Below are 51,412 nucleotides of genomic sequence, written 5' to 3' on the forward strand. Positions count from 1 at the left end.
TGGAAGTCCTTGCCAGAGCAATCAGGCAAGAGAAAGAAATAAAAGGCATCCAAATTGGGAATGAAGTTAAATTATCACTCTTTGCAGATGACATGATGCTATATATAGAAAACCCTAAAGACTCCACCAAAAAGCTATTAGAAACAATCAACAAATACAGTAAAGTTGCTGGCTACAAAATCAACGTACAAAAGTCCATTGCATTCCTATATACTAACAATGAAATCTCAGAAAAAGAAATACAAAAAACAATTCCTTTTGCAATTGCAGCAAAAAGAATAAAATACCTAGGAATAAACTTAACCAAGGATGTGAAGGACCTATATGCTGAAAACTATAAGACATTTTTGAAAGAAATTGAAGAAGACACAAAAAAATGGAAAGACATTCCGTGCTCATGGATTGGAAGAATCAACATAGTTAAAATGGCCATATTACCCAAAGCAATATACAGATTTAATGCAATCCCCATCAAAATCCCAATGGCATTTTTTAAAGAAATAGAACAAAAAATGTTCAGATTTGTTTGGAATCATAAAAGACCCCGAATAGCCAAAGCAATCTTAAGAAAAAAGAACGATACTGGAGGTCTCACACTCCCTGACTTTAGCTTGTACTACAGGGCTACAATAATCAAAACATCATGGTATTGGCAGAAAAACAGACACATAGACCAATGGAATAGAATTGAGAACCCAGAAATAAAACCACATAAATATGGACAGATAATTTTTGACAAAGAAGCAAAAAACATACAATGGAGGAAAGACAGCCTCTTCAATAAATGGTGCTGGGAGAATTGGATAGCCACGTGCAAAAGAATGAAACTGGACTGCTATCTGTCACCATGTACCAAAGTTAATTCAAAATGGATTAAAGACTTAAGCATAAGACCTGACACAATAAACTGCATAGAAGAAAACATAGGTACTAAACTTATGAACCTTGGGTTCAAAGAGCATTTTATGAATTTGACTCCAAATGCAAGGGAAGTAAAAGCTAAAATAAACGAATGGGACTATATGAAACTTAGAAGCTTCTGCACAGCAAAAGAAACCATCGACATAATAAAGAGGCAACCAACTGAATGGGCAAGATTTTTGTAAACAGTGCCTCCGATAAGGGGCTAATATCCAAAATATACAAGGAACTCATGAAACTCAACAACAAAAAAATAAACAACCGAATTGAAAAATGGGCAGAGGACTTGAAGAGACATTTCTCCAAAGAGGATATACAAATGGCAAATAGACATAGGAAAAAATGCTCAACATCACTAATCATCAGAGAAATGCAAATAAAAACCACAATGAGATATCACCTCACCCCAGTCAGAATGGCTATCATCAACAAGAAAACTAGTAACAAGTGTTGGAGAGGCTGTGGAGAAAAAGGAACCCTCATATACTGTTGGTGGGAATGCAGACTGGTGCAGCCGTTATGGAAGGCAGTGTGGAGGTTCCTCAAAAAATTACGAATAGAATTACCATATGACCCAGCAATCCCTTTCCTGGATATCTACCAAAAAAATCTGAAAACATTTATCCATAAAGACACGTGTGCTCCAATGTTCATTGCAGCTTTGTTTATGGTGGCCAAGACATGGAAACAACCAAAATGTCCTTTGATAGATGAATGGATAAAGAAGTTGTGGTATATATACACAATGGAATACTATTCGGCAGTAAGAAAAGATGATATAGGAACATTTGTGACAACATGGATGGATCTTGACAGTATGATGCTAAAAGAAATGTTAGACAGAAAATGCAGAGAACCATATGATTTCACTGATATGTGGTATATAAACCAAAAACAGCAAAAGAACAAGACAAATAAATGAGAAACAAAAACTCATAGACACAGACAATAGTTTAGTGGTTACCAGAGGGTAAGGGGGTTGGGGGGTGGGAGATGAGGGTAAGGGGGATCAAATATATGGTGATGGAAGGAGAACTGAGTCTGGGTGGTGAACACACAATGGGATTTATAGAGTATGTAATACAGAATTATACACCTGAAATCTATGTAATTTCACTAACAATTGTCACCCCAATAAATTTTAAAAAAAAAGAAAAGAAGAAAAAATTAATTATAGGAGTAAACATTTATTTAGAGTAATGAATTACAGCAAAATATAAATTTTTGAAAATCTGGCAAATACTATAAACATCATAATATCTAGAAGAGTAACATAGATTTGTATGAATTCATAGCGTAAAGCAACTCTCAAGTTGTTCACCCTTAACTTTTTTTGGCTACTTACTCTTTGTCTCTCCAAATGACAATTATTTTAAAATATTACTTTATATAAAGAGAACAGAACGATAATTCAGCCTTTCCTCTGGCATGGATTGATAAACATCTTTTTTATTTTGATAGATTAGAATGTTTCTTTCATTGCACATCTTATTGTTGGTAAAATCGTATCATTTTTTATGTCAAATTTGGGAACATCTGTGCTAAATTTCTTATATGTGTTGTAGGATTTCAAGACATTGTTCAGTAATTAATCTTTAATGTTCTTTGAATTGATGGCACTCATTAACCAGATTGTCATAGGTCCCCTTTTTAGTGTACTAATATGAGTTTTATGCTGTTTCCATCAATGTCAATGTTTTATGTCAAATCAAAAAATGTACTATTTTCCCAATATGTTCATGATTTTCTTCTCTTTGTTAATTGGATTGTCAAACAATCCAAGTGCCTGTTTATCATATTTAAAATTTGTGTGTTCCTTTTATTGAATTACCTTTTTTTGTATAATCTGATTTTTTTTGTTAAAATTTGCTTCTCAGTTTCAAAATAATTTCTACTGATTTCATTGTTCATTTTTATCACTTTTGTTTCAGAAATCCATTACTTTTAAAAATAAAGATTATAATTGACATATAACATTATATTAGTTTCAGGTGTACAGCATAAGGATTTGATATTTGTATATATTGCAAAATGATCACCACAATAAGTTTAGTTAACATCCATCACCACACATCGTTACAACTTTTTTTCTTGTGGTGAGAACTTTTAAAATATACTCTCTTTAGTCACTTTCAAATATACAATACAGAATTTTAAATTATAGTCACCATGCTGTACATTACATCCCCATGACTTATAAATGGAAGTTTGTACTTTTTGACCACCTTCATAGACTTTGCCTCTTCCGCCCCAACCTGTAATAACAAGTTTGTTCTCTGTATCTGAGTTCATTTTGTTTGTTTGTTTTTTAGATTCCACAATGAGTCAGATCATATAGTATTTATCTTTTTCTGTCTGACTTATTTTACTTAGCATAATGCCCTCAAGTTCCATCCATGACAAGGTTTCCTTTTTTATAGCTGAATAATATTCCATTGTATGTATACCACAGTTTATCCATTCATCCATGGATGAACACATAGGTTGTTTCCATGTCTTGTCTATTGCAAATAATGCTGCAATGAACATGGGAGTGCAGGTATCTTTTTGAAATCGTGTTTTCATTTTCTTTGGATAAACAACCAGAAATGGAATTGGTAGATCATAAGGTAGTTTTATTTTCAATTTTTTTGAGGAACCTCCATACTTTTTCCATAGTGGCTATACCAATTTACATTCCCAGCAACACTGCATAAGGGTTCCCTTTCATATCCTCAACAATAATACTTGTTATCTCATGTCTTTTTGACAATAGCCATTCTAACTAGTGTGAGGTGGTTTTGATTTGCATTTCCCTGATGATTAGTGATGTTGAGCACCTTTTACTGTACCTTTTGGCCATTTGAATATCTTCTTTGGAAAAAATATCTATTCAGTTCCTCTGCCCATTTTTAATTGGATTATTATTTTGCTATTGAGTTGTCTGAGTTTTTTATGCATTTTAGATATTAACCCCTTATCAGATATATGATTTGCAAATATTTTCTCCCATTCTGTAAGTTGCTTTTTCACTTTGGTGATCATTTCCTTGCTATGCAGACTAAACCCATTAATTTTTAAGTAATTTTTCTGTTCTTTAGTACATACATTTAAAGTCGACAAAAGAAAATATATTCTTGATATATGTCCAAATCTGTTAAATCTCACTTGTATTATTTAAATCTTCAAGGAGAATTTCCAAAATGCAGTTTAAAATGGCATATTGAAGTTGTATTAACTTTTTGAATAAATTTTTTCCACTTTGTGTTTCTTTTTCAAACCTTTGAAAAGACATTACAGATCCTTAAACTATCACTGTTACCTAGCAAGGTGCAGTAGCCAGAATAAGGTACCTCCCATCCTCCAAATATTCACCTCTTAATTCCCAGAACTTGTGAATATTTACCATATATGACAAAAGGGACTTTGCAGATATGATGAAATTAAGGACCCTGAGATGGGGAGATTATCTTGAATTATCCAGGTGGGCCCAATGTAATCATATGAGAACATTTCCCAGTAGAGGGAGATTTTACGACTGCAGAGTGCTCAGACAGATGCAATGTTACTGGCTTTAAAGATGGAGGAAGGGGGACCATGAGTCAAGGAATATGGACAGCCTTTAGAAAGTGTGAAAAAGATTGACCCTAGAGTCTCTGGAAGGAATGTAACCCTGCTGACACCTCAATGTTACCCCAGTGAGACCTGTGTCAAACTCCAGAACTGTAAGATAATATTTTTGTGTTTTAAGTTACTAAATTTGTGGTGATTTGTTGCAGCACCAGAAAACTAATACATAAGGCTTGAATAGTTTTTAAATGGAAAGACTCTCATTATACATAGAAAAATTCATGTATGTGTGCTGAAAATATTCTACCTTTGAGAGGAATGCAAAACGAAAATGTATGCCTGTTGGAAAAAAGAACTGGTCAACAAGTTTGGGTCCTCTGGAAGCAGCTTTTTCTCTGATGAGATGTATAATGTGTTTATAATTATTTATGCAGCATTACTTGTTCTCTTCCTGACCAGAGAGAACTTCAGTTTTGACCAGGCATTGATTAGAACAGAATTCCCACTTACAATTTAACACAATGGAGGGTTAGAATTTTTTCACAGATTGGCTCCTGGCTTTATTTCAAAGCTCGTTTTACCGATGTAGGGAGCGGGCTGTGAGCTGACAAGGGCCTTGCAGCCTGCAAGGTCATTCCCATGGGAAGCCTTGCCTCAACATCTTCCCAGAAAGTACAAGATAACACTAATGCAGCCACAGACATACAAACTCGCCAATACATAAAACAAAATGTTCTAATAATATCTGCTTGTTCTGATAATACTTGTTTGTATAGACAATTATTCTAAGATTATATATAAACTGTGTGTGAAATAAAGACTGTGCCACTGTTCCTCCATCTGTGGACGGTGGACCTCCCGATCCCAGCTTTCCTGTCACCGCGTCTTTTCTCAATCTCCTCGCCCTTCCCCCTCAGGTTGAGCCCTCCTGGCCGCATGGGCCGTGGCAACCTCCACTTTGCAAATACTTTTGGTATCGGGCACCATAGCACATGTTCACAGGGAGAATATGGCCAGCACTTTCCTGTCCTGATATCAGGTGAAGTACATAGTGAATCGGTGGAAGGAGTGTTCCAGGCAGTCATTCATACACCGGGACAGCAGGCAGTAAGTTAACTATATGTGTTAAGTGATGGAGAACACAGACATGTTTCACTAAACCCAAAATAAATGTATCCCCCTGTCGACTGGACAAAATAATTCTCCAGGTAGTTCACCAAAAGAAGACTTATTCAGGAAAAGAACAAGAAACAAACAAAACCACCACAGCAGTGTGAGGACGCACACCTGCAGCCTGCACACCTCTGGCTGGCCACCCACTGCAAAAAGAGCCCTCTTCCCAAGATGGCCCCCTATACAAATAAATCCCTCCCCTGGAAGTTAGAACCTAAAGTTTTAACAGGAAGTCAGTACTAGAGAGTAACAGGGAACCCAGCTCCGCCATAAACCTAAATCTGTGGTTAGTCATCCTAAGATGCCAGTTGACTTTTATCACCCCCAACCTACTTTTGCAAATTTAAAAAAATATATGGCCAAGTAGACACTTTGCTAAGAGCCCTGATGTTAGCTTCCCAAAGGGTTCATGCAAATGAGATGCCTGAAGTTCAAGCATTGATAGCTTTGAGGTAAATTCAAACAAAACCCTAGTAGGTGATTTCCTTACACTGCACTCTGTCATCCCTTCATTCTTGCCTCAACTTTACACCTTCCTTCAAAGAGGCAGCTTGGGTTCAGAAAAGAACACCAGCTTTTGAGTTTGGACAACTGTCTCTCTTGACCTCAGTTTCCTCTTTGGTGTTGATGTAGGTGATGTTGGATCTGCTAGCAGTTTCTACGTGTGGGCCAGGATTGTGTCTCGTGAAGCTGAAGAATGGAAACACGGACCAGGGAGAGGCAAAAAGTTTTAAAAAGAAGATAGTTTATTAGAGGCAGGAGAAGAGGTTGCAGCTCCCGAGCAGGAGGGGGTCCTGAATGGGGGTTGCCCGTGACTGAGGCAAAAGCTCTTACTTTTATACCTTCCCTTGTTTGCTTGGGGAAGGGGAGCTGTTTGAAGAGGGGAACTGGCGCCTTCTAATGAAATTTGTCTACCAGGTTTGTTCTGCTTGCCCATCCTAAAGGAATCAGCAAAGTAACCCACTCTTATCTATCAGATCTGCTCCATTTGTCAGGCCAAAAGGAATTTTATGATTCACCTCAAGGCCTTGTTACATTATGTCCTGGAGTAAAGGAGTGATTTCAAAATCTGAAGTTTTAGGATATGGCTGTCTTTTGTTTATTCCACCAGGGACCCCGCTATCTACCTAGCAATTATACTAACTAATCTGTCTCAATCCCCATCTAAAGACGAAATCCTAACTGCTGTTAGGGGATAGGGGCGATGACTGCTCTGGCTACTTCAGGCTGAGGAGGGGCGTAGAGAGAGACCAGCAACTAGGGCTTGTCCAGAGGTCTATCTAAGGGTCCCTGGTAGATGAGCATATCCAGATGAGGGTTTTGTTGCTTTGGAGGCCGTCATAGCCAGCTAGCGAGTGGTCCACAAGCAGAGATACACCATAGGCAAGCAGCAAGAGACAATTCCTATAATAATGAATAACAGAAATATGAGAAAGTCTTCTTTAAGTCCTGTTAAGCTAGGAAGCCAGGAAGTAAGGAAGGATAAATCTAAGCCAAAGAATCCTGTCTGTTGTTTAATATTGGAAATTATGTTATGAATTTGCTGTACCTTATTGATGTAGGTTATGTTGGATCTGCCAGCAGTTTCTGAGTGTGGGCCGGGACCGTGTCTCATGAAGCCAAAGAATGGAAACACGGACCAGGGAGAGGCAAAAAGTTTTAAAAAGAAGATAGTTTATTAGAGGCAGGAGAAGAGGTTGCAGCTCCCGAGCAGGAGGGGGTCCTGAATGGGGGTTGCCCGTGACTGAGGCAAAAGCTCTTACTTTTATACCTTCCCTTGTTTGCTTGGGGAAGGGGAGCTGTTTGAAGAGGGGAACTGGCGCCTTCTAATGAAATTTGTCTACCAGGTTTGTTCTGCTTGCCCATCCTAAAGGAATCAGCAAAGTAACCCACTCTTATCTATCAGATCTGCTCCATTTGTCAGGCCAAAAGGAATTTTATGATTCACCTCAAGGCCTTGTTACATTATGTCCTGGAGTAAAGGAGTGATTTCAAAACCTGAAGTTTTAGGATATGGCTGTCTTTTGTTTATTCCACCAGGGACCCCGCTATCTACCTAGCAATTATACTAACTAATCTGTCTCAATCCCCATCTAAAGACGAAATCCTAACTGCTGTTAGGGGATAGGGGCGATGACTGCTCTGGCTACTTCAGGCTGAGGAGGGGCGTAGAGAGAGACCAGCAACTAGGGCTTGTCCAGAGGTCTATCTAAGGGTCCCTGGTAGATGAGCATATCCAGATGAGGGTTTTGTTGCTTTGGAGGCCGTCATAGCCAGCTAGCGAGTGGTCCACAAGCAGAGATACACCATAGGCAAGCAGCAAGAGACAATTCCTATAATAATGAATAACAGAAATATGAGAAAGTCTTCTTTAAGTCCTGTTAAGCTAGGAAGCCAGGAAGTAAGGAAGGATAAATCTAAGCCAAAGAATCCTGTCTGTTGTTTAATATTGGAAATTATGTTATGAATTTGCTGTACCTTATTGATGTAGGTTATGTTGGATCTGCCAGCAGTTTCTGAGTGTGGGCCGGGACCGTGTCTCATGAAGCCAAAGAATGGAAACACGGACCAGGGAGAGGCAAAAAGTTTTAAAAAGAGGATAGTTTGTTAGAGTCAGGAGAAGGGGTTGCAGCTCCCGAGCCGGAGGGGGTCCCAAATGGGGGTAACCCATGACTGAGACAAAAGCTCTTACTTTTATACCTTCCCTTGCCTGCTTGGGGAAGGGGAGCTGTTTGAAGAAGGGAACTTGTTTGAAGCAGGGAACCGGCATCTTCTAATGAAATTCATCTACCAGGTTTGTTCTGCTTGTCCATCCTAAAGGAATCAGCAAAGTAACCCACTCTTATCTATCAGATCTGCTCCATTTGTCAGGCCAAAATGAATTTTATGATTCATCTCAAGGCCTTGTTACATTATGTCCTGGAGTAAAGGAGTGATTTCAAAACCTGAAGTTTTAGGATATAGCTGTCTTTGTTTATTCCACCAGGGACCTTCCTGTCTACCTAGGAACATGCTAACTCTTGCATCATTATCTTCTATTAAATGAGAATTATCAAATTGAAAAATTTTATCAGATTTAAAATTTTCACATCCTTGATTGTGTTTGAGCAGAAGGTAGTCTATGGCAGATTGATTTTCAAGAACTGCTTCTCTGACTTGTCCTAATTCTTGGCCCATGGTGTGTATAGCCTGTGAAGTGGCATTCAGGGCCTTTGCCATTGAACAAGCAATGTGACTAATCTCTACATTTAAGGCTATGGTGTTGGAGCAGCTACCCTGCGAGCACAGCCGTTAGAGGCTTACCCATCCCCCTCCCTCTTCCAACATCTTATCGGAGCAGTTTTCCTGCGAGCACAGCCGTTAGAGGCTTTCCTGTCAGAGCAGTTTTCAAGTGATCACAGCTGTTAGGGACGGACCTCCCTTTCACCCCGGCCAGCTTTAACCAATCCCTTAGGGCCGCAATAGCAATGGCGCAAATTCTCCCAAACCCGGAAGCCTAACCCTATAAAACAAAGCGCCCGACCCCAGTAAGTGTTCAGTCTTTTTGGGAACGATCCCGCTGAGCCTGCCGGTGAAATAAAGCTGTGTTCTCCCTGATCTCTACGTGCCGCTTGGGTTTCTCGGTCTCTGCCGTTTTTCGGCAACATTTGGTTCCCTGACCCGGAAACCCAACTGCGCTGGCCCCTTGCGCCACCAGTGTGGGGCAAGAGGTGGGCTGTGGAGCAACAGGGAACCGGAGAAGGGTGTAGGCGTGCCCCACCGATTTTGGCAGACCCTGAACCGGGCCTTCCCTGGGTGGCCGCAGCCCGCGTTTCCCCAGCTGGACCCACGAAGAGAGAGATCGGGGATAACGAGCCGGATCCTCCCATTGGACCAGGTAAGCCCCTGGGCATTATCCGAGTCAGTCCTGTCCCACGTGACAGAAGGGGAGCCTGATCACCTCCCGGTAGGTTCTTATAACCTACCCAGGCAGGGACACCCTTGGGAGGGTGTCTATCCGGTGTGATTGTGTGAATGCCTGATTGTGTGCCTGTTTGTTTGGTTCCACCGCTTTTAGCTACGGAACCTGAGTGGGCTGCACCCTGATTCTTGCGTAGCATCATACGGCATAACGGTCATCCACTTCATGCAGTGGTCTGGTCCGGGGCTTATACGGATAGACCTTAGTCAAGACACTTCTAAGTTCCCGCAAAGGACGTGAGCAGGACAGCACCTGAGTGAGTCCCCCTCCCCCCCTTCTGCGACATGGTACACTATGGGAGGGAAGCAAAGTAAGCCTACCATCCTAGACTGCATGTTAAAGAATTTTGAGAAGGGTTATGGTGGAGATTATGGAGTCTGCATGACCCCAGGAAAGTTAAGAACCCTCTGTGAATTGGAATGGCCCACTTTTAATGTAGGCTGGCCATCAGAGGGAACCCTAGACCTGGCCATCGTCCAACGCATTTATATTGTGGTGACCGGCAATCCTGGTGACCTGGATCAGTTTCCATACATTGACTCCTGGTTGGAAATTGCCAGGACCCTACCACCTTGGGTACGGTTCTGCTCTAGTAAAAAGGGACAGTGCAGGATTCTCGTAACCCAGACTCTGAAAGGAACTCCCAACACCCCTCTGACAAAGACTATACACCAAGGGGACCATGAGGAGGAACTGCAAATCCTGCTACCACCATACGTCCCACCAGTCCCGCAAACCACTCCGGAGGCAATTCCAGACACCCCGCCGCCCTTCGTTTCCCCGCCAGCTGCTCAACTCGAGGGTCGGCCTGCAGAGCCCACACCCCCACCAGCCGCTCAACCCAAGGGTCGGCCTGCAAAGCCCACACCCCAAGATCTCACCCGCCACCTTCGGCCGCGAAATGTCCCAGCCCTCTAGATGCCTCTCTGGGAAACCCGAGGGCCCGATCTTATCGGCCCAGATGGGACTCCCCTTCCTGGCCGACCTATAATCTACTACCAGCCCTTTACCACCACTGACCTCCTGAACTGGAAACATCACACCCCAGCCTACTCAGAAAAGCCCAAGCTATGATTGACCTCATGGAATCCATCTTCCAAACACACTGACCTACCTTGGAAGACTGTCAACAACTCCTTCCCACCCTCTTTAACACTGAAGAGAGGCGGAGAATCCTACAAGAAGCTCGAAAGTGGCTGGAAGAGATGGCTCCAGGAGGCATCATGGACACGAGATGGGCTAACGAGGCTGCTCCTGACAACCGGCCTGACTGGGACTTCAACACGGAAGAAGGTAGAGGTGCTATCAGGAGGTATCAAGAGGCCATTCTGCGGGGCCTCCGACAAGGGGCCAAGAAGCCGACTAATATGTCAAAGACAGCTGACGTAACTCAAGACAGTGAAGAAACGCCCGGAGACTTCTACGAAAGACTATGTGAAGCCTTCCGCATATACACCCCGTTTGACCCAGAGGCGCCAGAAAATCAGCGAATGGTAAATGCGGCTTTTGTTGCACAGTCAGCCCCCAACATCCGCCGAAAGCCCCAATAACTCGAAGGCTTCGCTGGGATGAACATCACCCAGCTGCTAGAGGTGGCTAACAAAGTGTTCCACAACCGCGACAACGTAGCCAAGCGAGACGCTGATAAGAGGATGAGGCAGAAAGTAACCCTATTGGCGGTGGCACTCCAACAAAACACCAACCAAAGAAGGACTGTGGGGCAGACGAGAAATCCAACGCAGCCTCGCGGGACGCTCAAAAAGGATCAATGTGCCTATTGCAAGGAGGTGGGGCACTGGAAAAATGAATGCCCCAATCGGCAACAGCCTCAACCCAGAAGCCATCCGCGGCCTACACCTTCTGGTAAGAAGGAACCTGAGTTCAGCAGCCTGGCCGGCATAGACTCTGATTGATGGGGACCGGGCTCTCTACTGCTAGGCCCCCACGAGCTCATGGTTGATTTAGACACAGGGGCCAAAAGATTACCTTTATGGTAGACACAGGAGCAGAATACCCAGTGGTTACTTCCCCAGTGGCTCCCCTTACTAATCGGACTGTAACCATCATGGGGGCCACCGGAGACCAGGCAGTAAGTCAGCCGTTCTGCTGGTCTCGAACCTGCAAATAGGAGGCCACGTCATCTCCCATGAGTTCTTATATGTACCTGAGTGCCCGATCCCACTGCTTGGGAGAGACCTACTCACTAAGTTAGGGGCACGGATTTCCTTCGAGCAATCTGGCCAAACAACCAAGAACTTGAGCCCCGCCGAGCCGCAGCTCATCCTGTCCCTCAACATGCCTAGGGACGAAGAATGGAGACTATTTGAATCAGAGGCCGCCAAAACAAATCCTGAGTACTACCGAACTAAGGTACCAGGGGTATGGGCAGAAAACAATCCTCCCGGACTTGCCAGCAAACGGGCCCCTGTCATAAATGAACTAAAGGCTGGAGCCCAGCCGCAACAGCTTCGACAATACCCGATTTCCAGGGAAGCTCAAATAGGCATTCAGACACATCTTGAATGGCTGAAAGATGCTGGCATCCTCGTTGAGTGTCAGTCCCCCTGGAACACACCGCTACTCCCCGTCAAAAAGCCAAATGGTGAATATCGCCCAGTTCAGGACCTCCGTGCAGTGAATCAAGTAACTCAGTCTCTGCATCCAGTAGTTCCCAATTCCTACACCCTTCTCAGCCAGGTTCTACCGGAGGCCGCCTGGTTCACGTGCCTGGATCTTAGGGACGCCTTCTTCTGAATTCAACTAGACCCGATAAGCCAACCCATCTTTGCCTTTGAGTGGACTGACCCTAAGTCAGGGCATCAAATGCAGCTCACCTGGACAAGGCTTCCACAAGGGTTTAAGAACTCCCCCACGCTATTCAGTGAGGACCTGGCTTCGGACTTTGCGAGTTTCCCACGAGAACAAGTCAACTGCACTCTCTTACAATATGTAGATGATCTCCTCATCGCCTGCCCAACAAGAAAGTCCTGCCACCAAGCCACAATTGCCCTCTTACAACATCTGGCCACCAAAGGGTACCAGGTGTCCTGGAAAAAGGCTCAGCTCTGCAGACAGGAAGTCAAATATTTGGGCTTCATAATCACCCAAGGAAAACGGGCCCTCAGCGCAGAACGAAAAGCGGTTATTACCAACCTCCCATGGCCCACCACTAGGCGAGCCCTATGTGAATTTTTTTGGGCAGCTGGATTCTGTCAGATCTGGATTCCCGGGTTCTCGGCCATAGCCCAACCACTTTATGAGTCACTCTCAGGACAGGACAAACAACCCCTAAAATGGGGAGAGACAGAGGAAAAGGCCTTCACAGAACTCAGAGACTTACTTGGGAGAGCCCCAGCTTTGGGTCTACCCGACACGGAAAAACCTTTCTGCCTATTTGTCCATGAAAAAGACAAAACTGCATTGGGACTCCTAACCCACACAGTTGGACCCTGGATAAGACCTATTGCTTGCCTGTCCAAAAGACTGGACCCGGTCGCTTCCGGGTGGCCCCCATGCCTGAGGGCCTTAGCCGCTATAGTACTCCTCATCCAGGAAGCTGACAAGCTCACCCTCGGACAACAACTCACAGTCAAGTTTCCCCATTCTGTAATTATGCTCATGAACTGTCAGGGTCCATGATGGCTCTCCAATGCCAGGCTCACCCAATACCAGGGGCTCCTTCTGGAAAATCCTCGCATAAGTCTCCAGACTGTTCAAGCCTTAAACCCGGCAACCTTCCTCCCCACAGCCGAAGGCGAGCCTGAACACGACTGCCTAGAAGTCATTATGAGGTCCATGCCACACAGCCGGACCTACAAGACTCCCCTGTGCAGGACGCAGAGGTTACACTCTATACTGACAGCAGCAATTTCCTACAGGGTGGACTACGTAGAGCTGGCTACGCTGTAACTACAGCTTCGGAGGTTCTGGAGGCAAAGGCACTTCCAGCTGGGTGGTCAGCACAACGAGCCGAACTCTGGGCTCTCATATGGGCACTACAGCTCTCAAAAGACAAAAGGGCTAACAATTACATAGACTCCAGGTATGCTTTTGCCACCGTGCACATACATGGGGCCATCTACAAAAAACGTGGCCTCCTCACGTCTGAAGGGAGAACCATGAAAAATAAAAGCAAAATCCTACAGCTACTGAAAGCTGTTTGGGCACCCCAGCGCCTAGCTATCATCCACTGTCGAGGACACCAGAAAGGGAACGATGAGCCGGCTGCTGGCAATCGCCTCGCTGATCATGCCGCGAAGGCAGCCGCCCAGGACACAGACGCAGCCATCATTGCTTCCACCACACCAGCCTCGCCAAGCCCTACCTACACCACAGCAGAAGACAGCTGGGCACAAAATGAGGGTGACACCCGGCATCCTCAAGGTTGGTGGATACTGCGTGATGGTCGCTTATTCATATCAGCCACCCTCGCTCCCCTCATCATTTTGGAACACCACTCTACTTCCCACTTAGGGAAGACTGGACTTGAAAGGCTGCTAGCCAAAAACTTCTATATAGCCAGGCTCACAGCCCTATGCCGTTCTATCACAGAGCACTGTGCTACCTGTGCCAGACACAATCCCAAGACCGGACCGACCCCACCACCTGGGGTCCAATGAACAGGATCTGCCCCTTTTGAGGATCTTGAGGTAGACTTCACAGAAATGACCCCTCACTGAGGGACAAAATACCTTCTTGTCCTCGTCTGTACCTTCTCGGGCTGCGTAGAAGCCTTTCCCACCCGAACTGAAAAAGCCAGAGAAGTCACCAAAGTTCTCCTCCGCGAAATCATCCCTCGGTATGGGCTTCCCCTCACCATTCATAGTGACAACGGACCAGCCTTTGTCTCAGACGTGCTACAGACTCTGGCCTCGGCCCTCAATGTCTCCTGAAGGCTTCACACGGCCTACTGGCCTCAGAGTTCAGGGAAAGTAGAGCATATAAACCGTACCCTCAAAGAAACATTGTCTAAGCTATGCCAAGACACCTCCCTGGGATGGATGGATCTACTCCCCTTAGCCGTCCCCCACTCCCAGTGTACTCCTAGAAAGGATGGCTTCTCCCCATTTGAAATTCTCTGTGGCCGGCCTCCCCCGTTACTATCATCCATCCCAGGCAGTCTCAAAGTAGTAGGTGACTCTCACCTCCAAGGTCAGCTTATTGCCCTAGGGAAGATCCTTATGGGCCTACACTCACATCTGCTAGAAAGAACTCCTATCTCATTAGGGACCCCCGTCCATCTCCACCTTCCAGGTAACAAGGTCTGAGTCAAAGATTGGAAACGCGAGCCCCTCTGCCCAACATGGACGGGCCCACACACAGTAATCCTTGCCACCCCCACTGCCCTTAAGGTCTCCGGAATCACACCGTGGATCCACCACTCCCGCGTCAAGCGAGCAGAACTAGACCGGCCTGCCTGGACTTCCCATCCAGTGCCCGGCGCGCCACTGAAGACCACGCTTAAAAAATCTATCTGAATGCCAGTTCTCGTCTGCTCCTCCCTAAGCATCACCGCCCTCTGTCTACTGAGTCTGTTAGCCTCCTTTCTTCCTCTCCTTTCTCCTTTCTTCCTTGTCTCTGCGGCCCCGTCTGATTGGACCCCAGCCCAAAGAAGCCTCCTCCTGTTTGGGTTTCTACTATGGATGTTTCCCCTATTCGCACTCACCTGCCTACGGCCCTCTGCTTCTTAGGCCAATTCTACCCTTCCCTGAGCGCCCCGGACCAGCGGACAGGTACCTGTGTCGGGCCCCCTTTCCACCTGACTTTAAGATCCTCCTTTTTCTCCTATGATGTCATACCCCCAGATTGTTACCTTGGCGTCACGCCTACCCTCTGCATGAAGGACGATGTCTTACTGGACTGCCATCCCTACACAGCCCTCCTCGAACCTATGCAGGTTTTATGGTCGAAAGTCCCTCTGCTGGGACGTCGCTGACGGCGACCTGGACTCCCCTGTCTGCACACAAATAGGCATTAGGGGACCTGTCATAATTCCCTAGACCCAAAAACTGGGTGCACCCCCTGTGACCCCCATTCCCCGGGTTATCTACTGGGGCCTTAACCTCACCTCTTTATGCCGGCCACCACTCCTAAACTCCCCAGACTTCACTCAACAGCTCCTCAATACATCTTACCAGTTTTGGTTCAACTCCACTCCGCTCCCCACCGGTTCCCCCTGTTGGATTTGTCTGCCCCTTATCCATTCAGCTTTCTTCGGAATACCCATTCCACCCAACTGGCCCCTCCGCAACTCCACCAACACTTCCGCCTCAATAGTCACCGAACCCATTGGCAATCCCGTCCCACTGGCTCCGGCCATAAACCTCACCTGTTACCTACCCCGTGGCCTCACCCAGGCTCCTGACCCCCGCTGCTGGAGTTTTTCTGCACCTTTACCCTTCTGCACTCCTCCCGGCATATTTCTCTTCTGTGACAGAGGCTACCCATACAGGCGTCGGGACACACATCATAATGGAAGTGGCTGCATCCTCACTTTCATTTCTCCTTCTGCCACCATTTTTACTGACGCTGAATTCCAGTCACAGGTCTCCCCTTCCCTTCACACCCGTCGGGAGGCTTTCATCCCTTTCCTCATAGGTACTGGCATCTTTACAGGGGTCACTGCTGGCACCTTCGGCCTAGGGACTTCCATCAACTTTTACTACAAACTTTCTCAGGAAATCAATGATGACATGGAGCGGGTCACATCACTCCAGACCCAACTCTCCAGCCTGGCAGTGGTTGCCCTCCAAAACTGGCGAGCTCTAGACCTGCTCACGGCCGAGAAAGGTGGGGCCTCTCTCTTCCTCCAAGAAGAATGTTGCTACTACATAAACCAGTCTGGAATCGTCGCCACCAAGGTTTGTGAGCTCCGGGATCACATCTAGGGCCGCTGTGAGGAGCTTGCCTCCTGGGGTTCAGCTCTCAGTCCTGGACTTCCTGGCTCCTCCCTTTGGTGGGCCCCTTACTCTCCATTCTTCTCCTTGCTGCCATCGGCCCGTGCATCTTCAATGCCCTTGTCCGCTTCATCGAAAATACCGTCTCCCGTCAGACCACTGCCTGCATCCTTGCCCTACGGGGCTATCGCCCCCTCGATTTAAATGATGATCTTCAGGGTTCCCCTTCCAATCATCAACAGGGGGGACATGTTGGATCAGCTTCCCTGCGAGCACAGCCATTAGAGGCTTTCCCGCCCCCCTCCCTCCACCGATATCTTACTGGAGCAGTTTTCCTGTGAGCACAGCCGTTAGAGGCTTTCCTGTCAGAGCAGTTTTCGAGCGATCACAGCTGTTAGGGACGGACCTCCCTGGCACCCTGGCCAGCTTTAACTAATCCCTTAGTGCCGCAATAGCAATGGCGCAAATTCTCCCAAACCCGGAAGCCTAACCCTGTAAAACAAAGTGCCTGACCCCAGTAAGTGCTCAGTCTTCTTGGGAATGATCCTGCTGAGCCCATCGGTGAAATAAAGCTGTGTTCTCCCTGATCTCTATGTGCCGCTTGAGTTTCTGGGTCTCCGCTGTTTTTCCGCAACAATGGTAATAGCAGGTACTGCAAAGAAAGATAAAGAAATATATTCAGCTGGACTAAATAAATGTAAAACTTGATAAAACATTATGTAGTAATTGTTAAGTGTGTCTTAGATGTCAGAAAATTTCAAAAGACTGATTAAAATATAGCATGCAAAAGTAACACAAAATATTCCTAGGCTCCGCCCTGTCCAAGGCAAGTAATGACACGGAGAAGGGACTGAATCTAGGAAAATACACGTAACAGATGCAGCAAAAAAGAGAATGAATGCAGCAGTGAGGAGAATAAAGCCCCTAATATGGTCTTTCTAAAACTAGACCCTGCCATCTGAGTACCTATCTGTACGGTGTAGAAGTTTTAGGTCCTCTAGTGGTTGACTGGAGTACGTAGGACCTTTGTCTTTTTCTTCTGTTTCTGTGGGTGCACTCGTACAGGGCTTGACTCGAGAGTGGTGAATCCAGGAGTCAAATTCTGGGACTTTTACTGCTGTGGAACTAGAAAGAATCAGGTGTAGGTCCTTTCCACACTGGATCTAGTATTGGAGTTAGAGAAGGAAGAGATTTGATAAGAACTTCATCTCCTGGGTTAAATAAGGGTTTTTGATCCCCTTGAGGTTGAGCTTCTGATAATTGTTGGATGGCTTGTTGGAACTGTGCTAAAGAAGTTATCTGTTGGGTTAGTTCTATAGTCTCATGATCAGCTAGGAGGTCATTGGTTAAGAAAGGCCTATCATACAACATTTCAAAAGGCTTAGGCCACACTTAGTTGGGGTATTTAGAATACGGAGGAGAGCTATGGGGAGTAAAGCTGTCCAATTTTGACTAGTTTCTTGTGATAATTTTCTAAGATGTCTTCTGATAATGTCATTGGTCTTTTCTACCTTGCCTGAGGATTGTGGCCTCTGAGCATAATGGAGGTGATAGTCTATTCCCAGGGCTTTGGATATACCCTTGGTGACTGAAGATTTGAAAGAAGGCCCATTGTCGCTTTGAAGAGACTTGGGGAGGCCAAATCTAGGTATAATTTCCATAATTAGCACCTTAACTACTTCTATTGCCTTTTCTGTTTTATAAGGAAAGGCTGCAACCCAGTAGGTGAAGGTGTCCACCCACACTAGGAGATACTTGTATCCTTTGGCTTTGGGCATATGGGTGAAGTCTAATTGCCAATCCTCTCCTTGGCATTTGCCTTGTCTTTGTTCCCCTATGAGTGTCTGAGGATGTGTTAGGGGGTCATTCTTAAGGCAGACTTCACAAGATGTGAGAATATCTTGTGTAGTCCTATGAAGGCCTTTTCCTGTGAATAATTTTTGAGCAATTTGTAAAGTTTTGTCCCTTCCTAAGTGGAAGGTTTGCTGAAGAGTTTTCAGAACTTTCCATTGGTTGGCACCTGGGAGGTGTAAATGACTATCCTCCCCTTGTAACCAACCCATGGATTGGGCAGTGTAGCCCCTTGTCTTAACCTATTCTTGTTCTTTTTGAGTATATTGGGACTTAATGTGGATTATGGACCCATCCCAAATTAGAGGAGTTACTGTAGGGTTGAGAGTTAGTTTGGCAGCATTTTTAGCTGTTTGGTGTGCTAATCTGTTGCCCTTAGAAATTTCATCACTTCCCTTTTGGTGTCCCTTGCAGTGTATAACTGCTATTTCTTTAGGAGAAAGTACTGTCTGTAGTAGTCTGTTGATCTCCTGGTGATATTTGATAGGAGACTCGTTGGCAGTTAGGAAGCTTCTTTCTTTCCAAATGCTTCCATGGGCACGTAATACCAAAAAGGCATATTTTGAATCAGTATATATATTGGCTCTTTTAACTTTGTTTAGCTCTAATACTCGAGTAAGAGCTATTAGCTCAGCCAGCTGTGTACTGGTTCTAGAAGGAAGGCCTGCATGTTCTAAGATATTATGTAAAGTAACAACAGCATATCCAGCCTTTCGTGTGCCATTTTATACAAAAGAGCTCCATCAGTAAAAAGTGTCCAATCTGGGTTGTCTAGGGGTGTGTCTTGTAAGTCTGGTCTAGCAGCATAGGTTTGTAGTAAAACTTGCTGGCAGTTATATATCAGCTCCTCTCCCACCTCAGGGAGGAATGTGGCTGGATTGAGAGAAGAGCAAGTCTGTATCTGAGTTACAGAACCTTCTAGTAAAAGAGCTTGATACCGTAAGAGGCAGCTATCTGTAAGCCAGTGACTACTGTCAGTATTTAAAAGTCCTTGAATGTGATGGGGGACAAGGACAGTTAGGTTTTGTCCCATCGTGAGCTTGGTGGCTTCAGGAACCAGAAGGGCATCTGCAGCTATTGCCCAGAGACAAGCTGGCCAGCCGCACGCTACGAGGTCCAGTTTTTTACTTAAATAGCCTACTGGTTGCTGTGAGGGTCCTCTGGGTTGCATTAGGACTCTTAAAGCCATTCCCTTTCTTTTTGTTATATATAAATGAAAGGATTTTCCTGTAGGAAGGCTTAAGGCTGGGGCACTTAACAGTGCATGTTTTAAAAGGCTAAAAGCTTGTTCAGCCTCTGAATTCCAAAGTAGTAGATGAGTATTTGCAGTTTGAGTATCTTTAATTACTTGATAACGGGGGGCGGGCCATTTCTTTGTATCCTGGGATCCATAGACACAGTAGCCGGTAATGCCCAGGAAGCTCCTTAATTGCTTTAAGGTCTTAGGTAGAGGATAAGTGGAGATGGGATGAATTCTGTCCTCCCCTAGGGCCCTAGTTCCTTCAGAGATAATTAGCCCAAGGTATTTGACAGAAGTCTGACACATCTGGGCCTTGGCCTTGGAAACCTTGTAACCCTAAGAGGCTAGAAAATTTAAAAAGGCAGTAGTGCCTTGGCTGATGAGCTCTTCAGATGGAACACACAATGAAAGGTCACCAACATATTGTAAAAGAGTACAGCTGTTATAGGCAAAATCTGCTAAGTCCTTAGAGAGGGCCTGTCCAAAGAGGTGTGGACTATCTCTAAACCCCTGAGGGAGGACGGTCCAGGTGATCTGTGAAATCTGGCTTTCAGGGTCCTCAAAGGCAAAGAGATATTGTGAGTCAGGGTGCACAGGTATACAGAAAAAGGTGTCTTTTAAATCTAATACCGTGGACCATCTGGCACTTTCAGGTATTTGGGCTAGGAGAGTGTAAGGATTTGGAACTATGGAGTCTGTAGGAATGACTGCCTTGTTGATGGCCCGGAGGTTTTGAACTAATCTCCATTCTCTATTTGGTTTGGGAACCCCTAAGATGGGGGTGTTGCAAAGGCTGTTGAATTCTCTAAGGAGTCCTTGTCGTTTGAGACTGTTAATGATAGGGATTAGTCCTTTCCATGCCTTGGGTTTCAGAGGGGATTTTTTCCGGCATGGAAATAAGGTGGAGCCTTAAGATGGATGTGGACTGGAGTGGCCGTTAAGGCACGACCAATTGTCCCTTGTGATGCCCAAACATCAGAGTTGATGTTGGTTTCTACTACTGGGAGGAAGCTAGAAATACTTCCAGGGGCCAGGAGAACAATAGTTCCCATTGCTGTCCTAATGTCTCTTCCTAATAGAGGAGTAGGGCTTTCTGGCATGATTAAGAATGAGTGGGAGTACATTAGGTCATCCCATATGCAGCCTAAGGGCTGGGAAACATATTTAGTAATTGGCTTGCCCCTGACTCCGCGGATGGTAGCATATCGATTGGAGAGGGTCCCTGGATTGGAGAGGAAGACAGAGAATGTGGCTCCTGTATCTAGAAGGAAATCAGTAGGCTTTCCTTCTACTTCTAGGATTATCCAGGGCTCAGGGGTCCCAATGGTTACATGGGACAAGGGAATCACTTGTAGAAGTGCCGGACCCCATCAGTCCGGAGTGGGAGTCTGACTGAATGAGACTGGCCTCGGGGGTGGAGGCCTCTGTGGACAGTCTGACTACCAGTGATCCCCTTCACAGATGGGACAGGGCCATGGAGATCTCCGAGTCAGCCCTGGTTGCCGTGAGCATTCCTTTCGCCAGTGACTGGACTGTCCACATTGGTGGCAATCGGACCTTCCCTTTCCCCAGGTTCGCTGTAAGGCAGCTACTAGTATTTCTGTGTTTTTTCTTATTTTCCTCTCCTTGTCCTGGGCTTCCTCTTGGTCCCGATTGTAAAAGACGGTATTGGCCACTTTGAATAGTTGGTCCAAGGTGCCTTCAGGACCAATAGCCAATTTTTGTAATTTCCTGCGGATATCTGGGGCAGCCTGAGTTATAAATTTGTCTTTTCGGGGCTGTCTGGCCCTATAGGAGTACACTTAATTAAGGTCTCCCTGAGCCTTTCTAAAAAGGTTGAGGGATTTTCTTCCAAATTCTGGCTAATAGTAGATAGTTTTGAATAACTAATGGGTTAGGCCCTTGTTCTCCTCAGTCCCTCTAAAATGCATGCCAGAAAGTGTGTGTGTTTTTTTGCCAATTTCCCATGGCTGTATGAGGATCCCATAGTGGGTCATCAGTGGGCACTGCCTGTTTCCCTGTAGGGAAGGGTTCCCGAATGGAATCCTGTGCTGTCTGTTCCTCATGATAGGCTAGGAACTGATCGTCTCCAAACTTTTCGGCAGCTTGCAAGGCTGCTTGTCTTTCAGAACTGGTGAGAGTCTGATTCAGGAGTAACATAACGTCTTTCCAAGAGAGCTCAAAGACCTGAGTTAAATTTTGGAAAGCTTTTATGTATTTGTCAGGGTCATCTGAGAACTTCCCTAGATCTCCCTTTATTTGTCTGAGATCTTGTAAGGAAAAAGGGACTTGAACCGTGGCAGACCCAAATTCTCCTCCTGGTATCTCTTGTAAGGGAAGGAGATTTACTCTATACTGGGGACGCGTTAGTGTAGGAGGTCCTGGATATGGAGGACAATTAAAAGGAGCTGGAGCAGGAACTGGCTCCAGAGGAAGAGCAGGATATATACTTTTGGGGCGGTCCCTTGACTGGATGTTTATAGGAGGGACCTCCTCAGGAGAGGAGGTTCCCACTGGGATTTCTTTTGGAGGAGTCTCTTTAGGAGGGGGTCTCCCTAGGGAGAGTCTCCATAAAAGGAGTCCCCCTAGGAGGAGTCCCCTTAGGAGAAATCCCCTTAAAAAGGGACCCATTGGGGAAGAGAGGCAAGAGATCACAGCCAAAAGAGCCGGGTGAACTCTATATTTCTTACAGAGATCTGGGTTGTCCCTCAGGGCAAAAAAAGCCTGAACAAATGGAACTTCTGACCATTTGCCCTCCTTTCTGCAAAACGGGTCTAGTTGCATGATAGTATTATAATTAATACTTCCCTCAGAAGGCCAAGTCTCCCCATCTTCCAATGAGTATTTAGGCCAAACCTCTGAACAAAAGAAAACCAGGTGCTGCTTCTTCAAAGTCTGAGGGTCAAATTTGTTCCAGTGTTTCAAGATGCAATTCAGGGGGTGTAGGCACGTGAGGGCTGATTGCCCATCTGAAAGGGAGGAATAAGAGAAAGGCGTCCTTTCACAATTCATCTCCCACAATCTGCTCTGGGGCGTCCCCCAGATGCATGAACCATGGACACCGTGCGACCGGTTCTGAGGCAAGTGGGGAGACACGGCGTGCCAGGATTCGTCGTGCTTACCTGGGCGGCCCGGCCCGTGCCTCCGGGTGGGCGCCTACCATGGCCCTGCCTGAATGTTTGGCACTGGCCAACAGGTCGATAAAGCTTGTGGCCAATAATGAGGTGCCCTAAAGTAGTGGGGTGTATACCCCGACTCTGGGCATCACAGAAATTGATGGCATGACTAATATAATAGTGGTCATTTAAATAAAGATATTTAAGGAGAGAGTATATGCTCAAGGCGTGTAGGGAAGGCATGTAACCTGTGCAGAAAGGCAAGTGGGGGGGACATTTTGATTCCCAATGGGTAAGAGAGGGCAAAAAGAGGAAACGGAAGCCCCAAAAGACTTCAGATAAATTTCCTCCTTAAGGTAAAGTGAGTCTGGAATATATCGCCCTCCTCTATGAATTTTGTCAGATGGCTGACAAAAGCAGAGGTGTAAGAGGAAAGTGGCGAGGTATTTGGGACTCCATGGGTGGAGTCCTTGATGAGTCTGGGCTGCCAGACAATTCTTGAAGAACCGACAACAGAGAGAGATCACAAAAACAACAGAGAGATTTGGGGTGGAGATCAGGATACTTCCATCTGTGCTTTAAAGCTTGGAGGAGATCCCAAGAGGATGTTATGAGAGGGAGTGCTAAATGCCAGTAAATCTTATCCTGAGTGACAAGAGATGTCCTATAGAGGCCGAGGTTCATGTTCGTACTTTAAGATGTCTTGAGGTCGGCAGGAAGTGCTGAGGAGGTCTTGCAGGGAAGAGACCTGAGACCAGCGTCTCAAAGGTTGAGGAGAGACAGTGACAGAATGAAGGAACAGCAAAGACAAAGGAGTCATCCTGCTGGCACCCTTATGGGCAGTCGAGCTGGGAAGGGACCAAAGGAACCTTTGGGGATTCACCACAGAGTGGCCACGTCCAGAATTCCTTCAGTTGTCCGCAAAGGCCCACAGTCCTGGCCATGTGCCAGTATTCAGTCTCCTGGAGGAAAGAGAAATGAGAAAGCAATAGGGAGGGGGAGGGAGCCTCCAAACGGCACCCTTGCGGGCAGTAGGGCTGAGGGAAGACTCATGGAGCCTTTGGGACACACTGCAGAGCCCCCATAGTCAGAGTCCCGCAACTGCTGTCAAGGGCCATTTACCTCAACCACGTGCCATCTTTGGGCTTCACTCCATCAGAGAGAGAAAGCAAGAGAGAAGGCCGTTAGACTGTGGCCGACATTCCTCCATTTCAGTGCAGGAGGGGATCAACCAGAGCCCTCCTGCAAGACCTGCCCTCTGAGTCTTGAGAGTAGCAGCCGTGCTTTTCGGCTTTTCGCATTTAAACGGCTGACAGAGGCCTACTGTTTGCATGATAGAGTAAAGGAGACAAAAAAATGATGAAGGCCCATAGGGTGGGCAAGTAGAAAGGCACAGATAATATTTAACTCTCCTTCAATCCCGGACAGGAGTCCCCAAATGATGTAGGTGATGTTGGATCTGCTAGCAGTTTCTGAGTGCGGGCTGGGATCTTGTCTCGTGAAGCCGAAGAGTGGAAACACGGACCAGAGAGAGGCAAAAAGTTTTAAAAAGAGGATAGTTTATTAGAGGCAGGAGAAGAGGTTGCAGCTCCTGAGCAGCAGGGGGTCCCGAATGGGGGTGCCTGTGACTGAGGCAAAAGCTCTTACTTTTCTATGCCTTCCCTTGTCTGCTTGGGGAAGGGGAGCTGTTTGAAGAAGGGAACTGGCCCCTTCTAATGAAATTCCTCTACCAGGTTTGTTCTGCTTGCCCATCCTAAAGTAATTAGCAAAGTAACCCACTCTTATCTATCAGATCTGCTCCATTTGTCAGATGAAAAGCAATTTTATGATTAACCTCAAGGCCTTGTTACATTATGTCCTGGAGTAAAGGAGTGATTTCAAAACCTGAAGTTTTAGGATATGGCTGTCTTTTGTTTATTCCACCAGGGACCCCCTTATCTACTTAGCAATTATACTAAGTAACCTGTCTCAGCGTTAAGGATAATAACTACCCCACAGAGATGTGGCTGTGAGAAATGGGTGGAATACTTGGGGAAGTATCCAATCCACAGTGAGCTGGTTACTTCCTCTTCCCGCCTCTCTGGGCTGCAGAGAAGAGTGGGTTATGATGTCAAGACTGGGAAAGGGAGCATGCCAGGAACAGAAAAGCCCTTTCCTCATTTCCTAGCCCCAAGGACTGTGCTCCCTTCTTCAGGCCTGCCTCTGTATAGTAGCTACTCTTGCCTCCCCCTCCCTCTGATCCCACTTCCAATACTTTGTGTTCTCCCTATCTTGTCTTTTTGAGGATTCCCAAGGGAGATAAGGCTGGGAAATCTAGAGAAGGAATGTAAAGCCTGTTGGAGTAAGTCCTTTTAAAAGCAGGTGGAGGTGATCCCATCTCCCTTCATCCATTCCCCTGGGGCTTGTGAACAGCCCTCAATGCCCCTAGCTCTGCAGCCAATCCTCTCTCAGCCCTTAGTATGCCATAGGATGCAGTGATTGGATTTGAAATACAGAAATTAAGCTGGAGTAAACTTCAGAAGGGTCACTTGTGAGGGTTTGGAGAGAGGTTTGGGAGTGGGAAAGCAGCTCACAGAACAGTTCACAGAATCCTAGAGTCACCACCTCTTTTTGGCCTAAGAGTTCAGTCAATCAGCACTGGAGGGAAAAAATGTACTTGGTCAGGTAGGAAAGCTTTGGTAAGGGTGGGGGCCATCGAGCTATGGAGGTCAGTTCAATTTGGTCTCTGTGAATTGGGAAGTATAAGGGCAAAACAGAATTAAGAAAATAAAAAAATCCTAAACCCCCCTCCAAAACAGTACATACAAACTGGGAAGCATTAAAAGGCAGGCTCTCTAAAGCCAGGTCAGAGATTTCCATTCGGATAGTCTATTAATAAGCTCTCCCAGGTGATTCTGAGCTGGAGGTCTGAGGTCCACATTTTAAGGAACTGCTCCTGAAACGATATACACAACTGCATGGCTGTAAGTTCTTTCTTTGGTCTACCCAAATTCTCCTGTTGGGAAACTTGTTTCTTCCCATCCTGCTTCCTTCTCTGCAGACTAAACTGTCATCAAGGTTTGGCTTGGCACCTCACTGGGGCAATGGTAACCTAAGTGGGGTGTCTGGGGGAGAACCGTGACCCTGGGCCTGGCTCTTCCAGGGGCTGCGGGCAGTTAGACTCCATGCTAGTCCCTTGAGGGTTCGCGTCCTGACCCAATAGTTCAGCCAAAGCCAAAGCGAGGAGCAGGATGCGCCAGGGCTGGCCAGTCTTTCAGAGTCCGGGCTCCCGCTGCAGCGCCCACTGGAGTGGTTAGAGGGAGGGTTCAGGTTCCAGGGGCCAGCAACACGTCACCTCCGCCCGACTGAGCAGAGGGCAGGGGCGGGGCCTGGGCCTGGGCTCCTGGTTGCTATGGCCACACGTCAACACCCAGCGCCTCCTAAGAGGTGCGGCAGCAGAGGCGGCGGAGGTTCGGTTTGAGATGGTGAGGTCTCCGGTGATGGGGGAGAACCTCAGGTGGTGCCTTAAGTGTTCTGAATTGGGTTGGATTTCTGAGCTGGGAAAGTGGAGTACTGAGGGAGGGTAGAAGGTGTCGGAAGGCCCAGGATCGGGAGGACACCCCTAGAAGAGGCAAGGGAAGTCCTGAGGAACTTGCTTTTCCAAAAGAGGAATTAAGGGCGGCATTGATAGGAATTGAAAGTGTAAAGTGATGCTGAGCGTGGATGTTGGGGAGAAAGGGATGTCCCAACCTTTTCCCCCTACCATCAGACTGGGGCCTCTATGGGCTGGGGATTGTGGGATGTGATGAGGATAAACCACTGGTGAGGAGGCCAGATGACAGGTTGTCTGACACTAACTAGCAGTGACAACACATAAATCACCGAATATTTTTGACTCTCAGTTTTCTCTTTTGTTACTTGGGTCTTGGGGTCACTCAGCTGCTACTCAACAAATATTTGCAAATGAATGAATGAATGAGGAAGGTACCAGGTTTGAAAGACCCTGGAGGGATTGGGACTGGTCTGGCTGGCCTGAGAAGGACTGCAAGGGTCATGAGGTTTGAGAAAGGCAGTGGGCCTGGGAGGAGCTATGCAGGGGATGTCTGGGCTCCAGTGAGGAGTGTGTTGGTTCCTGAAGGATAAGGGAGGTGGGTGGAGGATAGGTGTTGGAGCCTTGGGGTATTGGAAATAACCTTAGAATTTCTGGGGGCACACCAAGTGGCAAAGGTGGCTCCTTGTGTGTACTGGTGGACATATTTCCTGCCCAGAGGTGACACTGCTTTTCTGGGGCTCAGTGGTTCAAATGCAGGGTACCTAAGTAGAGATTTCAGAAGAGCTTTGTTAATTACAAGATAAGTCTCCAGAAAAGAGCAGTTCGCCTCTTCTGAGACCTACCTAAGGTGTTGCAGTGGGGTCCTTTTCACCTAGGCGTTTGTTAAGTATATTATTCCTAGCTCTCCTCAGTGCCTTACAGGCACAGTGGGGTATGTCTGTCTGTGAGGGCCTAGCATCACACTTGGCATCTAAGGGCATACAGTAAAAGTTTGTGGGGTTTTTTTCTCTTGTTTTAAAAATTTCATATTTCTAAGCCCAAATTAATCAGTGAGTTGCATCGGGTCTAGGCTTGTGGGCTTCTCTGCACCCAGATCAGGGATTCCCCATCCAAGGGCCGCTCAGGGCAGGGGTTTGGTCTGCTGACTGAGCCCTTCTGAAATCCCTTGGACAGGATTGGGCGTAAGGGCACCTTTGAGAAGCAGTGAGTCAAGTTCGTGACCTCGGCTCATCTGGCAGGCCAGGTGTATATAAGAGAGAGAGAGAGAGAGAGAGAGAGAGAGAGGCTGCTCACTAGCTTATGAGAGTGTTTGGGGGAGTGGGGAGAGGTGGTGGTGGTGGTGGGGAGGCTCACAACTAGGCAGACCTCCAGGACCCTTAAAAACAAGGAATAACAACATCCTGTAGAAGGAGGGATGGACCTCAGTACTGACTAGGATGCTGTCTTAAGAACGCATCCGACAGATGGCCACCCTGGTTCCATTTGAAGAAAGAGGTAAACTGAGTGGATCACTTAGTGAAAGCCTAGGTGCCTGCTGCCTAAGCATCCCCACCTTCTCAGTAACCAAAGTTTATAGAAAAAGGAAGTAGAATCAGGCCAAGAGCTCAAAACCTGAATTTGCTAGCCTGCAGTGAACCTATATGCAAAAGAGGAGCTAGATCCAGGGTGGAGAGGACATCCAGAAAAGAATATGCCTTCGTCTTTGTTCAGTTGACAGATATTCCAGTTTTGTCAGGGAAACTCTACACCATCCTGTGCCAGCCCTGTCCCACCTCTGTCTTGCTGGATTTGAGCTGAACATCCTGGGCCCTGGGACATAAAATGCTACAGTTTTTAAAGGGCTGGACTCTCCTGTGTTCAGAGTTGGGGCATCAGGCCCACTGTTATGTTTTGTTTTCAAATAAAAATAGTTTTTTTTTTTCTTTTTTTTTCTGATCATAAAGAGTTACCTACTCATTGCAAAAAATTATCCAATACAAGAAATGTCTTAAGATGATAACGCTCACCTGAAATAAACATTTTTTTGTGAAAATTCTTTCAGTAACACACTATGGGTGCATATCCTCATACAAACATTTGTATAGGGGTGCTTACACGTCTTATATTCTGTTTTCTTTAAAACAATATGGTATGGAAATTATCCTATATCAATGACTAAGTCAAAACCATCATCCAATTGACCAGCTAATCTTACTGCATCAGAGTCTCTCCCAGAGCTCTGAGCAGTGGCCAAATATTTGTACTCCTGGGATAGGATGATTTTTGAAGAGAAAGGGAGTCAGCTAGGTCACCAAAATGAAAATATTAAAGTAGGGCTGGCATCTTTATCTGTCCCCAATCCTCATCTTCCCCAATCCCTCCTGCCTCCTCAGCTATTACTACCAGTTTTTATCAGGCTCTCTTCCTTTTTTTCAAGAGCTGCCTCCCACTAAAAACTAGACAGGCTTCCTTCCAGGCACTGCTCAACTTCTTGGGGATGTTTATTTGGTCATGCAAGAAATAAAGCCAGCCCTTCACCTCTTGAAAGAACCTCTTGGCTACTGACTCTGGCCCAGAAGGATCTAACTTTCCATTTCTGCTTGGTTCTTCATTTTTCTCCAGTATTTTTACACAGTGACCTCTAATCCTTCTTATTACTCTTGGCAAACTGGTTATTCTAATCCTGGTGTACGGCTTGTGGTTTCAAAGTCAGCATTTCCCCAGTGAGGTTTTCTCTGCCACCTAATCCTAGATCTCAGTGCTTCCCTCTGTCCTGCCCAGTGGCTACTTTTCTGTGGTCATCTGTTTTCCTTCCTCTGTTCTGACTTCTAGGCTCAGGCAGTTGAGTATCTTTTGGATGACTTCCTCTTGATCTGGGTACCAAGATCATAGGAAAGAGGTGATGGCAGTGTTAGCCCTGAGGAACCCGCAGTCTGGTAGGCACCTGTGGACAAGGGAAAACCTGCAGAAGCCCTTGAAAAGAAACAGGAAAACAAATGCAAAACAATAATAATACTTTCCATCTGTACTCCAGCCATTTCACCTACATCATTTTCCATAGTGCAGGCCATACTTGTACGTGATATCGAAAATGTGGAGTGGTGGAGTGGCCTGGACTCAGGCAGGCATGTTCCAGAAAGGCTTCTATCTTAGTCTGGTCTGCAGCCCTTGAGAGGTCATCTTGCTTGGTTTCATTCACTAATTCTTCATCAAATGCATATTGAGCTCCTACTATGTGTTAGGACTGCATCTTTTCCCTTAATTATGTACAGCACTCACACCATTCCTCATGATCCAGTGCCTTCCACTTTTTCCAGTTATTCCCAATGCTTAGCCTTAGTACCAACTATTGCAGTTTTGTTCATTTCCTCTTATTTTATTTTTGGTGGAAAGGGGAGCAGTTGCTCATCACTCACCTTTAGTCTGTTATTAGGAATCCTTGGGGCTGCTATATTTGCTTTTTAATAAAATTTTTAATAAAATGTTTGCTCTGCTCTCTTGGGGCTGACTGAGGCTGCGAAGGGAGGGAGGTTCCCTCTGTAAGGCTGTTGATGGTTGTGCCAAGCAGTGAGGAGCAGGACACACAGCAGTGCTCCGTGTACAGAACAGAGCCGGCTGGAGAATAACTGCTCCATTTAGTGTGAAAACCTGAAACAGGTGGAACAGGTGCTGGAGTGTCTGGTTGGTCATGGCAGATGAAAGCTTTCAAAACACACTGTCCAGTGTTTAGTGACCTGGAATGCACAGTCCATTTCCCTGTCCGTTCTGTCCCCTTGACAGTTACTGATTCCCAGGCTTGGGAGACCCAATGTGTATAGCTCATTTCCCTGAGACATCCCAGCTTAGATAACTGTGAGAGATGTGGGCTCCTGCAAAGTGAGAATTGAATCAGCTTTCGATTAAGCCTGGAGTTGTCCTACAGTCCTCACAGAAGCCACCTCCTGGAGACAGACTTTTCCTCTGGGGACTGAGCTGAAACTGGATGCGCTTTGGGAATGAGGTTGTATTAGCCAGGGTTCCTGTTATAAGTAGGAGAGACAGAACTTTAAGGATTTGGGAGAGCTCACAGACCTGACACCAAGGCTGGGAAACTAGGCTTGGTAAATGGGAACGAAGGGAGCAGTTGCAGCTAGAACAGAGGCCAAAAACACAATACTGCACTGGTCTGGTGTGGACCCTTGATGCTGTGTAGCACCTCCAATGCTGGCAGCTTTGGCTGTGAGGTGCTGCTGGTGTCTTTATCAGCACTGCCCCGGACACTAGGTGTGGTTGTGACTGCTGCCTTTTCCAGAAAGGTTTTCCTTGTTCTCCTTCTTGCATCACTAGTTCGCTGTCCCTTGTCAGGCTTCGGTGATCTGATTGGTTTTGCTCAGGCTTGGAGGGCGAATATCTGGTGTCTTCAGCTTTGATAACCAGAGATGAGCTTTGTCTCCAAACCTCATTAGAGGGGAACTCTCCAAACATAGAAGACACTGGGTGGTTAAAACTGACTAATGCACACTAAAGGGGTCCTGGGAGTGAAAGTCACATGGTGGACATTATGTACTGGTTTGTCTGATTGTAGCTGGCAATTAGTCATCATTCATCCATTGAAGTTTATTAGGTACTAACTGTGTGCCAAGCAGGAGGCAAGGTGCTTTTCCATCCTTAATATCCTCTGCTCCCCACTATAATCTTGTGAGATTATGGAGACATGAAAGAGGTCAAATAATAGTGTCGTTTGTGAAGGGGGCTTGGAGCTCAGGCTGAGAATATTGGAGGTGAAGAGGATGCTATACATTTCTGGGGAGGCAAGCCCAGGTGGCCTCACAAGAGAATGTCCTTGTGGGAAATTGGGACTGGGCCAACAATGAGGTTATCCTCTCACCTTGTTTCCTTCCTTCTTTCTTCCATATGACACAATGACTTGGCCTTCAGCTCAGGGACTACAGAAATACTCCTCACTGAGCTAGTGTGCCTGGCCCCTACCCAGAGAGCCCTCTGTTTCTGTGGGGTATCCTCTACATTTCAGGGTTCACTCAGGTGCTTTCCCTCAGTGGCTTTTCCACAGGCACCCCTACCTACCCTGGCATGGGCTGGTGAAGTGTGTTTACCTTGCCAAGGGTCCAGATGGCACTCAATACTGATGGCCCAAACTTTCTGCTTCTTCCTGCAGCCGTTACACACAACTGGTGTTCTGAGGTGTTCTTCTACCACTTCCAACAGGTCAAGGAATAGGACTCGCTATCGGACCAAAACCATGAGCTCCGAAGTAGATGAGAGCCTCTTTGGAGGTATCAAGGTAACCATCTCCCAGCCCCTCCAGGTAGCTACCACCTGGAGGTAGTGACCTGGACTAGTGTTGCTCAGAACAATGCTAGCACTGGTCACATCAGCCCCTCTGTCAGATGAAGACAGAGGAAAGTACTGAGAGCTAGCATTTGAACCCTGACATCTAGTGTGGCCCATGTACACCACACACCTGGCTTTCTCCACTAATACAAGCCTCATGTCTGCATAGCATTGAAAATCTGTTGTAATTTTGAAGGGGAGGCTTGGCTGCAGAGAGTTTGATAGTTGCTCAGTGAACACTCCACGATGAAAACATTGGAGGGCCACTGGACCAAGCTTGCAGACACAGAGCAACATATTTCCCCCTTCATCCAAGAACAACATTGGATCAAACCACAGAGTCATCCTCCTTTCCCAGGTGCTCAACCAAAATAATTTCTTAGCTTTGGGAAACGAGCAGGTCTTTATTTGCTATCCTGACTAAGAAGCTGACAACTTCTTTAGTCTAAGAAGGAGAGCTAAAGCATTACTTGGAATAATCTTGGTACACATGGAGTTCACCAGGTGAGAAGGAAGAGAGGCAAGGCTAGAAAGAGAATGAGACATGGAGAGAAGGGTATTTAGAGATTGAGAGAGAAAAGAGAAAGAGAGGAAAGATGCCAGTGGTGGTGTGAATACTGGTGTGAATACCTTTGGCAGCAGGTGGGCTGGAGAGAGGAGAGGTGATATCTATCCCTGCTCCTCACTATCCTTATTGTGAATCAAAAGGGACTTTGCAGAGGGTTCAAGACAGGTATCTTTCTGCATTTAGAAGACCCCCACTCTGCAGCAGCTTTCCTATTGACAAGGGGAAGAAACAAAGGAATGTAATTTCTAGTCAAAGCGAAGATAGATTTGGAAAGACTCTCCAGGAGTAGTCCTGCTGGCTAGCAAAAGGAGCAGTCAGAACAATACCGTTCCTGGCCCTGTTTCTTTGGCCTTATTGCTGAGTGAGAGTCTAAGTAGTCTCTCAATCGGCAGTAGGGGGCAGAAGGGGTCTGTGGCATGACTTGGAAGCAGAGATGGGCACACAGTGGCAGCAGCACTCTGGGATCTCTATGCAAAGTGAGGTTCTCGGGACAGGAAGCACCTCGAGTGAGGCCATCCCTTTGCCTCCACTCAGGATCAAAATTACTGCATTAATGACAAATGAAATTCTCTCCTGTGTTCAAAAATTTCCTGAAATAAGTTATTTCATTTTCTTATTACCTCTCTCACTGTCAGAAATTTTTGAAAAAACGTATGTCTTGTATTCTTGCTGAATTCAAACTCTCTGATTTCCTCACCACGTTAGATTTAAGGGCAGGTCTCTACCAGGCCATTTAGCCATTTTTAACTCCCTGCATATGGCCTTTTTCCTGGGGAATCAGAGAAAATTAATCTAATCCTTACAAAAGATTAAAAATATGAATATCATAGATTGGATGAGTCTGTAACAAATTGTATTGCTTCAAGCCCACAGTGTGATCAAAGAGAGAGAATTATTCCTTCTTTCATAAATCATGGAGGGAGAAGATGGAGACCTAAAATTTTCATTCCTGAGAGTTTTAGGTTAGGAATGAACACACACTAGCAACCCCTCTTCCTATCTGTCCAGGAGTATCCACACAAGTTATAGAGAGGCCTTGTTATAAGAAGAGCTGGTCAGTACAGAACACATCTGGCCAAGTTCAAGTGTAGAGCACGATGCTGCTTTCTCAGTGCCCTGGCTACTCTTGATGGTTCTGCAGTCTGGGTCCCAACCAGCCTCCTTTGCCACTGGATGGGGTGAAAGCCCCAGGAGAGGGGAAGTTTACACTTGAAGTTAGGCCTGACCAATGGGAAGTGAGAAGACCAGCTTCTAAGCTGTCTTTGCTGAACCCATAGCCCCTGGCCCAGAGTGACAGACCCATCGTACTGCTCCGAGATAAGCATGCCATTCAGAAAACTCTCACTGCTCTGGGCTTGGACCACAAGCTGGAGACCATCCAGCTCATCACCAGGGACATGGTTCGGAAACTCATGTGAGTACCCAGGGCCCAAACCCAGGGCTGCCGAAAGCTGGGCGAGGGGAAAACTCACCTGGTTTCACTGTCAGTCAAGCCTCCACTTATTTTGTGTTCATTTCCCGTTTGTTTCATATTCTCCTTCTTTCTTCTTCATGTTGGCGGCTCTGTTTCTCCCCTCTTGTATCTATTATTTCCATTACCCTTGGTTCCCAGCTTCTTCCTTTTTCCTCTCTTCTGGCTGCTGTAGGACCTACAGGGCTGGTGGAAGGGAGGTGCTTAGTGGGACCTCCCTGAGCCCCCATTAGTGCACTTGGTAAAGGGAATGGTCCAGATGAGTCACTTCCTTTTTATTGCATCAGGAATCTGAAGCAAAGGGAAACTGACTGGATGCCTATTTAGCCCCCTGGCTTCTACCCAGGCTCTGAGGCCATAAGAAGAAATTCCCATAGACTCTTGGGTTCTTTTGGGATAAGCTCAGCACAGCTTCCTCACTGGAGCTGCCTCCTTGCTTGGCCCCTCCTGTGGGATTTGGGCCTCACTCAGCAATGTGAAATGAGCCAGTACTGTTGCTCGGTGGTTTAGCTTTTGTGCAAGTGCTTCATTCCCTGAAACTATTCTTACTCCGGCCCCACCTTCCAACAGTTTGAATTTCTATAAAATGCTGCCTGTGTCACGAGCTGGGGAGGCACAGCTAGGACACAGCTCCAGGAGCACCATCTTGTCAGCCCGGGGAATTAAATGGCCAAAAATGGTGAGAAACCCTGTGGCCACCCCTGGGGTGCGAGAAATTGTTCCTTCTTGGAGGGGTCTAGTCCTGAAAACACATTGGAGTTGAAGCTGCTGGCTCCTTGTCTGTGCTGCTGAAAGCCCACGACGTGCTGCCTCAGATTGAGATCATTCCTGGTCATTCCAGATTCCAGGCTGTTTGGGGCCGTGCCATTCAGTGAATCATGAGATCTTGGCTAAGCTCCAAATTCACCACTCATTTGCTCCACCTCCTGGATCTCCCCCCACACTAGTTTTATTAGATGAGGTTTCACTTCCTGCCTCAGACTGCTGCGTCTCATTGCCATGTGCCTGTTAAATGGCCTCACCCAGAAGCAGCTTTATTCCCACCCCCTGTTTCTCCCACCTCCATCTTTAATGTATGTCATTTGTTTGTAATCATTATAATTACCTATTGGTTTGTTGAATGGTTGGGCAGCTAGAAAGGAGAGGTCTACAGACATGTCTCCAACTGTTGTTGATCAGACATTTTAATTAATATTTAGAGTTCAAAGCTTCTTTCTGGGCTGGATGGGCAGGGTGTTTAGGTTTCTCACTAGCATCCATTTCAACCGTTTGGCGTCCCCTTGCCCTTTTTATGTCATCCTTGATGAATAATCTATTTTTAAAGTTTAATTCGACAGTTTTGTTTTGAGTTCTCACTCTGTGCCCAGCACTGGACCAGAGACTACTAGGCCACCAATGTTGTTAAGACAGAGACTATGTCCTGAAGGAGTTTGTAATCCAGTGCAGATAAAGGCCCCACCCAGCTGGCCATACCATGGGCAGTGAGAGCAGAGTGTGGTGGACTCGGAGATAGGGGGTGGTCTATTAGGCCTGATGTGGGGGATTGGCATATGTGTATATTGGTGGGATGGCCACGGATGGCTACACAGAGAAGGCTGGGCCTTTTAGAGAAAGTTCTTAAAATGTCTCTTTATAGCCTGTGATGCTACTTCACCCTCTGCTGGATGTCTTCTTCCCAGTTGACCCACATTGCAATTGGCAGTCCCTCCTACCACTGGCCATGTTCATGCTGGAGGGTTGGCAATGATGAGGGGAGGGAAGAGAGCAGAGAAGCCTACATCGTGGTGCTGAGAGCTCTTTCTCACGTTCCCTCCCTAACTTTGTTCATTCCTTATGTCAGCGTTCCCACCAAGGATCCCTCTGGGGAGTCCCTTATCATGAGCCCTGAGGAGTTTGAGCGGATCAAATGGGCATCCCACGTGCTAACCAGAGAAGAACTCGAGGCCAGGGAGCAGGCCTTCAGGAAGGAGAAAGAAGCCATTATGGTAGCTAAGCCCCCGAGCCCTGGTCTCAACAGATGGGGGGCAGAAGAGAGACGTGCTGGGGAGAGGCCAGCTTTCCATGAAACTTGGGGATCTAGTTAGGGGACCCTGGAACAAAGTGTGGATGGAGATATGCTCTAGAATGAAGACTAATTGTGGGAGTAACTAGGGGGCAATGGGAGTGGCGAGGATGAAGTCAGGCTGAGAAAATTCTGGGTTCTGATAGCATGGTGGAGTGAAGCAAAATCATATTGCATCACCTGTGGTAGCCAGGCTAGTGGCCAGGACACAGGCTTCAATCCCACACTGATGCAGTCTGGTCTCCTGTAGGATGCAGTGACCACACGCAAGACAGTCATGAAAGAGAAGGAAATGGTTTGGAGGAACAACAAGAAGCTCAGTGACCTAGAGGAGGTGGCCAAGGAGAGGACCCAGAACCTTCTTCAGAGAGCCAACAAGCTGCGGATGGAGCAGGAGGAGGAGCTCAAGGACATGAGCAAGGTGGGGGGCCCTGCATTTCCTCCCTTCTCTTATTCAAACTCTGGACAGCATTGGTTCCAACTGGAGGTAGGGCAAGGGGGGGAAAAGTGAAGGGAGGGGTTGGCTGGAGAGAGGAAGTGAGGTTGGGGGTTGGGAGAGAGCTGCATCTGTCACATGGTTGCTATGCTTTGAGCTGCTGTGTGACCTTCAGCGAGGCACTTGCCCTCCCTGAACCTCACTTCATCTGTAACATGCAAGGGGTAAACTACTTGGCACAGTTATTGGCAGGATTAAATAAGCTGAAATATGGGAGAGGCTTCTCAAACTGTGGATTGATCAATAAATGGGATATTACTTTTATTTTTATCCTGCTAGTTTAATTCTGGCCACAGAGGGTGATCCAGGCCATTGGATTCTTTTTGAAGTGTTTTAGCTGAAAGCACAAAGGCTAGAGGCTCATTTGAATTCTATTTTGTGTCTCATTTGCATGTGGTTCTCTTCTCAACCCAGTAAAAAATGTGGACTCCCTAAACTCTTCATCTACAATTTCTTTCTCTCAGGTACTTCTCTACTTATATCTCCATTTATTTTCTAAAGCTTTTACTTCATGGTTCTTATTGATGACCCTGGATTATTATCCCCTTCTGTGTGACGTTGGGCTCTTCCAGCTTAAAAGTTTGGTGGCTTGGCCTCTGCAAGCGTCTTTAGTTTCCTTGAGGAGTAGAACAGGGGTCTTAACTGGGGTTCATGGGTCCCTAAGGGGGACCACAAACCTCTGAAATTTCATGGAGATTTTGTGTGTCTATATGTAAGTGAGTTTTATGGAGGAAAGGGGGCTATAGCTTTCATCATATTCCCAAAGAGTGATTCATGACCCCCTAACACTAAGACCCAATATGCTGAAAGATGCTACTCTGGTCCTCTCCTTGCACAGATTAGCACTTAGGAGCCCAGTAAGTGTTAGGTTTGAACTATATTAAGGCGAAGGGCAAATTAAGAATGCTCTTGCTTTTCTGGGCTTGTGAGCTGCTATACGCATTTACAGCACACTGGGTAGTGCTCTGCTCCCATTTCTCCCCCCTCCAACTTCTACACCCTCGTGGTGCATTCCTCCCTAAACTTACTCCCAGACCTAGGGCCACAATTTCATTTCCACTCTTCAGATCATCCTCAATGCCAAGTGCCATGCCATCCGGGATGCCCAAATCCTGGAAAAGCAGCTGATCCAGAAAGAACTGGATGCAGAAGAGAAGCGACTGGATCAGATGATGGAGGTAGAACGGCAGAAATCCATTCAAAGGCAGGAGGAATGGGACAGGAAGAGGAAGGAGGAAAGAATAAGGTAAAGAGGTGGTTTTTGCATCTCCCTCTGTCATTTCCCTGTATCTTTAGGTCCATGTAGCCTTTCACAGAGGGAAGAGATGTGAAATGGCTATTATCATCATCTATTATTATCTCAAAACATTTATGAAGTGATTCATAGAACCACAGAACTAAAGTTCATTTCCAAGATGATAACACATGCTGCGCAATCTGGCCCCAATTCAGCCTCATTTCACACCATTTCCTGCCATCCACTCTATGCTTTTTCCCATTTCCCAACATGTCAGGTCTTGTCATAAGTTCCTGCTGCTTTGAATACCTTTCTCTTTCCTTTCCTCTGAAAAACACTGTCTCTTCCCTGAGTATATCGTTTTGTTGTCACCTCCCCCAAGAAGCCTCCCTCTCTTCTCCAAGTAGGCTTGGTGGCTCTATCCTCTGTGTTCCATCACACTGTATTTATACCTAGCACACCACTTCTTGCACTGTGGCTCTCTGATCCTTACTAGATGGAGGACAGGGTCCGTCTCATTCATTTCTGTAGCTCCTGGGCCTAGCAGAGTGTTTGGCCTATAGTAGGTACTTAATACATGAAATAATTAGAATGAATAAATTTAGTCCCCTTTGTTTTGCAGAAAAGGACAAGACCCAAAGCAGGTAAATTATAGAATGGTAGTGTCCTAGATTTAGAACACCAACCATATAATATAAGAATTACCTCTATAAATAGTACTTGTACCACACTGAATGGCAGTTCTCTCTCCCCACCTGTATTCTGTTCTCTTGCACCATTCATCTCTGGATTTCTAGCAGGTACCTGGTGGACTATAGTAGGCTCCCAATAAAAGTTGATTTAATGGCTAAGTGGCTCTTCATCTTCTGTACAAGTAGCTCCAATTGAGGAAAAATGTCTGCCTCATTAGGCAGCTCTAATGATTTGAGCTGGTCTTTATACTGAGTTCAAACCCGCTTCCATGTAACTTACTCATTACTCCTGTTTATTTCATCTAGAGTCATGAAGCCATTTGAGTGCTCTATCTGAATGTGAATTTCAAACTCTTTCCCCTAGATTCTTATCCTAATCTGTGTCTTCTCACATTCTTCCAGCCTTTACTCATACACCCCAGTGTCTGGATGCTTCCAAGTTTATTGATATCCCAATACACATAGGGAGCCATGGGCAACACAGATTATAGAGACTGGTTCCTCAGTCTCTGCACTGTCCACCAGCTGCTGTCTCAAAATGTGTGATAGACTATAAGAAAGACTGTCAGCAAACTAGGCATGGGAGGTAGGCTTGGATGACACGATACTCAGGGTTATAGCAGAGGTACTAGAGGAAGAAGTTGTGGGCTTTTGAACTCTTGAAGCTCTGTGAAGCCAGCATGGGAAGCCAGCTCTGTGTGGCTCTGGGAAGGCTTGGGAGGTTGTAGGATTTCTGAAGCTCTTTACACACTGGAAGGGAGGAGGTACATTACGATGTGGGGTGAACTCTTGGGAAACAAATGAAGAAACGGAATAATATCAAGAAGGGTGAGTCCCAGACCCAGGAAAGTAGAGAACTGATCATTCGTGACACTTTGCAGAAGGACTTTGGTCTGAGTTCCTGAAGCATAGCAATGTTTAGGGCACTTCTCAAATCGTTCCTGTCACACTTCCCATTCTGAAAGTTATTTGGGTGGAGGTTGGAACATAGTGATATGGACCCTCGATTTCTAAGACACTGTGGCCCTATTCCCTCCAGAGGAAGACAGCACATTGTGCAGCAGATGGAAAAGAACCAGGAGGGGCGATCACTGCTTGCTGAGCAATGGGAGCAGGAGAAGCAGCAGCTGCTGGAACACATAGAACAGCTCCACGAGGAGGATCGCAGGGTAACAGGGCTGGACAGATATGCCAACTTCCACAAGCATCAGCAACAAAGCCTTCCAAAATTTGGGGGTTTCAGGGAGTAGACTAATTTTCTGTAGGCACATGCTCATTTTACAACACCATCACCATCAACTTTTTATTGGCATATTAAACATTTATTTGGCCATGGCGCCATGCTGGGGATGAGCAGTGATTTGGATAGAGACTCTCTGACTCTTTGGGACCTGGGGTCCAAGACTGACATGTCCATGTGAATGGACACATAAAGGAAATATATGGCTGCACGATTTACACAAATAAACAGAGGGATGTTTTATAGTCTTCCCTTAATTATCTAGGAATACTATACACTTTGTAGATGAACAGTAGTAGTGTCTTAGTTCCAGGCTCCCTGCTGTTAGTTACCACATTCAAAGTATATAGCAGCCCAGTGTCATTAATTGCGTTGAGGAGCCAAACCTTTTTTTCCTGTTAGCCTAAATAAAATTAGTAGGCATATCCATTGCAAAAGAAATGATGACAAAGTACACTTAAAACAAAATGCTGTTCCATTTGCCTTATTTGGTCTGTTGGAATACACAAAAGCACAGTCAGGGACATGGCAAGCATTTGGAGCATTTATTCTTTTTTCCCCTTTTGAAAATTTTTATACACACAGACAAGTTGAAAGAATTATACCACACCAATCAATGCTTCACTAATTTAATGATTGTTAATATCTGCCTTAGTTGCTTGTCTCTTTTAGATGTATATGCATATTTTGTTAAACTATTTAAAAGTTGCAGACACTTTGCTACTAAATGCTTCAGTCTGCATCTCCAAAGAACATTCTCTGAAGACATTCTCTTACATGTCAACAATACCATTATCACATCCCCTATCAAAAAATCGGATCCAATGATTCTATATCATTTAGTATTTAATCCATATTCAAATTTTTCCAATTGTTCCAAAAATGTATTTCAGTTGTTTTCTTTTTCCCAAACCAGGATCACTCGCTTAAGAGTCTTTAGTGTGTTTTGATCTAGAAGAGTTTCCTCTTTCATTCATTAGTTCATTTATTTTTATAACACTGATATTTTGAAGCATCCATGTTAGTTGACTTGAAGAATGTCCTACAGTCTGATTTGTCTGATTGTTTCCTTGTGGTGCCATTTAATTTGTGGAAAACATATGCTTTTATTTCTGTTCTCCTCCCCCATGGTCATGGATGATTGAATTCTCATCTCCCAGTGCGTTTGATGGTGGTGAGTGACAGGGGCCCCTGAAGGGTCTCACAGATGCCCTTATGATTATAATGGCTTTTCAGAGGACCTCTGGTACGGGAGGAAGATCACCTGGATAGTAAAGGAAGATGAGGGGGCATGCAGTCTTGTGAACTGCTTGAGAAGGTGACCAACAAGGCCAAGAAGACAGAGGTACCTGGCAAATTTCCTGGCCCAGGAGAGAGAGGGAAAGGGCCAGGAAGGAGAGGCATGGGATAAATACACAGGGAAAGGGGTGAGAAATGAATGCTGGAAAATCCAACTAGGTTGTGGGGAGTGGGAATTGGTAGGTTCACTGAGAAAGTTCCAGGTGCCACCGAGTCAACACCATTACACTGATGTTTTGTCACTGTCATTTCGCTGTCCTTCTAAGAAGCACTCCCTGAGAGGCTCCACGAAGTATTGTTATGCAACTTTAAGGTAGAAACCTGTGCCCCTCCAGCTTAGACTTGCCTTTATCATCTCAGGGTAGCACAAGGGCAGCTTTTACCACCTTGCTAGCAAGTTGGAGAAAAATGAGGGGAGTTCATCTGCAGTTGCTTTGGAATAGCTTCAAAGATGGGAAACAGGGAAAGTCCTTTGGTTTCTTGGAAATTATCTGAACCAACAAAAACACAAATTAAAATGTAAATAGGCAAAGAAAGTAAATACATGATTGTATATATGTCATAAATCAGAGGTTGGCAGCTTTTTTAGCTTTGAGGGTCAATGGAATTATAGAATGCCTGGGGTACCAATTGGAGGAGCAGAAGAGGAAAAGTGCAGTGCACAAGGACTTGGGTACAGTGAAAGTGAAGGAATCCTGGTAGCCATGATTCAGGCACCACATGGCCCTGGCTAGAAGCAGATGGCTTCTTGGAGGAAGGAGCCCTGAACTATGTAGGCAGTGAGCCAGGTTTGGGGAGAGACAGTAGAATTGCTTTGAATGAGTCAGGGCAGAAGCTGGACTGAGGAGCAGAAGGCCAGGGAAAGGGGCTCAGTCTTTGAAGAAATGGAGGGAGCTGGAAACAGTGTGTGTATGTGTGTGTGGGTGACTTGATGGGTAGAAGCAAGGAGTCTGAGTTTGATTGGAAGGGTGTAGGGTGTAGGGAGGCAGCAGCACAAAATTCCAGTGTCCCTCCACACTGGGGCCTGAGAACGTGGTCGGGCTCAGAAGTGGTCCTATCATCCGGATCTTACAAAGGCTTATGGCTGGAAAAGGCAGAGGCTCCTTACTTAGAAGGGATCTTGTCATTGAGGGTCACATTGGTTCTCTGATCTCTATTGCTCATTGTGTTTCTCTGTGTTTATGATTTTCTGTTTCTCACATGCCACTCACTTTGGCTCCCACTTCCCTGCCTTGTTTAGCAATAGTTTATTGAGTGCTTTCTGTTTTCCTCATTGGGCTACATGTTATTGAGAAAGAGAAGAAATGTGACACATGGTCCCTGTCCTCTACTTGTGACAGAATGAACACAAAGGAAATGCATGGGACCTACAAAGCAGTGTAAAATTAAATCCCAGGAGGTGTGGCACCATCTTAAGTGCAGAGATTCAGAAGAGAAGAGAGAATTGAAACTTGGGGCAGTCAAGTAAGACTTCCAGAGAAGATTGGAACTTTAATTTTGACAGACCAGGTTTCAAAATTCTGCTCTGGGGTTTATTAGCTGTATGGCCCTGGGCAAATCACTTACACTTCAGGCCTCAGTTTCTTCATCTGCATGACAGCGATAACAAGGCCTACCTTTCAGGGTTTTGGGAAGTATTTAGGTGTTAGAGATAGACTATGTGCCCAATGAATAGAAAGTACCCAATTAGGGCAATACTTATTATTTAAATCATTACTGTTGATGATGACCAAAAGTTTGGGTTTAAATAGGAGAAGAAAATTAAAGGCAGGAGGAACATACCATGAACAAAGCCACATGGATGGGGTTTAGCATGACATGTGGGAGACACTGATTAGAATTTTAAGATCCTCTACTTCCTGAGAGTATATATAGGTCACCAGTATCAGGGGCTTCCATGAAGTTGGATGAAGACTGCAGAGGCCATTTGGCTGGAAGAGGTCATTGACGACCTCTTTGACAAAGGATAGTAATGGAAGCATTTGTCTCCCTGCGTCTATTTGTGTCTCTCTATTGTAGTATGCTAGTATCTTTTGGTCTTTTTCCCTTCTACTCTGAGGCTCTCTTCCCTTTGCTGGCAGGACATGGAACAAAGGCACCAGCAAAAACTGAAGATACAAGCTGAGATTAAGCGCATAAATGATGAGAGCCAGAAACAGAAAGCAGAGCTGCTGGCTCAGGAGAAGCTGGCAGACCAGATGGTGATGGAGTTCACCAAGAAGAAGATGGTAGGGAGCTGGTTTCTGATGCCTGGGACCTCTGGCCAGGAACGGAATGTCTGTCACAGGGAGAGGCAGGCCTGTCTTCGTTCTAAAACTCGTCCTTAGTTCAAGGGCCTGGCTTCTTTTCCTCTTCATTGTGGCCATGCACTTGTTCATTAACCGACAGCCTGGAAAGGCACCCAAATTAGGGTGTTAGTATCCTTGTTAACACCTTTGTTAGAAGTTGGAATGAGGGTCAGGTGCAGGCTGGGAAAAAAATTGAAACTATTGGTTGGTGAAAGTAAAGTTTTCTGTGGATTCCTCATGACCTGGATAATTATATCCCTGGTAATCATGAGTCAGCTTCCCCATAAATTTCTTGTGAAAATTCTTATATTGGGAATCCTGTACTGGGTGCTAGACTCAGAAAATAGACCCTTCCCCATCCCTCCCTGTAGAACCCATAAGAACAAATGCACCATAGAGCAGAGGGCAATGCCTGCAAAAGTTTCTGGGAGATGCAGTTTAGAAATGTACAGGCTCATTTTGGGGCAAAATGGGATAATGGAATGATTGGGTCTTTGAGGAATGATGGCAGGCAAAAAAAAAAAAAGCACTTAAGCACTGTTTAGATGGAGTGAACATGGATTTATGTGAAAAGAGGATGGTCTCAAGGTGGCAGGAAACTTATTTAATTCTATGTGTGTTGGTCCTGTCTCCCCTCTAGTTTTGAGGTTCCGTGATGACAGAGGTCACATCATACTTTATAGTAGTGAGTTTTAATTATGGACAAGGGGAGGGTGTAGGTATAATTTGAAAAGGCATGTGGGATATACCTACATACTCCCAAGGCAAACCACAGAAAGTGAAGCTCAACAAAGCTTATTTATTGGCTTTGGTTTTCTTATTGGATGCCAGGATATACAGGGAACAGAATGAGAATGCAAGACGGGCAGAGGGGCGAGGGGGAGAAAGCATAGATGGTTCATGCATAATAGTTGTAATGCAGGGACTTAGCTCCCAGTCCCCCGCACAAGAACACAGGATATGGTGAAGCCAAAAAGGAACACCAACGGAGCCCTAGATAGGGGAGTCATACCACTATATTCTCAATGGCGGCTGGTGGAGACACAATAGCAAACATCTGTCAGTACCCCAGCAAGGGGTCTTCCTGCACCAGTCTCACTGGCAGCCTGGCGAGACACAGGAAGTAGGATCAACACGATCCGCAATCCACAACCCTCTTGCTAACTGCACTTGCTAGCTGCAATCCGCAGTCCACTTCTCTGCCAACCAACCAACCCACTAGAGTAGCCACAGCAGTTATATTAGTGGCTAATGGCTAACAGGTATCAACTGATGGCCAACCAGCCACAGGGGATGGCCATCTGATTACAGCTGATGACCATCTAAGAACCAAGCCAGCACATTTCCACGTGAGGCTGAGAGCCTGGAAACTGCTCTCTGGGATTCTGTCCCCACAAAAGTGATCACACAACTGCCACTTGTTGAGCCCTTAGTCTGTGCACAGGTTCTGTGCCAAGTGCTTCACATGTTGTGGGGACAGAGTCCCAGAGAACAGTTTCCAGGCTCTCAGCCTCACGTGGAGAGGTGCTGGCTCAGGTAGTAGATGGCCATCAGCTGTAACTAGTTGGCTGCCAGCCGTTACTGGTTAGCCATTAGCCAGTAATATAACTGCCACGGCTGAGCTAGCAAGGACGGATTGCAGTTAGCAAGGGGTTGGTTGGTGGGCAGGCAGGCAGGCAGGCAGGCAGAGAAGCAGATGGCGGATTGCAGCTAGCAACTGGGGTTGGCTGGTTGGCAGAGAAGCGGACAGCAGATTGTGGATCGTGTGGCTCCTGCTTCCTGTTGTTTCCAACCCAGCTGCCAGCGAGACTATAGTGGTATGAACCCCCTATCCATGGCTCCATGGGTGTTCCTTTTTGGCCTCACCATGTCCTGCATTCTTATGCAGGGAGCGGGATCAGAGACCCCACATTAACACACGTGTTGATTCATTTAATAATTACAACCTCCTTGTGAGCCTAGTCACTGACTGATTAAAATGTCCTGAATGCTTCAATATGTGTCCATTGTCAGACTAGGCTGAACATATCTAGATACTATGTACATCATATGGAACTCAGAAGCTATTTCCCTGAGTTGGTGAAGGTGGTGATAATAAGCCAGTCATGTGTTGGAGTTGGTGAACAGGTTTGCTGGCTGCAGCAGAGCATCTGTGGCGGTCATGATAAGAGATGAGGTGATGCCAGAGAGCTGAGAGCAGTTGTTGGGATTGCCTTAGACCTTGAGCAGAGCTGGAAGCATGGAATGGTGAAGAATCACCATAGATTTCTGAGCAGAGAGGAGGATGTCTTGTCTTCATACATGGAGAGGGCATTGGCAGAGGTAGCTGCAAGAGGCTGATGACTGGCAAAGGGATCAGGCACTTGGGATGCCCACAGCCCACTGTGAGTATCCATGTATATTTTAAGCCCTTTCCTGACCTCATAGTGGTCTCTGTTCTTGCAGCCAGGGCTGCCCCTTTAGAGCTAATTGGCTGTGGAAGCCTCCAGAGTTCTCTGCCCTGCCATTTAGAGCAAGGTGGCACAGAGAGACCAGCTTGACACACAGCCAGCACGCACAGCTTACAAGCAGGCAACTCACTGGGCTGCACAGAAGTGTGGTCAGGTAGAATGGGGTCTAGGGAATGTTCTTTATGGGAAGATCACATTTCCACCCAACCTGAGCCATTAGTTTTATGTCTGACCTAGAATGGTCATTGGGAAGCTGGGTTTGGGAAGCTTTTAGGAATATATCTGTTTTTTCAGAGAAATAGCAAAATGAGGTAATTTTGATGGTTCACTCCTTAGGTATCTGCTAACCCCTGTGTGTTGGCCATTTTCCCAGGAACTAATGAGATAACCTCTACCTGCTGTACTTTATAAGACAGGCAGGGGAGTCACAGTTGTTACTTCTAGAAACTTGGCCCAGTGGCTTTGCAACTTGGAAATTGTTAAGTAGTGGAAGAAGCGTGAAGGCTGTGCTCAGGACACCTTCATTCAAATCCTGTTTGGTAGCTGACTAGCTCTGCAATCTTGGGCAGGACCCTCAATCTCTATGAACATCAGTTTCCTCATCTATAATATCTATTTCATGAGATGAGAGGATCCTCTGGGATAATACAGGAGAAAGCATTTTACAAACGCTAATTGGTTTCTATTTCCATGCACTGATACGTAGTCATTCTGCTCTACTGGAAGGAGTCCAAAGGTAGCAGGGGATATACTGGACAGACTGGTACAGGGGTTTGGTTTCTCTCTGCAATGTTGGGGAAGTGGGAGCTATTCTACAAGACCTTCCTTTTTGGCAGGCTCGAGAAGCAGAGTTTGAGGCTGAGCAGGAGAGAATGCGGAGGGAGAAAGAGAAGGAGATCGCCCGCCTGAGGGCCATGCAGGAGAAGGCCCAGGATTACCAGGCAGAACAGGTATCTACTTAGTCTTTGCTTCCCTCAACCTCTCCCAATCCTTTAACTATTCCTTTGACAGCCTTTAAAATGTAAAATGGCCTTGTGGGTGGAGATTTAGAAGAGAGGAGCCAGTTATCTGAGAAGAAAGGGTGGGTCTGCTCCCAGCGCCAGTGGCAGCAAAGACCAAGCAGTGCATTACACCTAAGTCCTTAAGATTCAAGAGGAAGTTTTTGGCTACTTTGTAAAGAACTTTCAACCTCAACTGTGAAAAACAGAGAAAACGGTGCTATCTCCATCATTAGCAGTTTTTAAAACTAGAAGCAATTTCAGGACTGTCTGGAGGTGTTTGAGGTATAGGGAAAGAATTGGAATGAGTGGGATGGAAGGACAAGATGGGCCCTCGGGGTATATTTTGACCTGCAAGTTCTATGACAGGACTCCGTTTCCTATGATAACCTTGCTGCCAGAGAAATTCACGGAGATTCTCAAAGCAGGCTGTGTCAGAGTCTGTGAGGGAGTGTCTTCCCAAACGCACCTGGTCAGTGTGGAGGTTGTTTCACGCCCTCACTGGCCTCCCCACCCTCTCCTTTCCCAGGATGCCTTGAGGGCCAAGCGCAACCAGGAAGTAGCAGACAGAGAGTGGCGTAGAAAGGAAAGGGAAAATGTGCTGAAGAAGGTGGAAACGGAAGCCAAACTGCGGAAAAGTCGGCTGGAGCAGGTGGCATTCAAGGAGCACAGTCTAGCCGTTCAGGTGCAACGGGACCGGGATGAGTTCGAGAGGATCCTTCGGTAGGAGGGGCAGGGAACCTTGGTTTGCTTTCTTTACCCTGTGGCAGGGATGCCCGTATTGGGTAGAGAAGCTTTCTGGCAATTCCACAGACATGCACATCCACCTTGACTGAGTTGGTGGGGGGTCATCTAACCAGAAGGACGATTGAAATATTTCAGACTCTTGAACCAAGAATTTTGTGATTAGAGAACTGGAAAGCACCTGGAAATGTTGAAGGAATTGGGGATTGTTGGGATTATGTACCCTGAAAAGTTAAAGTTGTAAGAAAAGGTATAAATCTGGTCCCTTCTGCCCCCCAACCCACAATCCCCACCTCACAAGTTAGGGATTAAACTGCAGCAGGGAGATTTAGGAGAGATGGAGAGAACTTCAAACACTAATTAATGGTTGTGAGTCACTGGATGAGGGCTTTAAGGGAGGTCTTTGCCATTCATTTGACAAATTTGTACTAAGCACATATATTCAAGGCTCTGTGCTGCAGGCTATGGGATATATTAGAGATGAATAAAACATTGTCCTTGTCCATTCATGTAGGAAGGATGCTAGAGACTCATTTGGATGAACCATATATATATATATATATATATATATATATATATATATATATATATATATATATATATATATATATCCGTGCCTCCTGCCTTACCAGCTCTTTATCCTTTTATTTTGTTCTTTTTGTTGGCTCAATGATAATTCCAGCACATAAGTGGAAGCTATGTGTTCACATCTCTCACTGTCCCTGTCCCCTCTTCCACCCCCAAAGCAGTCAGCAGTCACAGCTGCTCTGTTTTCTATTAGGCACTATCTGCCACCACCAGACCTGGCCCCTGGGGTGTTAATTTGGGCCCCTGACTTTAACTGTTCAGGCCTAACTGGGAATGACTCCCTTCTTGCTCTGGTTCAGACTCCATAAGATCAGGAAATTTCAAAAGGAAACAAATGAAACAAAATTTGAATTGGGGATTGGGGGTTGGGATACAAAATTACTGAAATTATACTCAGATAAGTAGAGATTGAGCAGTGCAGCCTGGCTTGCTTGGTCTGCATGCTCTAGGTCCTTCTTCTTGGCATGGCCCATTAGTCACATGCCAGACCAGACCCCCAGACCCCTGGCCAGAAACAGAGCAGATCCATAGAAATCTCTGTCCTTATCAGAGTCAGGGTACTGGTCTTATGTTGAACTTTGGGCCCCTAGCCTGTCCCCACTGGCTGCAATTTGGCTCTAGCTTTCCCTGCCCTCAAGGGTTATGCCATGGTCTCTGGCTACCTGGTGAAGAAGGCAGCTTCTTTAATGGCCCCAAAGATTCCGCCCCTGGGCTCCAGAGTGCCCTCCTCAACCTCTATGCCTTTAGACATCTGTGTTGCCTTTAGCGGACACTAATAAATGTTAATGGAAAGAAATTAAAATTCTACTTCTGCCACTGACCCATTTGTTCTTTGCTTTGTTTGCCTGATGCCAGTTATTAAAGCTAGACCAGTCCTTTGGAGAAGTTCAATTTCACCTGTTGTTCTAGGTTAGCATCTAGACCTAGTGTCTCCAGGGCCACGTGACTACCATAGTACCATAGTGGGTGTCTTCAAGTGCTAGGTGCATCTCTGCCATAGCCAACTTTTCCTACTTCAAAAACACGGCTTCTTGTATGGCCTATATATGGACTTCCTGCTTCTGGACAGAGGGATGCCTTTAACTCCAGCCTGTTGACTAAGCAGAGATAGCTGACCTACTCTACCTAGTGGTTCTTAGAAATGCCTAGGAGCTTTCAAAAAGTACTGATGCCCAGGCTCCACCTCCACAGATTCTGATTTAACTGGTTTGGGGTGAGATCCAGGCATCAGTAGTTTTGGAAACGTCCCAGGGTATTGTAATATAGGCAGGCTCCAAGGTCACTTGCTTTAACCCTGTGAAATGGCCTAGTTCATCCCCATTCAGATTTTCAACTGCTGGCCACCCCCAGGGGCTCTTTAGTGACACATACAGGTCCCCTATTTCCATTGTGTTTCACAAAATGTGAAACAATAGGAAACGTCTCTATAGAAAAATAACGACAAGGCAAAGAGGAGAGTCTTCCTGCTGCTGTAGATGTGCCTGAGCAGTGGGGATTTGGTGTTTAAATACAGAGGGGAAGGGAATTCAGTAGTTCTCTTTTGATAAACTGAGAAGGCTGTGTAGTGGGAGTTGAATTTTAGGAGGTGCTTACATGGTATAAAAGAGTTGCTGGGGGTTGAGCTGATACCCCATGTATGAGTTATGGTGCATCTTAGAAGATGGCTAGAGGGAAATGAGTAAGTGAAGTGGTGCTTTTGGTACCTTTGTTGGGGTGTGAGTGACTCCAGGGAGCAGAGAAGGTGAGAAATCCCTGCCTAAAATGATTTTACATTTTGTGTTTTATTACATTGAGAAAAAATGATAAGATGACCTATGATTGCATTTCCTCTGAGATGTGAATACATTTCATTTGAGTTTTTCTGAGCCTAACTAGTATACATTAGCCATTTCCCCCCTGATGTCAGGGTCCATGGGAAGGAAGACAGGAAAGAAGGGAAGGAGGTACAGAGGGAGGGACAGAGAGAGAGAGAGAGAGAGAGAGAGAGAGAGAGAGAGAGAGAGAGAGAGATCTTAGAACAAGCTGGAGAGGAGTTGTGCATTGTTATAAGAGAGAAGAGTAGGAACAAAGGAATAATAGCTTCCAGTGGATAAAACTCTGGTTGCAGGACCAGCTACATAATTTGCAGGGCTCAGTGAAAAATGAGATTGTGGGGCCCCTTGTTCAAAAGTTATTAATAATTTCAAAACAGTGACAGCAGAGCATGAAGCTAAGCATGGGGCCCTTCTAAGCGTGCTTGTGACATACAGTTGTATGTACTGGCTGGACAGGACTTGGGGAGCATGCACAGAGGCAGCCTTTGGCGCTGATCTCTGAGCCACAAAAGAAGAGGGCCAGAGCGTGGAGATCTGTGGTCTCTGAAACACGTCCACTGGAGGAGCCCACCCAGGAGGCTCCCCCAGGGCCTTTCCTTGGCAGGGCCAGCTCAGCCCAGTCCACCCCATAATCTGTGTCCCTCCTCCAGGGCTCAGAGAGAGCAGATTGAAAAGGAGCGGCGGGAGGAGGAGAAAAAGGCAACAGGGCGCTTACAGCATGCCAATGAGCTCCGGCGCCAGGTGCGTGAGAACCAGCAGAAGCAGGTGCAGAACCGGATCACTACCTTCGAAGAGGGCCGACGCCTCAAAGAGGAGGCCCAGAAGCGGTGTGAGCGTATTAAAGACATCAAGAAGAGAATGATTGAAGAGCTGAGGTACACTTTCATCTGTTCCTCCCCAGTTCCTCTCGCCTTCCCCAAGGAGATGGCATGTCAGGCTAGAAAGCTGGGATTCAGGGATTGAAGGGGTGTTACATAGGTGCTCAGGGATGTTGCCTTCTGAAGGGGGCTCCAGCAGAAAGTCCTAGGACTTGGGTTTTCCTGGCTTTCTGGGAACTACTTGGCTGGATGCTGGAGACTTGACAGAAATATGTTTGGGGGATGGTTTGTGGGAGTGGGGTTGGGGGTGTAGGGCCCCAGGTTCTGTAAGCCCACCCAGAGCCCACTTCCTGCTACCTACTCTCTGGTCCCACCCTCCCCTTACACCTACCTTGTGTTTCCCTGGCAGAGCCACCGGCCTTCCTGAGAAGTACTGCATTGAAGCTGAGCGCAAAGCTAACATCCTACCAGCCACCTCTGTGAACTGAGGTGCCCTCCAAGCTGCTCCGGATGTTTTCAGGGGAAGGTTCCAACTAGGCTCTGAGTGTCCATGACTGCTGCTAACCTAGACATTTTGAAGTTACAGATTAAATCTATTCTACTTCTCTTAAGGAACAGCCCACCTTTCTTGTGAGGGGATGTGGCTACAATAGGGTACTGAACGTGGAGCAAAATAGGTTACGGGAGACCCAAGTATGGGTGCTGTGATGTTCAGGGGCTGGGAATGGGAGGATGCTCTCCATGATCATCCTAAGCCGGGTGGTCCCTTTGTTCTCATGGCTCATGGCCTTTTTGTGATCCTCTCAGATGCTGTCATGTCCATTTTCAGCATAGTGTAGTCTCTGTCTCCATTCCACACCCAGCTCAGAGGCATTTCAGGGCTGTGGCAAGGAGCTAGAGATGTTCTCAAGGAGGGGCCTGGGTGAGGGCTGGGCTGGGCTGGGCAGTGTGGGGTAGGAGGCCCTGGGCTGCCTGAGGCAGGTCTCACTGAGCTCACACCTGACTCAGACCGCATCTGTAAAGGGGGTGGTGTCTCAGCCCTCTCCTGCCAGAGCCTTTCAATTCCCGGCAGTGCCACAACAGAGACACCTGCCTGTC

The 51,412-nt window shown here is 46.2% G+C and overlaps 1 protein-coding gene across 3 annotated transcripts; it reads left to right on the forward strand.

Moving 5' to 3' along the window:
- The first annotated feature begins 26,079 nt into the window (after window positions 1–26,079).
- Window positions 26,080–50,925, forward strand: CFAP45 (cilia and flagella associated protein 45). Of its 3 annotated transcripts, none has more exons than XM_019716424.2 (12): window positions 26,080–26,203; window positions 31,374–31,499; window positions 33,395–33,531; window positions 35,429–35,573; window positions 35,901–36,071; window positions 37,214–37,392; window positions 39,115–39,244; window positions 42,696–42,842; window positions 46,189–46,302; window positions 46,880–47,073; window positions 50,147–50,371; window positions 50,724–50,925. In XM_019716424.2, the coding sequence occupies exons 2-12, from the start codon at window positions 31,458–31,460 to the stop codon at window positions 50,800–50,802; spliced, it is 1,563 nt and encodes a 520-aa protein (XP_019571983.2). In that variant the 5' UTR covers window positions 26,080–26,203; window positions 31,374–31,457; the 3' UTR covers window positions 50,803–50,925. The 3 variants fall into 3 exon arrangements, with proteins under 3 accessions (XP_019571983.2, XP_019571982.2, XP_019571981.2); XM_019716423.2 differs by having other exon boundaries at window positions 26,081–26,171; XM_019716422.2 differs by lacking the exon at window positions 26,080–26,203 and having other exon boundaries at window positions 30,767–31,499.
- The last annotated feature ends 487 nt before the right edge of the window (window positions 50,926–51,412 follow it).

Source organism: Rhinolophus sinicus, linkage group LG17 (assembly GCF_036562045.2).
Source record: "Rhinolophus sinicus isolate RSC01 linkage group LG17, ASM3656204v1, whole genome shotgun sequence".
Lineage (NCBI taxonomy): Eukaryota > Metazoa > Chordata > Mammalia > Chiroptera > Rhinolophidae > Rhinolophus > Rhinolophus sinicus.

Bases quoted from the DNA above. Each gene is read 5' to 3' on its own strand.
- CFAP45 (XM_019716422.2), top strand. From the start codon at position 31,344: ATGGCCCAAACTTTCTGCTTCTTCCTGCAGCCGTTACACACAACTGGT. The intron at 46,303-46,879 runs GTATCTACTTAG...CTCCTTTCCCAG, and splicing joins AGGATTACCAGGCAGAACAG to GATGCCTTGAGGGCCAAGCG. The intron at 47,074-50,146 runs GTAGGAGGGGCA...TCCCTCCTCCAG, and splicing joins GAGTTCGAGAGGATCCTTCG to GGCTCAGAGAGAGCAGATTG.